This window comes from Pinus tabuliformis, chromosome 6 (assembly GCF_031772625.1).
Source record: "Pinus tabuliformis cultivar Carrire ecotype Pingquan chromosome 6, CPIR1, whole genome shotgun sequence".
Classification (NCBI taxonomy): domain Eukaryota; kingdom Viridiplantae; phylum Streptophyta; class Pinopsida; order Pinales; family Pinaceae; genus Pinus; species Pinus tabuliformis.
In genome coordinates, this window is record NC_142292.1 from 1,167,693,440 (window position 1) to 1,167,765,528 (window position 72,089).

A 72,089-nucleotide genomic window follows, 5' to 3' on the forward strand; every position below is an offset into this window, starting at 1 on the left:
CACCATATGAATAGTGAGTGACTCCGTCCCTTTAGGGGGCTCGACTGATAAGGACCTTTAGGTACTCGACCATAAGGACCTTTAGGTACTCGACTGTTAAGGACCTTTAGGTACTCGACCATAAGGGAGAGGAGAGGGAGAGGAGAGGAGAGGTACTCGACCATAGGGAGAGGAGAGGGAGAGGAGAGGAATTTCTTACTTGTCCCGCACCGGGCAAGGACCCGACAGGGGGCTCGACTGATAAGGACCTTTAGGTGCTCGACCATTAGGACCTTTAGGTGCTCGACTGTTAAGGATGCGTAAGCAGGCTCGACCATAGGGAGAGGACCTTTAGGGTGCGTAAGCACGCTCGACTAATAAGGAGAGGTACTCGACCCCAAGGGAGAGGATGCGCAAGCAGGCTCGACTGTTAAGGCCGCCATCACCTTTAGGGTGCGTAAGCACGCTCGACTAATAAGGATGCGTAAGCAGGCTCGACTGTTAAGGAGAGGACCCTCACCATATGAATAGTGAGTGACTCCGTCCCTTTAGGGGGCTCGACTGATAAGGACCTTTAGGTACTCGACCATAAGGGAGAGGAGAGGAGAGGTACTCGACCCCAAGGGAGAGGATGCGCAAGCAGGCTCGACTGTTAAGGCCGCCATCACCTTTAGGGTGCGTAAGCACGCTCGACTAATAAGGATGCGTAAGCAGGCTCGACTGTTAAGGAGAGGACCCTCACCATATGAATAGTGAGTGACTCCGTCCCTTTAGGGGGCTCGACTGATAAGGACCTTTAGGTACTCGACCATAAGGGAGAGGAGAGGAGAGGTACTCGACCATAAGGGAGAGGAGAGGGAGAGGAGAGGAATTTCTTGCTTGCTTGACGTTAGGAAAGCAAGGACCCGGAGGGGCTTGCGCTTCCTAGTGCAAGGACCCGACAGGGGGCTCGACTGATAAGGAGAGGAACTTTAGTTGCTCGACCACCGGGAGAGGAAGCGCCGCGCTTTTAGTTCAGTTCGGTAGAACGTAGGTCTCCAAAACCTGATGTCGTGGGTTCAAATCCTACAGAGCGCGAGTAGTTCATCTATCTATACTAAGACAATCTAATGGTGAGGGATTTATCGCTCGACCACCGGGCCGCCATCGAAATCTGTGAAAACCTCCGCCAAAGCATATATTCTCTATGTCATTATGCATGAATGAATTATATATGTCATTACGCCATCTCGCCGAGGTGCACATCTCTATCTCTACCGCAACTACCACATGCTCATATATAACTAACTACGCCGTATCTAGCAACCAAGCTACTTACGGAGGAGGCTTATAAATCTTCCCATTATGGTAACCCTCACCATATGAATAGTGAGTGACTCCGTCCCTTCGACCCAGGAGGCTTATAAACAGCCCAATTATGGTAACCCTCACCATATGAATAGTGAGTGACTCCGTCCCTTCGACCCAGGAGGCTTCTTCGGCTTATTCCTATTATCCATCCTTTCCTTATCCTTCCACCAGGAAGGCTCTTTAGGCTTATGGGTGTCCTGAGTAGGTAGCTTAGTAGTTTGACCTAGTTTCTCCTCCAGTCTAGCGATCTCTTCATTCTTCCGCTTAATAATCTGAATAAGCCGCTTATTATCTTGGCCCTTTATTAACTTGGTGGGTTTGATCACCATATAATCTATTTGGATCTTGGTGAGCCAATTACCCCATCTGCCATCTGCTTCAGGCTGACACAACATATCAATGTACTGCAGCTATTGTGTGCTCGGAAGCAAGGGGGAAGATAATGAAATTCCTGCTGTAATAAGGGCTTAAATGGCACGCTGAATAGACATGATACAATGATCTCGTATTACCGGCTCGTAATTCAGGCAAGCATAGGGTTACAGAAAGGTCGTGCATACTAGCCATTGTTAACCTGACAACAAGCAGAAATACTCAGATATCTATTACCCGTCATACCCTTATGTATGGACAATAGCATGCTATTCATAACATAGGCCAGATGGTTAACATAACATGTAGATAACCTTAGCCTCTGGTCTAACTACGACCATGGTTAATGCATTTACGAGCCTATTTCATTAATAGCTCGGAATTTCTAATCGCAGTAGGCAGACGTAATCACTAAGCTGGGAGTGATATCCATGTATTGTGAACCATTCTAGCGGATTAAGCGTTTTGAAAAGAGACTACGATATAGCAGTTGATTTACTCTTAGCACCACGAGCATATCCGTAATTAGTGCCATATATTCATTAGCCTCGTGGTTTACTTACCATCTAGCTTACGAGGTGTCAAAAAGGTACTATGTGTTAGGAGTATAATGACTACGGCACTTAGCCATGAAGTGGTTACTAGTAGATAAGCATGACTATTTTCTTAATCGCAAACCATGTTAATTAGCAGGTTATCTGGAAAAAAGAGGTTAATAGCTAGTGCAAGCTTAATTAAGTTGCCCATTGTCTGAAACAATACTAGTCAAGTTAGTGGTTTGTACTACTCTAATTCATAATTATGCTAGAGTGACTAAGCAAGCTGAAACTATAACTTTGATCAACGAGTAAGCAACTGAATAGTATTACGGCTCTTTTACCTGCATATATTAGACTTTAACTACCTCATGATACCAATATTTTACCATTAGAGCTCACACAGTAAATATACCAGAGTACTACGTGAATCATGTGATAAGCTTTATGGTTGACTATTCTATGATGAAACTCAAGTATCACTATGGAAATAATAGTCTAATGGCTCATACTGGATACTCGTCTAGTGAACCTTTTACCTGTTCACGAGCCTGATTTCATAAACCACGAGTCTAATTTCTGCATAATAAAGTAGTCCAAATACAGTATACGAGTCAAACTATAGAAGTGAAGAGTCGTTAAATAATATGTCTATTACCATGATTGCTTACATACTATATCATAAGTAAACCTTACTAGAAGCATACTCGAGTTAGCCTAGATAGTATAAGTGACTATTCACTCGATATAAGTAAATAATCCTACTCCATAAGTATAATCCTACACACTAATAACGGTTAAGTAAGCCGCTTATGTGTCATAGTGCTCAAGCTAGTAGTAGGTATTAGAGTTGCACAGTGGTACGGTATTACTTAAGGACTACGTAATAGTTTATGTTATATACTTCTATAGTATAATTCATCTTATTAGTCATAGTTACCATATTCTTTACCCAATCATAGACTACTATTACTGGTTGTCATGCCTTTCGTGTAATTAGAGTGCGGTACTCTTGGTAGTATCCTCTTGGAAGTAGACTGCTGTACCACTAATAGTGTTAAGAAGCAAACTACTGTAGTGCTAAGAAGCATGCCACCGTACTCTTTAAGCCTCTCCTGCTTACTTTATTATTACTTATGATAGTCTACTGCGTACAGTAGTATACTTACGTAGTACTCAGATTATAACTAACATGGCCTTAGCCTTTTATACGATACTAACTAGCTCGTATAGAGAGTTAGATAAGTGAATATGCTGTGCTCGTAATTGACTTATAATCCCCAAATAAGAATGAAAACTATTTCATCCGTGAAAATCTCAGAGACATCAAAAATCTCAGAGACATCATGGCCACGCCCACATTCTTTGATGGTTGGCTGAGTGATATACAAAATGAAGCTCTTATGAGACCAATCACGAAGGAGGGGCTGCTCAACACCCTACATTCCTTTCAAGCAGGGGAATCCCTAGGACCTGACGGTTGGACAGTAGAGTTCTACCGGGGTTTCTGGGACCTTATTGTCGAAGACCTTCTTACGATAGCGGAAGATTCCTGAAGATTAGGTCAAATACATGCTCCTTTCAATACCACTTTGATTGCCAACATCCCAAAGGATGGGAACACAACTGGGTTTGAACACTACCGCCCCATTTCATTTTGCAATTGTATTGACAATATCATATCCAAGGTTATAGCTGCTCGACTCAAGCCCATCTCATCTAAAAAATTCGGCTTCTTAGACAACCGACACATCCATGATGCTATTGGTGCTGCTCAAGAAGCTTTACACACCATGAAATCGAAAGCCAGATCCGCTTGCTTTCGGAAGGAAGCGTTTGACCGGGATTTTGAAACAAACGAAAGGTGAAATGAGCTATACCTTTTCATGATGTTTCTCTCCGGGATGCCTTCATTCCCAGGTGTTGCTGCTCTCCGGGATTCCCCAGGTGTTGCTGCTCTAAGTTTTGCTACAGGTGCTATAAGTGCTACAGGTGCTCCAAGTGATTCAAGTTTTGACATAGTTGGGTGACACAGGGAGGAGGGGCATTGACAGGATGCCAATAGGAGAGCCTGGTTTATATGCACTTGATCTATGTACCGCTTTGAATAATCTCATAGATATAATGCAAGTTACCGCACCTATACCTTGAAAGGGGACTTATTCAAGTTAATACGCGGCTACCAGCTTAAGCAACAACGTTGGGAGCAGGCACAAAGAAGTCGTGTTGGCTCAGATTCAAAAACACTCTCATTCGCTATTTTCTTTTTGTTCAATCTACTTTTTTTGCGGTACCAGGCGGCCCCGTAAGTAATCGGGGCATCTAAAAATGATTTCTTATTACTGAAGTTTGGTATTTCGGGATCTTTCTCTATGATTCGACCGAACCTCAGCCCTCCACCCTTAACCGCGGGGACGGTTACTACGCCTTGGATACTCGGATTCACTACTTGGCTTGGTTACTCAGATACTTGGATTTCATACTTGGCTGCCCTGTTGGGCTCATGCGCGGGGCTGGTCTTAGCTACTGGAAGAAAAGGCTGGGAGGATGCCGCGCTTGGATACTCGGACTCGGTTGGGCTACTCGACTCGGATACTCGGGCTTGGCTACCCGGATCGGAGCAGACAATTTGATCGCTTTGAAATGAATTCACCAAAACGCCTAAGTTACTTATCGGGTGGGGGGGGGCGTACCTCGGGAGAGCGCCCTTCGGGTCCTCATTTCACATTATTTATTAATAATACTGTCCTTCTTGGGTTGGGGGGGCCAGGGAGTCAAATGCATCATCGGAACACTTTAGTGAATTTGATTCTTTATGAAATAGGCCCAGGAAGGTTACCTACGGGCAGAATGTCGTTGATTGAGGCTCGACAAAAGAAAGAAACCCATGCCTTTACAAAGAAATACACCGAGGAGAGCTGGTCGAACACAAAGGCTGCTGGTCAAGAAACTGTTTACCCAAAATGAAGACTATGGCTAGATTTGTTTTTTGCTAGAAATTAGTTGCCTAGAACGTGGGTGGGGAAGGGAGTGAATAACATGGATGAAAATCCTTTTTCATCTATTTGCCCCGGTCGAGGCTATGTGCAGTGAATGGCTTCTACGCGAGGTTCCCAAGTTACCAACAGACGTTCCCAACAGCTTTTCACCGATAGCCCGTGTTACCAATATATTGATCTGATTGCCCCATGTTCACCCATGTTACCCTTAAGCCCCGGAGTATACCTGCTGATCGACCGATGGCCTACTTTGCTCGGGGCAGGCAAAATGTTCGGGTGGAAATAATAAGGAAACACTTCTCATTATATACTCTTTATTAAAGAAAAAGCATCTTTAGCGGGTCCAAGAGAAAATCACTCATCGGGGAACTTTAGTTGGATTTTTTCATGAATGAATAAATAGGCCCTTTCAGATAGTTTACCTATCGGAAGCGCAAGACCTCCGGACCTTCATGATTCGATCAATTAAGGGAGAGGAATTATGGAAAGAAGAAACGACCCGACGACTCCTTCTATCGCTAGCCTACTGAACGGGCAATAGCTAGTCTCTATAACACCATATATCACCGAATCTAGGTTATAACCCTTACATCACAACTTTTCGAAAACGAATTTCACCATATAAGCTACCTTACCTGCCTACCTTGACTGATTCTAAAGCTGAACCTTGATTACTCCCTATCGGGAGGAGGGAATCATACCAAGTATCCATCGCTATAGCCTTCGAACTAAGCCATATCACCGTCTACTGCTTCTCGTACCATCGATAACCGGATCCATTGTCCACGAACAAATGGTCTAGCAAGTGACCTAAACCAAAGCAATAACTCAATGAAACTTTTTGAACGGAGTGAACTGAACTATCTCACATGCCTTATTGACCTGAACATATAAGTGGCTCTATGAGGGTGAATTGCCTCAAATCAATACGTATAAACTAAGCGAGTGTGTTCCATCCCAAGTGAGTATAGATCGTAGTATTCTTGATTTAGCAAGTGATAGTGAGTGTGTGAGCGAAGCGATGAATGGAAGAATGCTTTCAGAGGGTGAGTGGAAGTAAGTGATGGGAAGAAGGATAGTTAGCATAGTAGAGTGAGTAGCGATGGGAAGAATGATTAGCAAGTGAGAGTCAGTATCTATTTCTCATTTACACTTGAACCCATGACCGTTGCTGCAAAGAGCGCAAGTGTTTTTTTGATCAGCAGTTCAAGTCGCTCCAGTGGCTTTAGATGATCCGGAATCATAAGTTATACCCGAGTCAGGTGTTGTTGGCTTCAGTTACGAACCATAGGCCCTACCACCTTTTATATGAATAAGTCAAGATCGGAATACTTCATCTGCTGTAGTGGCTAGATCTGCTTCGGAGAAACCCGCAGTCAATTCCAATTTCATAGTTCCTATCCTTGTCAGTCGAGCCGTCCTCTGCCCGTTTTTTCAGGTCACTAGGAATAAGTGGAACAAGTGGACCGGCCTTCTTTTTGAATGATACAACCCAGCAGCAGTAGCAGCTACAGTATCTCTCGTTGACCTATCTGACCCATATGACCCCCACTTAAGTACCTCCGTATTCACCAAAGGTAAAGTCTATTGCGAAAGGTTTATATCCTGTTTATAAAAGGTTTGCAGTGACTTCGAAGGAAGAAGATGCGGATGTAGCAGCCAATCCATGTTTTTAATAACAGAAATATGACCCATTGTATACATATCGACCATTGCAGCTGAAGAAGGTGAATGAGATAATATCGACTGAGATAACCTACGATTCAGAGTCAGGTTTTGGCGTCGAGATGCATGCGGCTGATGCAGAACGAGATGGTTCAGTCAGGTGGTTCATCTGGGTCGGTGGCATAATCAAGAGCATTTCCCGTTTAAGATCTCTCCATGGCGGATGATGCTTCACCACAAAGCCTAGCTTCAGCAGGCCCATTGATTGCCCCAGGATTGATTCTGAGTGGTTAGATGGATGGTCCGGCTTACCAAGTGTTCGTTCACCAAGTTGGCCCACAGCAGATGCTCCTATTGCGGATGGGATTGTTGACCCTCCGGTTCTTCCCTGCTCTTCTATCTGCAAGCTGCTCTCACCCAGCCACGCCTTACTGGCTGGCAACCACCTCACTTGCCCCTCTGCCTCCGCCCCTCGCCTTTGTCCCTGCTATTCACCCAATGCTCCCTACCCAAGCCCGTTCCAACAATCCAAGCTCATATACAGCCTTCCATTCTCTTCACTCTCCTCCTTGATTCCCTTCACCTGCCCAATATATCTTTTCTGTCTTTTGGGGGGGTCATTTGGGAGGGAAGTGTTCTCTCAAGCAAGATCCAAAGACTTTATATATAGACGAAAAAAGAAGAAGCACCACATTTAGGGAGATAGGTAATGAACTACCATAAGGAAGGTAGTGAAGTGGCTAGGAGAATGGCTAAGGAAGCTAGGTAAGGACCTAACCATAACCATAAGGAAGCTAGCTAACTTTCAAACCATACTTAAGTGGTAGAAGCCATAGTCATACCATGCCCTAACTTTCTACGTAAGAAGGGTAGAAAGGGCCGCCATCGAGCGATAGCTTTAACTGGAAGCAAGGGGACTCTTATGAGCGAATTCATTATAGTGAAGTAGTCCGGTAGGCAATCCATCATCTAACAACAGTCACCTTATCTATCCTCTTAGGGATACCGACCACCTTAAGGCAAGCAAGCAAGAATGGGAGTTGTCTTGTGGTAAAGTAAGAAAGGCTAGCTCATTCCAAGCAATAGAGTTCCTCTGATCCAGTATTCCTGCCAGCCAGAAGAAAGGGAGTCCGCCCACTTGAATTGAAGACTTATCGTGAATTCATGAGATGATAGTAGTAAGTAAAGGCTAGCTCTAAGCTATAACTGATAGCTGCTACCAAGCAAGCGAGGGAAGCTTGTCTTCCGGGCAAGCAATAGAGTGGAGTTATTCTCAAGTAAGCACGGATTTTCAATACCTCATGATAGCGAGTAGTTCCATTCTTGTATTCAATAAAGAAGGGAGGGTTAAGGAAAGTGTATGCTCTGTAACAAGTTACCCTTTCATCCGCTATCACTGAATTCGAGTTTCTTGTTCATAAAGAGTAGTCAGACTGGAAAGCACGGAAGACAGAAGCACTGGAAGCGAGCGAGGAAAAAGGGAGACTGACTACTATCAGACTGATAGTGAATTCATAAGCGAAGCAGCTTATAGCTCAGCACTTGAATATCTTTAAGAACCTTAATCTTATAGTGATTTAACAAGATGATGAATCCGCTAATCAGAGAAATAATCAGAGAAATAATCAGCTCTCACTGAAAGCTCATTCATAAGATAAGCTATCTGACTTTAAGCACGCTTCTGAATGAAAGCCAGAAAGGCAGACGTCACCTGTAAGCAAGCAAGAAGCACCCAGCCAGGAAGGGAGTGATGAAAGAGTATTCCATACCTTACCTTCTGACTGATTCTGGTCTTTTCCGGTCATTTCATGACGATCGGTAATGTTAAGGTCGGCCGGGTTTTCTTCCTGCAAAGCCCAATTTATGAAATCAAAATGCGTTATATTGCTAGTTTGGCGATCGAGATTAGGAATTTTCATTTTGGAATTGAAAGTGGAAAAAAAGGGTGAGCCTGTCGAACTCTCGACCTATGGGAGAGGTACGTTAAGTGACTTTTTTAGTTACTTATTTGAGAGGGGCCACCCAATGAACGCTCTACTAATAAGGCCGCCATCGCTCGACTGATAAGGACCTTTAGGTGCTCGACTGATAAGGAGAGGATGCGCAAGCAGGCTCGACCATAAGGGAGAGGACCTTTAGGTGCTCGACTGTTAAGGATGCGTAAGCAGGCTCGACTGTTAAGGAGAGGACCCTTTAGGGTGCTCGACCATAAGGACCTTTAGGTACTCGACTGTTAAGGACCTTTAGGTACTCGACCCCAAGGGAGAGGATGCGTAAGCAGGCTCGACTGTTAAGGCCGCCATCACCTTTAGGGTGCGTAAGCACGCTCGACTAATAAGGATGCGTAAGCAGGCTCGACTGTTAAGGAGAGGACCCTCACCATATGAATAGTGAGTGACTCCGTCCCTTTAGGGGGCTCGACTGATAAGGACCTTTAGGTACTCGACCATAAGGACCTTTAGGTACTCGACTGATAAGGACCTTTAGGTACTCGACCATAAGGGAGAGGAGAGGAGAGGTACTCGACCATAAGGACCTTTAGGTACTCGACTGTTAAGGATGCGTAAGCAGGCTCGACTGTTAAGGAGAGGACCTTTAGGTACTCGACCCCAAGGGAGAGGATGCGTAAGCAGGCTCGACTGTTAAGGAGAGGACCTTTAGGGTGCGTAAGCACGCTCGACTAATAAGGATGCGTAAGCAGGCTCGACTGTTAAGGAGAGGACCCTCACCATATGAATAGTGAGTGACTCCGTCCCTTTAGGGGGCTCGACTGATAAGGACCTTTAGGTACTCGACCATAAGGACCTTTAGGTACTCGACTGATAAGGACCTTTAGGTACTCGACCATAAGGGAGAGGAGAGGAGAGGTACTCGACCATAAGGACCTTTAGGTACTCGACTGTTAAGGATGCGTAAGCAGGCTCGACCCTTTTTTTGACTTAATTTGGGGGGGCCAATAAGTAAATTGAACCTTTAGGTACTCGACCCCAAGGGAGAGGATGCGCAAGCAGGCTCGACTGTTAAGGAGAGGACCTTTAGGGTGCGTAAGCACGCTCGACTAATAAGGATGCGTAAGCAGGCTCGACTGTTAAGGAGAGGACCCTCACCATATGAATAGTGAGTGACTCCGTCCCTTTAGGGGGCTCGACTGATAAGGACCTTTAGGTACTCGACCATAAGGACCTTTAGGTACTCGACTGATAAGGACCTTTAGGTACTCGACCATAAGGGAGAGGAGAGGAGAGGTACTCGACCATAAGGACCTTTAGGTACTCGACTGTTAAGGATGCGTAAGCAGGCTCGACTGTTAAGGAGAGGACCTTTAGGTACTCGACCCCAAGGGAGAGGATGCGTAAGCAGGCTCGACTGTTAAGGAGAGGACCTTTAGGTACTCGACCATAAGGGAGAGGATGCGTAAGCAGGCTCGACTGTTAAGGAGAGGACCTTTAGGTACTCGACCCCAAGGGAGAGGATGCGCAAGCAGGCTCGACTGTTAAGGAGAGGACCTTTAGGTACTCGACCCCAAGGGAGAGGATGCGTAAGCAGGCTCGACTGTTAAGGAGAGGACCTTTAGGGTGCGTAAGCACGCTCGACTAATAAGGATGCGTAAGCAGGCTCGACTGTTAAGGAGAGGACCCTCACCATATGAATAGTGAGTGACTCCGTCCCTTTAGGGGGCTCGACTGATAAGGACCTTTAGGTACTCGACCATAAGGACCTTTAGGTACTCGACTGATAAGGACCTTTAGGTACTCGACCATAAGGGAGAGGAGAGGAGAGGTACTCGACCATAAGGACCTTTAGGTACTCGACTGTTAAGGCCGCCATCGAGAGGAGAGGGAGAGGAGAGGGAGAGGAGAGGGAGAGGAGAGGGAGAGGAGAGGAGAGGAGAGGTACGTTAGTGACTCGACCAGCGCCCCCCACCCAATAAGTAAATTGAAAAGAGGAGGTGGGTGATTCTATTCTGGTTCCTATCTCGAATGACGTAATTACGTATATAATGAATGCCGACCAAGACAATGAGTAAGTGACTGCTGGTCATTATGCATGAATGAGATATCTCTTTGTATACGATATTATGATTGATGATTCGAGCGAATCCTATAAACCGCCTAATTGATGGTGAAATGGTGGTAGTTATATATGAGCATATGGTAGTTGCGGCTTCATAAAATAGAGATTCAGATCGTAATGACATATATAATTCAATGTAGACCGATTCACTTACTCGATCTATCTCTCTTTAGCCAGCCTATGTTGCGGTAGTTTTCCAGAGGCATGCATCGAGAGTGGAATCTCGTCTGAAAGGATGCGTAAGCAGGCTCGACTGATAAGGATGCGTAAGCAGGCTCGACCCTTTTTTTGACTTAATTTGGGGGGGCCAATAAGTAAATTGAACCTTTAGGTGCTCGACTGATAGGGAGAGGAGAGGGCATTTGCGTGCGTTTTACGGCGACTTTACACACCCAACCCTGCTATGATGGTCGAGCCATTCTTCCTCTCCCTCACCATATGACAAGTACTTATCTCCTTGCCCTCAGAAGCGCAAGCCCCTCCGGGACCTTGATCTTTATGCGAAACTAAAGTCAACGAAATCATACGAGTCAATATATATTAGGGCCTTCGATCCACGTACGTCTTACGGTCTTTACCTGAGAGAGGGGGAACCACCTTACTGGATAATAGTAGACTGCCCGAGTGTCAATGGTAGGGTAGGCGTGGAGAGCTTTTTGCGGGGAAACTTGCAAGTACAGTTTGGGGGGAGGCGGATGTACCCGAACAAGGGCTGGGCGTCGACCCAACCTTATGAGTATTCAGACTATAACAGTTCCGATGAACAGTCACCAACTTTTGACAGTTATACGATTCCAGAGGATGATTTAGAATTGGGTCAATCACGTTTATTAGAAGTGGACAATCGAGTGGTTGTACCGGCCAAAACTCCTCTACGTATGATTGTAACATCTGCTGATGTACTTCATAGTTGGGCTGTACCTCCCTCAGGTGTCAAATGTGATGCTGTACCCGGTCGTTTGAATCAGACTTCCATTTTGGTGCAACGAGAAGGAGTTTGGGTGTGGGAAAGAGTAGGAACGATAGAAACGATATGTTCAATTATGATTAGATTAGGGAAAGTCAGCACTATTCACCTATTGCTTATAAGTGGTAGTATTGAGCTCGGCAATGACGACTGGCTAAGATACTAGGGAGTATGACTGGGTACTAAGACTAGGGAGTATGACTAGCGGCTATCGACAATGGGAAAAGACAAGTACTCCCGTCAATGACAACTGGGTATCGAAACCTTCATTCAACGACTAGCGACTATCAGCACCTTCGAGCAGCTCTGATTGGCTATGATCGACTGGCACGTACTAATTGGCACACACGGACTATTGGTCACGGACTATGGGTACGGACAACTGGGCACGGGGACAACTTGGCATGGACTAGCACGTACTCTTGGGCACTATGGGAAGGTGAAAAGAGCAAGCAATGTCCTGACTCATACTTGGTCCTGACTCCCTGGGTTTTGACTCTGGTCCTGACAACCCCCACTGTAAAGCCCGGTAGAAGCCCATACCTCACTGGATAAGCAATTGGTCGTGATTTCTCCTCCTCACCTAACCGGACCGTACCAGCCCATACCTAACTGAACCGGTATCAGGCCAGATAGTACGAGCCGTGAAAGCCCTTACAAGACAAGACAAGATTGTATATCTATCCACTATCCATAAGCGGGGTTGATTGTTAGGGTATGTAGTAGCTAGCTAGGTTGGCTGGTTGGTTGAGTGGAATCAGTTCAGGTAGGTAGGTTCGTTTGCTTGCACTAGCTCTGGTTTCTGGGACTAGCTATTGGTGGTACGAGTGGTAGGAGACGATACAATAGCTAAGCATGATTGGCTGGTGCTCCTGCTTGCTTGGTTGGTTCAATCAATCTCTGTATGCCGGTAAGGTTGCTTGCTTGCTTGTAGGTTAGAGAGCTCTCGAGAATAGCTATTGGTGAGAGCAGCTAGCGATAGAAGCATTAGTTAGCGTGAAGCAATGGATGATTACCAGCCTAACGCTTAGGTTGTTTACCAGCCCACCAATGCCCACACTATAAATCTTACGCTGTCTAGAGTGACCAGCCTTATAAGCCTTATCAGCCATAGAGTGACCAGTCTTACCAGCCATAGAGTGACCAGTCTTACCAGCCATAGAGTGACCAGTCTTACCAGCCATAGAGTGACCAGCTGATGAAACGAACAGAGCTCTAAGCCTACCTACAGCCAGCCTACCTACAGCCAGCCCGCCTACAGCATATAAAGTAAGGACCCCATTGTGCACCTACCTTTCTCTTTGTTGTCTCAGAGACAACTCGGCTAAAGAATCAATTTATAGCCCTAGCCCTCTAATTCCGCCCTAGCCTTCTGCTGTTGGAAGGTCGCGTTTATCCCCGTTCTTCTCCGCCCTAACTTCGGCATGGCAACCCAGCCAAAGCGCCCGGGCAGTTGGTAAGGCAGCACTGGCAGTACTCGGCTCAGCTGCCGAAGAAGACCCCGTTTCTATAAGGAGGTCACACTTATTCGCTTAGAAAGACTCTTTTTCACCCGTCAACCCTCATATTCAGGGTGAAAGGAGCCAGGAACTTCAGCTTGGCTGTCCTTAGGATTCAAAAGCATGTTTAGGTCCATAGATAAATCAGCTAGCTCTTCTATCCTTGGCTCATAATATTCTTCATATTAAGGGGGAAAGGCAGTTGATCTTTATTTAGATCCATCCATTCCATTCATCGCAGATCAAGAGCCATCACTTCCTCGCCTAGATCAGATCCATATCCAGTTGTTGTAGATTGAGTTGCGATTCGTTTCCCCGGTCGATATCTATAAGCATCCGTAGCAAAGCATGGGCATAAGCAGCTAATAGAGCAGAGATAGAAGCAGCACATGTCGCATTTTCTCTAATACCAGCTTACCTTCGAGTGACAGATCCAATTCCACGTGCATAGTCCCCTGGCAAAGATCCCAATCCGGTGCCAGAAGCTGGTTAAGTGCAAAATACAGATACATATACATATCCTGTTTAATAGCCCACGGCATCTCTTCCAGTTTGAGATTGAGTTCGAGCAGATTCAGTTCCTCGACCTCGTAACCTCGGCCGAGCCCCTCCGGGCCATATCTAGCTTATTTTGAACCAGCACCGAGAGCGAAGGCATAGACAGGTGTAGGAACAGGGAAAGAAGCATTCTCACCAGAAGAGCACACCGTACCACCCACAGGCAAATGATACAGTATAAGCATCTCCACACATACCGCCCGCTGCCGCCCTGCCTTCCCTAAACCTTCAGGTATATCTCCCACATTATTATTCTTTTATCTCCTTTCATATCCTCTCAGCAAGCCCGTATCTCATCTCCTTAAGGCTTGTTCCCATTCAATCATTACCCGACCATAGAGAGGGCGAGGGAGTCTTCTGTCACCCTGACTCCAAGGAAATAAGAAATCTAACGCTGGCTGGAAAGAATCACTCGTTATCCAGGACCAGGAACCAGGTCTCTTTTACTGGCCTAATGAGCAGGCCTAATTTGTGATTGAGTCAGTGTTTGCTAGGGGTACTGGGTCTTTAGCGGTAACGTCAGTCGCTAACTCAACCCTTCCTTAACTGTACATGCTCTGGGGAACAAACGAACTAAGGTAGCAGGAGTAGGACCAGGAACCAGCACCAGGAAAGAATCACTGAACGAACCATCACTTCACGAATCGCTAGCCCAACCAGGACATAGATTAGTCCTCATTAGTCCAGAAACACTCACAGGCTTTAGTCCAGACCTTATCGGCATGTCCGGAGGGTAGGCTCCTCATGACCAGAGAGAAAAACCAGGCAGAAATATCACTTAGTGCTGGCGTCCTTGGTCGCGCGCAAACGACTGGTAAATTGGAGAGATTGGAGAGTGCGAACTAACTGTCCTTCGATTAGTACCCTTGCCTTGGGCTTGGCAGGTCTCAAGTAAAACTCGAGTAAGTAGGATCCATCCGAGGCACCCCAGGCTGCAGCTTTTCGTCCTCAGCTTCCTCTGCGTCCAAGTCCACGAAACAGGTCTTCGCCGGGGTCACTGGCATCGAGCAGACTTTTCATTTGGCGCCGACGAAGTCTGCAAGGAGACCCTGCTTGGCCTCAATCATCTTGAGATTATAGGGGACATCCTTGAGGGGAGTCAGTTCCTTCTGCATACGGTCCAACTGACTCAGAATGTAAGCATAGGCCTCACCTCTTTCAGCCATTGTCTTTCTTAGCAGTACCTTAATTGACCAGTAGAGGTCGAGTGCTCGATGAAAGAGAGCTAGGCGGGCCCTGGTATTGCCTGGGTTAACTACCCAGACCTCGAACTCTTCAACCTTCCGAATCTCCGGCACCACACTCCCTTCGCCATGGATTTCGAGCTCTGCAACCTCTATTTCCTTGCGAACGTCCTCCGGGATATGCTTCATGTAGTATCAGGCTATGTGCATCGCCCTCTTTACGTCTCTGCTCGTCCCGAGCGCCTTACCTTCTGTGCCCTCCTTGCGAACCCGGATGAGTTATCATTGCCTCCAAACCCGCAGATGAAAGATCCTTACAGCCGGCTGAGTCTATGCACAGGATGCCAGGGGACCAGCCGTTGCTGCAGAGAAGGCAGGAAAACTGTAACTCAAGACCATCTATCAACCTTCGAATGTCTGCAGGAGGAGATAACGCTCCCTTTGCCATAATGCTACCACACTGTTCTGGAGTGCCGCTGTACCGATCCCCTATACTTCTCATGCGAATGAACCGGAGGCTGTACCTCCCACTCTCTTCACCTTCCGCGACCATCATTCCCGTGAGGTGGAGAATCGAATGCTAGTACTGTCACCTGCTGCTCCTGTACTCAAGACCTCCGCGCCAACTACCTCATACCGCCAAGTTCCAGATGTTTCCGGGCTCAAGACCTCCTCGCCGGCAACCGCCACCTGGAACCCTATCGCTTTCTATCTCCAGCTGCGTGTTGGCTGGCCCGCCTGTCACGTGCCCGGGGCTAGGCTACCCTACATAAATATAGGGCCTTCGGGACTAAAGAGCTTTCTTTTATTATGATGCTATTTTGAGCATAAAAGACTGCCCTTTCGAATGCTTCTTTGGCGCATTTGTTATATATGTAATAACACTAGATTCGGCGCCCCAATCAATTAGGTAACTTCACGGTCGAAGGTTGAAAGCTCCGTAGCCAAGTAGTATACTTACTAAGGTGACCGACTCTAAGACGGATGGTACATCGAAGCGAACCAATCACTGAAACGATCATCTGAAATCGACGATCATTTGCCTTGGCATTCGGGGTTAAATTGCTATATCTGTTATTATACGATGCATTCTTCGCGCTTCGATCGTGAAAACCTGATCACTCCGAAAGGTTCTTCAACTGGATCAAGATCACACTATAACTAGCTGCCTATCCTACCAGAAATCGAAAGCAACGGCTTCATCTGATTGTGGTAAATTCCTCTCCTTCGTAAACTCAGTCGAGTCCCTCGACCTCGTAACCTCGGCCGAGTCGATGGCGGCCTTATAGTTCTTCAAGTTGATGGCGGCTTTTGGGGCCCCTCCTTTTTCTTCTCTGGCTCGAAGAGACAGAGCAAAGGATCCATTCTTCCTCTCCCTTATGGTCGAGCAGCTCCCCTTTCAATCTATCCAGGTTGGTGTCGAGCTTGCTCTCCCTTCAACTGAAGGCCCCCTTCAAATCAACTATCGGCCCCCTTCAACTTAAGGGGGGCATGCCCATATATGCTTTTCATCTCCCTCATTCATCAGAGTGGGATGGCATAATGACATATATAAAGAATGACCAACGGGAAAGGTCCCGGAGGGGCTTGCGCTTCCTAGTGCAAGGAACTGACTGAACCTAAACTACCACATGCTCATATATAACTACCACCATTTCACCGGGCTATCAATTAGGTACGTTAGTGACTCGACCAACGGGAGAGGAGGGAATGAGTCAAAGCAGGGTGTATTATCACCGTTATTATATATGTAATTACGCTATCTCGCCCCAAGTTGAATAAGCATCTGATGGTTCCTATCTCGAATGACGTAATTACGTATATAATGAATGAATGCATCGATATGTGTCATTACGCTCCTACCTACAAGCCCTCTCACCTGCCAAGCAATCTCACCTGCCAAGCTGAGCCATGCCTTCCTCCAACATGAGTACGTGGTAATTCCATCGGGCGTTAATCCAGCATGAGTCCTGTTAACATGGAGCTTTCCCATAGAGGTTCCACAAATGATACGGCCACCATGAGGTTCCACTACCAAGAGGGTAGGGTATAGGACATGAACGATATTCCACAACGAAGAACGATAGGGCGATGAGGTTTCCCAACCAATAGGGGGGCACTACCAGGTGAGGTGAGTTAGGCCAATAGTGAGCCCGTTTCCCCTTGGCTTAGAGGTTGAGCGTGGATGCTGCTCTAACCTTTAGCGAGAGGAAGGAGGATAGAACTGAGGTGACCCACCATGTCCAGCAGTTCGATGTGAACTGTTCTCGATACACCCCAAGAAAGAGGTGAATTGTTGTTGTTGCTTGACTTCTCCACTTATTGCAAGAATCAAGTTATGTAATGTGAGACTTCTTCAGGCTTTAGTCCAACTACCCTTAAGAGTGGAGTAAGTCCCATAGCCTTACTTAATAGAGGATCCCTATCTTAGTTCATGCATTCATTATTAAGAAGATAAGTTCATGATGCAAGGGATGAATCTTCAGTATGAGGTGCACCAACTCCTTACTTACAACTTCTCCATGCATTCATTACCTGGTGCAACAAACACAATCTGTTTAGTTGGATGTTTCCCCAACTCTGAAATGAGAAGAAATTAGATTGAGAAAGGTCATTGCTTAGAGAACCCATATCACATACCTGGGTCACCACCTTCAACAGAGACCCGAGAAACTAGGCCTATCCGGGCAGTATAGTCTATAGTGATGTTTCCTAAGACTTTTGAGAATCGCATCTTCTCTACGTCCTTGCCGTAATTTTTCATCTATGCAATCCTCCTTACCTTTCACCGCCTTTCTGAAGAAGCCAGGTCCCCCCAAGAGGATCAATACGTTTCACTTTACGTTTCACTTTGAGTTGTATTGCTTTTTATAGGGGCTCAGAGTTGTATGGGTGTCAATCAGCAGTCATAGGCTGGCCTGGCCTACTTATAATCTACAGGGAAGAGGACTAATCCGTAGAGGCCTCCTAATAGGAAGGAGGAGCCTAATCGGGCAGCAGCTTTATGTCGTTGCCAATAAGCCCGCGAAAGGAGGTAGTTTTTAGTGCGGGTTCATTCCACCATTGGGAGGGGAAAATAAGCAAATGGGACTAATCCAATTAGGGGGGTTCCGGACCAGGAGGGAGAGGTTAAACAGCAGGGGGGACATTCACTAGATTGCCGATCATGCCCAGGAAGCAGGTGGTGGATTCTCAATTGTTACTTTTTCTCTTTGTTCCCACGTACCCAGTTAGTGAGGTGAGTGAGTAAGGTTCATTGCCTCCCTTACGTTGCACAAACATTGATAAAGTAGGCACAGTAAAGCAAAGGTAAAAGTGCTTAGCAACTAAGGATTCCAGAAGCAAGTGGTTGGTTTGAAAGCCCGTGAATATATAAGTTCTGGTCTGTGATCCTATGCAAGGGTGGTAAAGAGTACATGTGTAGCAATAAGTGGAACTAACATCATAAACGTAGGCATCTAAAGGTCCTCTCCTTTTAGTCGAGCCTGCTTGCGCATCATTACGTAATTACGTATATAAAGAATGACTGGAATCACGGGTTCGGATAGTTTGGTTTATTTCCCATCATAGGCCGGGGGATAAAAAAATATATCATACTCCGAAGGGGGGGAAGGGGTGGTCGATATCTATCGGGTTTTAGGAACAACCATCCATAAATACTATATCTCGCATGGGAAATTGTCAATCAGTAGAGTCGGGAAAGGTAGGTTTTGGATATCATGTTGTCAATCGTGTAATCTGTTAGGAAATGCCCCTATAGATAGTAAGCAGTTGGATTAGCATTAGCGCACCGATTGGACACATTCAATGGATCAGATAAAGACTTCGCTCTCTAGCAGCAGACCTGACCATCTTACCTTCTCTCTAAGGGGCAGACGATATGGATTAGCCCCTACCCCCACCCCCGGAAAACTATAGTTGGCCGCATTTCTTTATCAAAAACGGCTATGTCAAGATGTATTGGTGTACATAGGTCGTAGAATCAATCATGTCTATCTCCCTTAAGGTCGGATTGGCATTTATGTTGGTTGTTAATTTCAATTATTGAAAAGGTGCACGAAAATGAATCTGGTAAACCGGTTGTATTCAATATCGATATTAGCATGCGATTGCTTGATGGGTGGTTGTATGAAAGACCAACTAATTAGAGTGTCTCGGATCCCCTACCTCTATAGTGGCGTTTGGTTCTTTAATGCTATCCGGAAGTCGTATGAAAGCCAAGTCTGCATTCGCGGGCGCTCTTCTCGAGAGCTAGGTGTGAAAGCCAAAGCAGTAGTAAGTTATGAAATCCCCCCGATAAGGAGTTAGTTTTAGTCGTTTAGTAATTGATCATTCCACTCCCTACCATCAATCTTGAGAAGCTGTAACGACCATCAATCTGCCGTAAACAACTGCTTATATATATATTTCATTTTTACATTGACTAGTTCTGGGTCAATAAGATCAACTGATTTAAGGGCAATTGGCTTTTGAACCTATACTTCCCTTCCTGCGGCTAGTGGATCTGCTTCTAACACTGAATCTCCTACTCGATCTACTGCATCTACTGCTTGCTCCTCTGCTTCTCCTGCTGCTTTGACTCGATCAACTGGATCTTCGACCGCACCTGCCTCTGCTTCTGTTGCTATTGCTCTTGCCTTAGCCTCCGCATCAATCATTAGTAGAAACACGTGCTCATCTCGGAACATTACTTCTTTGAACACGTGCCAATGTTATAACATCACCTCCAGGAACGGCGGACTATGGCTCTCGATCTGGTGAGAATGCTTCTTTCTCTGTTCTTACACCTGTCTCTGCCTTCGCTCTCGGTGCTGGTTCAAAATAAGCTAGATATGGCCCGGAGGGGCTCGGCCGAGGTTACGAGGTCGAGGAACTGAATCTGCTCGAACTCAATCTCAAACTGGAAGAGATGCTAATGTTAAGGTGCGAAGCCGCTTGTCCCTCCGGGGGCAAGGAAATTGAAACAAATGAGTATAACTTGAGAAGTAAAGAGACTGTACCTTCTACCACCCTGCCATCCACATCGAGCTCAGCTCCGAAGAGTACGACGGTAATTCAATTTCTACTGCGGGACGGGATAAGAAAGGTTGGTCATCTGTCCTTACAGCCCAGCAACAGATCAAGCCAGTAGCAAGCCAGATCTACAGCTAGACCACATTGCCCATGAAGCCAGAGAGCCAGCCAGTAATAAAGAAAGCCATATCAGAGTTTGTCAAAAAGCGATTATACGACCATGTTTCAGTAAAGACAACCTACCTTTATGACCAATTCGGTATCGATTCAAGATGCTCTTTTTTCACTTTTGCTTCTCGAGAGCGTGATCCAGATTCTTATGATTATTAAGAGCGAGCCAAAGAGCCAGACCCATAACCAGATGCACCAGTAGTGGATCCATACCTAGAACTAGTAGACCTAGCAGCAGGTGGTTCAGGCGGTTCAGTCGATCCAGCACCATAAGCAGTCGATCCAGTTATAGATTCTCCAGTTGCAATTCGAGTAGCAGATCTCGTTGTTTCAAATCCAATTCTAGATCGATATCCATAGTGCGTTTAAGATGTATAACCCAAAAAGGTCAAGGCAGGTGACCTCATTGACCTAGAACCACCAAGAGCAAAAGTGGGTGAGACACCAAGGGCAAAGGCAGGAGAAGAAGAGACCAAATTGAACGAGGGACTAGAGACCTTCCCCGGCCCCCAAACCTTAGGGCTTTACCCCAAACAAGAGGGAGGAACTACAGCCTACTAACTAATATCGCTCAAGGCTGCGGGCAACACCTCCTTGACCCGGGCAACACCTAAGCCCTCCCCCTGCAGTTAGCCCTACCTCCTAACCATCCATCCATCACCTAGACAGACATCAAGATACACATCCTTCCAGCAAGGGCTTAAGCTTGCAAATACCTAGCCCTGCCCTATTAGCTAGCATTAGGATTACACTCCCTCCCTGTTGGTACCTTATTAGCTGTGTCAGAAGGGGGCTAGGTTAGGAAGGAAAGCATTACACCGGGTTTGACCGCGAATCATTGCCCTATTAGGAACCCACCCCTAAACACTCCTTGCCCGATGCGGACAAGAGCTAAACGCACCTCGATCTATCTCTCTCTTGGTTGTGAAGGCCAGTTGTGGATCAGGCATTGGTTGGTTGTTAATGTCTATTCCCTGCATTCAATGTGTGTTATGCGGATGTGAGTTGAAGGGCCAGTTTTTCAATTTCATATGCAGTTGCGTGTTTCATCCGTCTGATGGGTGAATATTCATTGGCTTATGACTTCTTGCTTGCGGAGGGTGGGAGGGCAGCAAGCAAGCCGTTATCATATCCATATCTTCTCTTAAAGGGTAGTGGAATATCTCGTATATAGAACAACTAGGCCAGGCAGAGGTTATAATGGATCGATCTCCACGCTCCAACAAGTCATCACAAGCCAGTCTATAAAGGATGCCATGCAGTCTATCCTAGGTGTCCGGGCTTCAACAACAACAAACACTACAACAAAAGTGCCCCCACTCACCAACAAATTGACAATTTGACCGGAGGCTTCACACCAGACCAGGGAAGCTTTCTCTCCTCGGTGCTGCAGGTGGGACATACCGATTATTAATTGGACTGCACAGATAATTGCAACGACCACAGACCTCAGATTCTTGATTTTATAGCTTTCAAGAGACAGCCTTTTCACTCTTTGATGGAGCTTTTATAGCTTGGATCAATCAAGAGACAGCCTTTTCACTCTTTGATGTTGGACACCGCCGGAGAAAGAGATTATGTATGGACTGTCCTGAGCGATACCTATTACCTGTCCTGATGAGCGATACCTATTACTATTCTGGACTTAACCGAGTATTAGGTATTTATTACTACCGCTATGAAATAATTCATACTTCTTACTTAGCTAGAAAATAATTCAAACTAGATATTCCCACCGCCACTAGGTCTTCCTACTGCCACTAGGTCTTCCTACTGCAACTATATATTCTTACTGCATGCGAAGACTATTGAAGACTATTTCATTACACGTGCATATGACTAAGCCCATGGGAATGACTACCTATTAATTGGTGTTTACTGCCATTCATTATTTGATAGACGACTTGTTGGATTATCGCTACGCTTACCTAAGTCGCTGGTGAGTACTCCTGACTTACCTTTAAGATTAGATTGGACTGGATCCCGGACATACCCTTCGTAAAGACATTGTGACTATTCACTTACAAGATCACTTGACAAGATCACTAGCATTACTTACGAGATATTCACTAGCAACGAACCGAAGTAGCTAAGGCAGAAATCAGGGGCTAAAGTAGTAGTTTTTATTCACTTTTTGACACTAAACGGAACTCCAATATTGATATATAAGACATGCCTCTCAAAGGTTTACTTGTTGCTATTGGTAAGGATGCTCCCAAGGATGCACTGGTAAGGATGCACTCCACTAGCAAGGGCTTCGCGCTTACGGAAATAGCGTCTATAAAGAAACGGCATCGAAAGCCCTAATAAACATTTTCAAAGGTTCATGGTGGTATAATCTCATATATAATGAATGACCAACGGATACGGCTAAAGTCGAGGGGTTGAACGTCAAGTGCCTTAGCGAACACGCCGCCCACAAGTGTTGTACGGCTAGTATGACTCTGGATGGGCAACGCCAGGTTTCATTAGTGAAATTCCCACTTTTTTTAGGGATATATATGGGAGCTAGAGGTCCACGATATAGGTCCACGATATGGAAGGCTTCATGGGGAATGACATATATAATATATGCTCGGAATCTCCCTCATTCAGAAACCGATATGAGAGATTTCATTACGCTTTGGTTGACCAGCCCTCGCTCGGTTAATTGACCAGCCCACCTCTCGATGGCGGCCCTTATGGTCGAGCACCTAAAGGTCCTCTCCTTAACAGTCGAGCCTGCTTACGCATCCTTTTGGTCGAGCACCTAAAGGTCCTCTTCTGCCAGCCCTCTCCTTAACAGTCGAGCCTGCTTGCGCATCCTCGTTTTCGACCAGCTTCGAGTGATTTCGTCAAGCCTCTCCCTCTCCCTCTCCTTAACAGTCGAGTACCTAAAGGTCCTTATGGTCGAGTACCTAAAGGTCCTTATGGTCGAGCCTGCTTGCGCATCCTCGGGTTCAACCAGCAAGCGAGAACAGGCCCTTGGTTCATTTCGACCAGTGATTCCAGTCATTCATTATATACGTAATTACGTCATTATGGTCGAGCCTGCTTACGCATCCTTGTAGGTCCCTATTGTTAGGGAACAAGAACTCACCGAGCAACTAAAGTGGGAAATGGTACCATATTATGAATAATGGGCTCTCATCAACTTATATAGAGCGACTACTGAATAATCGTTCAAGTACTTATTATTTACCTAGCTGCGCTAATCAAATATTTCGGGCATGAAGTATTAGATTGGCTTCCCTCTGTGGCGAGGATAACTAAACGTGGGATCTCTACAATGATCAGCTCTTTGGAGGGGGGATAAGGCGAAGCGCGGGGCCAGTGTAAACCTAGCCTATAGAGGTAGCAGCGGAGACAGAGGCAGTTGAGTCGGTTGGTTCATCTTTAGATTATGGTTTTGGTTAGGAGGTTGGAACAGCAGTTGATCCAGTCACATATATAGAGCCAGATTCCGATTTTTGATAAGCACCACCAGTAGAGAGAGATGGAGATACGCCGGGTGCAGTTTCAGTAGTTCCAAAGCCAGTCGTAGTGCTAGTTCGTGCTCGTGATTATGGTGCTCGGGATGAAGTGAGAGATCATGATCGAGATCGAGATAAAGAGTAAGACCCATAGCGAGTAGGTTACCCAGTCCTATCAGTAGCTTATCCAGTACCCGCAGCTTACCCCTGCTCAGTTCCAGATTCACCAGCACCCCTAGCAGTAGTTTAAGTAGCTCCAATAGCAAAGACAGTAGCTTCCCCTCGTACAGATCCAAATCCATACGCAGTAGCAGCACCAGTAGTTTACCCATAAGCATAGCTAGTTCCAGGTCCAGCAGCAGCTTCAGTAGCACCAATTGCAGAGCTTACAGATGTAGATACAGATCCAGTCCCATAGCCCACACGGTCTCTTTTATTATCCCTATCACAGCCTCCCTTCGCTCAGTGCCGCAGCTAATTCTTATTATACCTAAAGACGCGATATATAAGTTGATGAAAGAAGCAGTCTCCTCGCAGTAGATTCAGAAGTCGACTGACAGGAGCAGATCCTACAGAGGCAAGAGAAGCAAAGGTAGAGGAAAAGGTCCTATTAGGTCTTGGACGGGGTCCGCAAGGCACTATAATTAAGAACCCTCCAAAGCCGCAAGGAAAGGAGGTGACTGCTAATGGTACCTACTACTAAGATTCATGAGGTTAATTGTTTTGGTGGGGCTACAAACAGTAGGGTAGTTGTATTCTGATGGTAAAGGGAGGGACTAACATGAAAGGGACTGGATCTCCTAGCAGCAATGGCGTGCCAAATGGCTGGGCATCTCCTAGCAATGGTTACTGGGCGCATCAATCCATTCATCTCCTGGCATAATGGTACCTACAATTGATGAGGTAAGTGTTGGGCGGGGATAGCTGATTGAGTTTCTCCATAAGCAGATCTGGCAAATCAAGATCGATACCCAGCAACAGAGACAGGGGCGGGTGCAGAGAGAAAGATGGGAGTTTCAGTTCGAGATCGAGCAAATTAATTCCTATACTTTAAGCGAGTGAACAACTCCCAACGTGAGGCATTAGCAAATTAGGCACTCCGGTTAGCCAACCCGCTAGCTTTCCCGCTTTCCCGCTGCTATCTTAGCTATCTGCCTGTGTTCCGAATACCTTTGCTATTGGTGCTACTTCAACCGCCTCTACCGCCTCCTCTGCCTGTGTTCTAGCTACCTTTGTTGGTGGTGGTGAACCTACTACCGAAGAAATAATGAAGGAAGGCAGGTTAGCCCAAGTCTTGAGCCAACCGTGAGCCAACCGCCAAAACATTAGGATCTATTATAAAGTTGTAACAAAAGATGCTGAAGCCCCTTGGATGAAAGTGATTTGAGCATCATCAGCTGAGGAAGAAAAGAATCTGAATTCATCCCACCAATACCACTGCTAATAGAGCCGCCTATTGTTCCGGTTACCCATGCATTCCCCTTTGTCTCTCCCGTGTGTTCACTTCCTTCTCTCCGTCCCGCAGAGATTCCAATCCAGAGTGCAGTTCAGGGGTTTGACGGTAGGCCCTAGCAGTGATCTTTGAGCCGGGCTACTGGTCTTAGCTTGGTCTCTAGTTGTCTTCCCCTTTCAACCAGAATAAGAATAATAGGTTCGGAAAGGCCCGATCAAATTGCTTGCGTTTATAAAAGCATTTCGATTCCAATCATTATAAAGTGAATGGGGTTTCAGATGGGGGAATCTCTTTATTGCACTCATCTTTTCGCAATGTGTCTGGAATTCCCCGCATGGAAGTAGAAGAATTGGAAGATTACTGCTTCTTTAGCAGTTCGAAACCAAGTAAAAACGATGGAATTGGAGAACAACTACACTTCCTATCCTCGGGCGCAGATCTCGTGGTAGGATCTAGATATGGATATGGAAATTCCTCGCAATTATTAGATAGAATGGGCTCACGAACAACGAGGGCGAAACGGGTAACTAGATTCCCTTAAATAATGGTTTTCCGGTTCAGAGATAGAGGGATCACGGGCGGTATTGATCCAGTTCCTCGAGCCATCATCTCGTGGTGCCGCCCCCTTACTCTCTCAACAATGCCCGCCCGGGCAATCATTCAGTACAATGGACATTTGACCCACTGGGAGCCAGCCAATGGAACAAACCCTCGAAGAATGGCAATCAATGTATCACCCCGATATATAGGGAGAAAGGCAACTGAACTTGCTTGCGTGCGGGGTGGCGGGATCTATCATCGGTAAACTAACGTGTGACAAGCGTTTATCTCTTCCGGCAAAGGTATATCTCTGCTGCAAAGGAAGACATTGATCCTGCGCCCGCAAACGCACTTTTGATTTCGCATGCAAAGGAGGCATTTTCTATGCCTGCAAAGGCACTGTTACTTCCCGGCCTACAGCGATTCCTCCTGAGTAGACTGTTCTTGATTCTATTTATATCATGATGATCCGTGTCGGGGCTAAGCGTTTTATCATTCATTATGGGCATTAAGTAAGTCAAATTGAGGCGAAGTGGGTATGCCGTGTTGACTGTGGATGCGCTTTGTTCGGACGGGCTGCTATGTAGGTATAGATTTTATGGCGCTTGATTCTTTCATTCATGATCGATACGGAGTAGGTTGTTCCACTATATATTATCTGCATTGGGCGGGCGACTTGGTAGGCATAGACTTGATGGTGGTGCTATATCTATATCTAGACATCGATGATTTATTGGGGCCTTGGAGGAAACGTAATGGTTGACCAAGCCAACCACCAATGATGCTTAGCGAATATTTATTGTAGGATGCGCTTTGTACGGGCTCTGACCGACTCTTTCTGGCTGGGCTTGCCTGTGGGAGGAGGGCTTCAACTAATATGGGATATAGTGCAAAAACTGGATAAACTGGTGCTGGTGTCAAGGAAGGTAAGTTAGGCCTTCCGTTGGTAAACTGGTTCTATTTGTTTCCCTAGGCATTCATCCCACCATCCCAACATAGAGGTTCTTGCCTCCCTTTATGCTCCATCCTACACCTCCCCTTTGGGCATTGTTCGGGGGACCCTACTAATAGTTTTTTATGCTGTTACCATCTACAGTTCATTCTGCAGGGAGGACGATACTGGCCTCTCGGATATCTTGTCCATCCCACTCTGATGAATGAGGGAGAAGCATATATTCTCTATGTCATTATGCATGAATGAATTATATATGTCATTACGCCATCTCGCCGAGGTGCACATCTCTATCTCTACCGCAACTACCACATGCTCATATATAACAATGACTGGTCTTTCTCTCTCTCTCTAGCTAGGAAATCACTATCATTATATATGTCATTACGCCATACTGAACCTAAACTACTACATGCTCATATATAACTAACTACCACCATGCCAAGGAAGAAAACCTCCGCCTCCTGAACTAGAAGTGGATCCGTCATCGAGTGGATCCAGTGGGAGTGGTGGACCCGTCTCCATCTCCGTCCTCCGTCTCATCTCCGTCCTCCGTATCCGTCCTCCGTCTCCATCCTCTCCTCTCCCTCTCCTCTCCCTCTCCTCTCCCTCTCCTCTCCCTCTCCTCTCGATGGCGGCCTTAACAGTCGAGTACCTAAAGGTCCTTATGGTCGAGTACCTCTCCTCTCCTCTCCCTTATGGTCGAGTACCTAAAGGTCCTTATCAGTCGAGCCCCCTAAAGGGACGGAGTCACTCACTATTCATATGGTGAGGGTCCTCTCCTTAACAGTCGAGCCTGCTTACGCATCCTTATTAGTCGAGCGTGCTTACGCACCCTAAAGGTGATGGCGGCCTTAACAGTCGAGCCTGCTTGCGCATCCTCTCCCTTGGGGTCGAGTACCTCTCCTCTCCTCTCCCTTATGGTCGAGTACCTAAAGGTCCTTATCAGTCGAGCCCCCTAAAGGGACGGAGTCACTCACTATTCATATGGTGAGGGTCCTCTCCTTAACAGTCGAGCCTGCTTACGCATCCTTATTAGTCGAGCGTGCTTACGCACCCTAAAGGTGATGGCGGCCTTAACAGTCGAGCCTGCTTGCGCATCCTCTCCCTTGGGGTCGAGTACCTCTCCTTATTAGTCGAGCGTGCTTACGCACCCTAAAGGTCCTCTCCCTATGGTCGAGCCTGCTTACGCATCCTTAACAGTCGAGTACCTAAAGGTCCTTATGGTCGAGTACCTCTCCTCTCCTCTCCCTTATGGTCGAGTACCTAAAGGTCCTTATCAGTCGAGCCCCCTAAAGGGACGGAGTCACTCACTATTCATATGGTGAGGGTCCTCTCCTTAACAGTCGAGCCTGCTTACGCATCCTTATTAGTCGAGCGTGCTTACGCACCCTAAAGGTGATGGCGGCCTTAACAGTCGAGCCTGCTTGCGCATCCTCTCCCTTGGGGTCGAGTACCTCTCCTCTCCTCTCCCTTATGGTCGAGTACCTAAAGGTCCTTATCAGTCGAGCCCCCTAAAGGGACGGAGTCACTCACTATTCATATGGTGAGGGTCCTCTCCTTAACAGTCGAGCCTGCTTACGCATCCTTATTAGTCGAGCGTGCTTACGCACCCTAAAGGTGATGGCGGCCTTAACAGTCGAGCCTGCTTGCGCATCCTCTCCCTTGGGGTCGAGTACCTAAAGGTCCTCTCCCTATGGTCGAGCCTGCTTACGCATCCTTAACAGTCGAGCACCTAAAGGTCCTTATGGTCGAGTACCTAAAGGTCCTATGGTCGAGCACCTAAAGGTCCTTATGGTCGAGCGATAAATCCCTCTCCTGGACAGTCGAGTGTGCTAACGCACCCTCACCATATGAATAGTGAGTGACCCCTAAGAAGTAAGGGCCCTGTTTTATTGAAACCGTTACGGCAGATCGGCAGTGACAGAATTGGTGTGTGTAGGTTGGTTATGAACTAAGCATAGCGTAACTGTCACGAGGAAGGGGCACTATAGACCGGAAAGGGAGAACCTTCACGCTTATATTTATTCCCCTCAATCGCATAGCTCAGTAAGGCTTTTAGGGGAAGAAAGAAAGGCCTTTCTTCCCGAACTCTAGCTCAGGTAATTAAGGACCTACCCGCCCGCCCGTGGAATCTCTCGCAGAGGACCGGACCAACCCTCTATTCCCGGCCGGTAAGAGAGCGTAAGGTTATTACTCATATTGATTTCCCTCAAAGAGCATAGCGTAAGGGATAACCTTACCTTCCTTCCTTATAGCTCAGGTCCCGCTTATATTTATTCCCCTAAAAGCCTGAGTTAGCTTCGCTATGCGTAAGATCAGGACCTTACTAGCCTAGCTCAGGAGGACCTTCGTTCGTGAACCCGCCCGAGCCCCCCCCGACCTAACATGATCGGAGCAAGTGAAGTTGGTGAGCCGTATGATGGGCAACTATCTCCTGCGGTTCGGAGAGGACAGGGGCTAAAATAATGGTTAGTACCCCCTTGGTCTTGGGGCAGTTAGTACCCCATCCTTCGTCGCGGGGTGGACCCTTTCACCCAATTTTATTATATACGCTTAGCGAAAATAATGTATCCCGATACACCTAGAACATGGATGATATATAAACCAATGGATCGTGACAAGTCGTTACTACTAGCAATTACTTTCTCTTCCATTACTTCATCCTTCCCGTATCCCTCTCCCTCGTTCTTAGTTACTCATCAAACGGCACTAAGTTTCTATCTGTGAGTTCGACCATTTACTTACAAGGTTCAAAGAGAGGGCCTTCCTGCTCAGATGTACCCGGGCCCTGTACACACCGCCCGTCACACCCTGGGAGTTGATTTCGCCCGAAGCATCAGACCAATGATCACCCTATCTATATATGTTCCACTAGTGTGGCCCACTATGGTTGGGGTGGTCTTATTGGCGCATACCACGGTGGGGTTTTCTTCCTCTCCCCTTGGTCGAGCGGCCTTACGGCACCTAAAGAAGATAAAAAAGAAGGTCTCTCAAGCCCGACCTGAGATGACGTATCTAAATGGTGGTATCAATAAATATGTATAAAAAGGCCCACCTAATATTAACAGTTGAGGAACGGAGCAAGATTCCCATCTTCAATAGGCACCCGGTCGGGTGGTTCTGGTCGATATCAAAAGCGCTTTCAAATGCACGCACGTTTGAGAAATTCAAGATGGGTTTTTTGTGGTAGTAGTCTGAAGGCTATTCCTATTAATTTGAAGCGATTCGGGCACCCAGGTCCGAATCCTGCCCCCCCTGCCTGATTAGAAGGAATAACCTTAACTGCTTTCGCACATCAATTTGCCTAAATCAAATTGCGAGTTCTCAACCCCGGTGGATCCTTCTACCGGCCCCTACCAGTGAGAGGCCACCTTTCAGTATTGCATTTACCACTTGGACAAGCGTTTGAACTATCATAATGACCATCTTCATACGCAGCCTTCCTTCCCACTGTCACGATTACCAGTTCAAGGTTATCCCGGCACTGTCCTAAGCTTCTAACTCCCTCGTAGCTATCTGCGGGTAAGGGCAGGCAACACTCCTTCGATCAAGGTGAATCGGTAAGTAAAGTATGGTATAACACGTGGTTGGTAGCATGCACGTAAGTAAAGGGAAATAGGCTAATAAAGTGAATACAACTGGTCTAAGTGCTGTATCAAGTAAGATTAGTGAATCAAGTGTTTTTGAACGCTGGTACAACGCTATATCAAATGCCCTACGGTTCGCTCATTGACCATCCAGCAATGGTTTATTAAGTTAAGTATGGCAGTATAAAATGAATCCGGAAGTTCAACAATCTATGTAAGCATGATTACTTGCATTACCCTTGCTTGTACTTAGCTTAAGGTATTGGTTTGTATAAGCTTGAAGCTGTAATGGTGTTGAAACTCATCATATAGGGAATCACTGGTGATTTCTAATCGTTTAAGCTAAGCTGTACTAGTGTCCATATATTAAGTATCACTGATTACGACTAGCTCGTTATAAGATGATGTTAAGCACGAAAATGAATTTTCTTTTGACTGAAACATGCCTTGCCTGAGGAAGGGATTCATCGCTTGCTCTTCCGAGAGCAAGGACAAGCGGCTTCGCACCTTTTCTGAACGTTTCTCTATGTTTGGCGTGATGGGCATCATTTGCTTTTAGGTTATGCGCCTTTATGCTTGCTCGCTGGTCGATGAACCGAACGAAAGAGAAAAAAGGACCCCATCGTTACCACCAGAAGGGATTGAAACAAGCTGTTACCTTACGAACATATCGATGTTACCCAAGTTTGTGCCAGAAGAGATAGTGATTGAGTTCAAGTTGACACCAGAAGAGATTGAGACAAGCTGTTAACATACGTTATTTCGGGTATGTTAACCCTGTTGACACCAGACGAGATAGATTTTGATTTAGCCAAGTTGACACGATAACAAGATCTATTTTGTTCCCCTGTGTTCCCCTTAAGCCCAGTCCCACCTACCTGCTTCTATTCTTGCTGCTTGCCCGTTTAGATATTAATTACTTACTCCAAACAGACCTAGGGATGTGAACACCGAAAGGACACAGTCATGCCTACCCGCCTCTTGCTGTCCGCTTGCTGGCTTTACGAATGAATCACCGAACGAGATAGATGGATTATGTTACCCCATTTGACCAGTCAGCCCAGTGTTACCTGCCGATTGAAACGAGCAGGGCATGGCACAGACAGCTAGGCACAGGATTTGAAACCCATTTGACCAACAGCGAAAGAAAGATGTTCCCACGGAATGAGATTGATTGATTTTATCGATCGATAGAACACATGTTCCCAACTGCTAACACATCAAGTCCGCCAAGTCCACCTACACCACCAACAGGGAAGGGAGGGCCTACAACAACCTGTCTACCAATACCTAGGGACCTAGACCCACCATTCAACCAGTACAGGACCGCCAAGCACACCACCAGGGGCCTAGCCAACAAACAAACACGGGCTACTACGGAACCACCTCACGACAATAGGACAATACTCCAACGTACCTGCTAGGTGCTGATATCACAGAACGTTATATACGTTCATATACCGTGTTACCTATTGATTTCATTTCTGGATTTCTTAGATCAATATATGTTACCAACAATGAATGAATCACTGGGAACCAATAGACCCATTTACCTTTCAGTCCAGTTTTCCCTACCTGCCTGTGATCGATCTATCGATTGTGCCCGTTGATGATTATATTACTTACGCTAAACAGGAGGCCTAGGGAGGTAGGTTAGAACCGATAGGCCGCAGTCCCACTGTCGATCAATTGCTGGTTGGTCGATGAACCGGGGATTGTTTCTCACTTGCTAGATGTGGATGGATGCTTGGGGGAGGTCACCGGACAAGAGAGATATTATGTTGTGTTCCCATTCAGCCCAGTGGAGCCTACCCGCCTGGGGAGGGAATAGACGAGAAAAGTTGAGCGCTACGGAAGCAACAATCTTTTGATTTGACCTACCTCCGCTTACCCTTAACGCGTAGGAACAATCTTTTGATTTGACCTACCTGCTGCAACAACTAGACAGAGCCACGAGAGAGAGAGACATGCATGGTTGGTTCATATACGTTGATGTGCGACCTCTTGATTTTATTGCGGGCAGTCCGGGGCGGGATCTTTTGAAAGAAGTGACACAGCAATATTATTTACGATACACCCAGAACTGCTATTTGCTTTTGATTTACATATTGAGTTTTTAGGATGCTGCCAAACAAAGACACCGAGAGAAACAGATCACCCTGGATTTTTGGGGAATACAATCCCTCACCATATGAATAGTGAGTGACTCCGTCCCTGGAAGCACTGCTGCGCGGGGTTATACCCCACCCCCAGGAAGGAACAATTAGAACCGGCGAAAACCCCGGAACGGGTGCACCGAATGAACCCAGACGGGGTGGGCGCTTCGCGGGATGCTTTGAATGGATTTTTTGAATGCCTCGCTTATTTACGCTACCCAGACAAAATGTGCTTTTTGATTTCAATATTCGAGTTAGGAGGATCCGCCAAACCATTAGTGAACGAATTTAGTTATCTGATCTATTAGTCAAACAACCTAGGCCACTTCAAGCGGGCGGGGAATTTTGATCACACCAGCAGACGCAACAAGCCAAGCATACAAAGCCTTAAGCCTGAACACACCAGCCAAGCACATCTTCACACTTATCACTTATCACCTCACACTTTTCACTTAGCGAAGTGGAGCTTAATAGTGATTTTTGATTGATTGATTGATAGGACCCATCTTACAGGAAAGGCGTATCCATTATTCACCACGTCCCCATCATTTACTGACAGACTAATTAGCTTCTTACTTGATCCTTATCTCACGTCCCCCTCATTCCCAGATTCAAGCCCAATCATACCCATACATACTAATTAGCCTTCTTACTTGATCTTAGCGCTCACGTCCCCATCAACTCCACATCTCACGGCCCCATCGAGGTCTAAGCTCACTCCCCATCGAGGGCTAATATAGTTCTACCAATGTTCTCTACCCTCGAAACTTCCCTCTATCTCCACCTCTCATAGCTGGTCATTGCCTCAGGGTGCGGTCATTCCCATAGCAGCTTGTCATTTACAGTCTCATTGCTTTAAGCTCTAGTCAGTGCCAAGTAGTCAGTGCAACCAGTCATAGTCCAGTCATATATTGCCCCGATCATAGCCAGGAGGTCCTTGCCAGCCGGGAGTCGCCGGGAGTCCTTGTCATACTGCCCAACTGATAAGGAACCTACGGGATGACACTTACCGCGACGGAACCGTCAGGTTCCTACCCCGAGTGGATGCATGGAATGATTATGCCTTACATATGTTAATTCACTTTTCGAGGACCCGCCAGACATAGTCCCACCCTAGCCAGACATAGAACTCTACCCTCTACCTATACAGAACCATATATCTCTACCTCGAACTCCTCGACCTCGAAATGGAACCATGGGAATGTTACTACATTCGCTGACGGCCTTTACCAATAAGGAAAAATGGAATGTTACTACCTCACTGCACGGGTTCCTACCTGGGCTGGGATACTCAGCTTGGCTACTCTACTCGGGCTACTCTTCTCTACTCTACGGGGCTGGATGGGCTGGATGGAAGGAAGGGTAGAAGGGTAGTAGTTGATGAGTTGTCTAGTGTTTCACTAACTTCCGCAACATGTTCGAAGAATATCGTATACAAAGAGATATCTCATTATATATGTCATTATGCCATCTCCTACCTCTCCCTCCTATCTTTCTTTCCCATGGATGCCGATCGGGGGTTTATGAATGAGGGAGATGAAAAAGCATATATTATATATGTCATTAGATTGCTTGCCAGCCCACTCTGATGAATGAGGGAGATGAAAAGCATATATGGGCATATGTCATTATTGACCGATAAGATGGCGGAGGTTTGAACATCACAGATTTCTCTCAATTTACTTATTGGGTGGGGGGGCTTATGGTCGAGCACCTAAAGGTCCTATTCTTGCCATTTGAGGAGGCGGAGGTTTTGGTAGTTTTCCAGATGCATGAATAGATAGGGAGGGCGGGGATCAGGTTCAGGGTATGGCGGCCCAGTGATAGAGACCTCCCTTTGGAAAGAAGTAAGGCTCGGCGCGCCATCGAGAGGATGCGCAAGCAGGCTCGACTAAAAGGAGAGGATGTGGCTCGACCATATGGGAGAGGAAAAGAGATCAATCTTGTGAAACCACATGCTCATATAGAATGTTCTAACCGCTGTTTGTATGGGATTTGAGTCATATACCACTTGATGAATTCATCGCTTAGTCAGTCGGTACTGCTATTCACAACCCTTCTCTTATCAGGTACGTTAGTGACTCGACCAGCGGGAGAGGTACGTTAGTGACTCGACTGATAAGGATGCGTAAGCAGGCTCGACTGTTAAGGAGAGGACCCTTTAGGGGGCTCACTATTCATATGGTGAGGAGAGGTACGTTAGTGACTCGACCAGCGGGAGAGGTACGTTAGTGACTCGACTGATAAGGATGCGTAAGCAGGCTCGACTGTTAAGGATGCGTAAGCAGGCTCGACCCTTTTTTTGACTTAATTTGGGGGGGCCAATAAGTAAATTGAACCTTTAGGTACTCGACCATAAGGACCTTTAGGTGCTCGACCAAGAGGGAGAGGATGCGTAAGCAGGCTCGACTGTTAAGGCCGCCATCACCTTTAGGTGCTCGACTGTTAAGGATGCGTAAGCAGGCTCGACCATAGGGAGAGGACCTTTAGGTACTCGACCCCAAGGGAGAGGATGCGCAAGCAGGCTCGACTGTTAAGGCCGCCATCACCTTTAGGGTGCGTAAGCACGCTCGACTAATAAGGATGCGTAAGCAGGCTCGACTGTTAAGGAGAGGACCCTCACCATATGAATAGTGAGTGACTCCGTCCCTTTAGGGGGCTCGACTGATAAGGACCTTTAGGTACTCGACCATAAGGACCTTTAGGTACTCGACTGATAAGGACCTTTAGGTACTCGACCATAAGGGAGAGGAGAGGAGAGGTACTCGACCCCAAGGGAGAGGATGCGCAAGCAGGCTCGACTGTTAAGGCCGCCATCACCTTTAGGGTGCGTAAGCACGCTCGACTAATAAGGATGCGTAAGCAGGCTCGACTGTTAAGGAGAGGACCCTCACCATATGAATAGTGAGTGACTCCGTCCCTTTAGGGGGCTCGACTGATAAGGACCTTTAGGTACTCGACCATAAGGACCTTTAGGTACTCGACTGATAAGGACCTTTAGGTACTCGACCATAAGGGAGAGGAGAGGAGAGGTACTCGACCCCAAGGACCTTTAGGTACTCGACTGTTAAGGATGCGTAAGCAGGCTCGACCCTTTTTTTGACTTAATTTGGGGGGGCCAATAAGTAAATTGAACCTTTAGGTACTCGACCATAAGGACCTTTAGGTACTCGACTGTTAAGGATGCGTAAGCAGGCTCGACCCTTTTTTTGACTTAATTTGGGGGGGCCAATAAGTAAATTGAACCTTTAGGTACTCGACCCCAAGGGAGAGGATGCGCAAGCAGGCTCGACTGTTAAGGCCGCCATCACCTTTAGGGTGCGTAAGCACGCTCGACTAATAAGGATGCGTAAGCAGGCTCGACTGTTAAGGAGAGGACCCTCACCATATGAATAGTGAGTGACTCCGTCCCTTTAGGGGGCTCGACTGATAAGGACCTTTAGGTACTCGACCATAAGGACCTTTAGGTACTCGACTGATAAGGACCTTTAGGTACTCGACCATAAGGGAGAGGAGAGGAGAGGTACTCGACCATAAGGACCTTTAGGTACTCGACTGTTAAGGATGCGTAAGCAGGCTCGACCCTTTTTTTGACTTAATTTGGGGGGGCCAATAAGTAAATTGAACCTTTAGGTACTCGACCCCAAGGGAGAGGATGCGCAAGCAGGCTCGACTGTTAAGGCCGCCATCACCTTTAGGGTGCGTAAGCACGCTCGACTAATAAGGATGCGTAAGCAGGCTCGACTGTTAAGGAGAGGACCCTCACCATATGAATAGTGAGTGACTCCGTCCCTTTAGGGGGCTCGACTGATAAGGACCTTTAGGTACTCGACCATAAGGACCTTTAGGTACTCGACTGATAAGGACCTTTAGGTACTCGACCATAAGGGAGAGGAGAGGAGAGGTACTCGACCATAAGGACCTTTAGGTACTCGACTGTTAAGGATGCGTAAGCAGGCTCGACCCTTTTTTTGACTTAATTTGGGGGGGCCAATAAGTAAATTGAACCTTTAGGTACTCGACCATAAGGGAGAGGAGAGGGAGAGGAGAGGGAGAGGAGAGGGAGAGGAGAGGGAGAGGAGAGGAGAGGAGAGGTACGTTAGTGACTCGACCAGCGCCCCCCACCCAATAAGTAAATTGAAAAGAGGAGGTGGGTGATTCTATTCTGGTTCCTATCTCGAATGACGTAATTACGTATATAATGAATGCCGACCAAGACAATGAGTAAGTGACTGCTGAAATGGTGGTAGTTAGTTATATATGAGCATGTGGTAGTTTAGGTTCAGTCAGTTCCTTGCACTAGGAAGCGCAAGCCCCTCCGGGACCTTGCTTTCCTAACGTCAAGCAAGCCCTGCCGGACCTTTCTAGAATACTTTTATAAAGACCCAGCACCCGTTGACCTTGTACCAGTATATCCATAACCCCTAGCAGTTGTTTCGGATCCTACAAATGCAAAGGTAGCATCTGAGCAAGCCCCAGCAACTAGCAAGCCACCAGCCACTACCCTCGCTCGCCTAGTAACCACCAGCATATCCACCAGGAGCACAGTAAGCAGTTTAAGTAGGAGCAGCATCCTGAGGTCTCGCTTGGTAGGAAAGGAAAGGGGTATCGCTAGCTGGTTTGTGCGCCATGCACCTCTTATAGTTAGTCCGCCGGTTAGCCCTCGTCCTGCTATTCCATTCCGCTGGAGACCTAAGCTGATATAAGAACTACATTGATAGGAACATCATTCTAAGTTGGCGGCCCTGAACGACTAGGTTTCCCAGTTAAGCACCGTTTGTTACCCGCACTTCGGCCTGGAATATCGCCATTAGACCGAGGGAAAATAGGGGCGGGTCCTCTGAGGTTGGTGCTGGTTCTGGTTCAAGGTCATCATCTCAATCACCCGTATCTGGGACTGGCACAGGAGTGGTGGGACCTAGGGCTGGATCTCTATCACGAACAGAAGCTCCTTCTGAAATGCAAATAATGGCTTCAAAAGGCCTTTGCGTGTGTTTTAAGGTCAGTTCATGCCGCTTCATGATATCTGGTCTGGAGACTAAGGCAAAGGAGCAAGCAGCAAAGCTAGCAGATATCGTTGCAAAGTTATCAGTTCCCACCCGTATTTTCCTAGTTTTTTACCATCTAACTTAAGCATCTGAGCCAGGAGCAACACCAATAGCATAGGTAGCAACAGATAGAACAGCAGTAGTTTCATTAGCAGATTCAGTCTTCATGCTTAATAGCCCTGTTACCTAATATATAGGATGTCTTCATTATGTGTAGAAAGATGGATCGATAGTCATTTTTCCGAGTCTCACCTTTTTCACTATGTCGCCCGGCATCATACCTTCTAGATCAAGAGACATAGCCCACGGCCCTTATAGGTCCAGTTTAAGAACCACCACTGCCTATATCTTAATCCAAACCAACAGCATCACAGCTAGCACCTCGCCCAGATCAAAAGATATTCCCTTTATCCAAGTAAGCAGCAGAGGAAAAGGAAGTCTCACCGCCAGCAATGAAGACAGAGGCAGTTCCGGTACCAATTTAAGATCCTCTAGTTCCAGAGCAAGCAAAGGCAGCTAGAATATAGGCAGAGGGTAAAAGTATCCGAGCCAGAACATAGGTAAGAGCAACAAAGGCAAAGACCACATATTGAAGAAGAAAGGCATTTGAAGACGTTCAAGCCAATGTTTGGTACGAAGTCAGCAAGCTATGGGAAGCAACCAGCCAGCCAATCCCAGCAAGAATCAAGACCGGACATCCGATCCAGCCGTACCTGCCTTCCCAAGTAAGTCTAACCAAGCAAGTGCAAATGACTAAGTGCTGCTTCTAATGACTAAGTGCTGCTTCTTATGACCAAGTTCAGCTTGACGAACTAAACCGAGAGTGAGGCTAGAATGAACAACTATACAAACAACTATAGAGCGGTTGAACGTGAAGTAGTGTCTCAGTTAGTGAAAACACCACCCAAAGTACTTATACGCAAGCAAGGTAGGTCACCAGTGCAAGTAGTAAACTAGGCAGGCTGCGTAGCGTTAAACCTTTTACAATGTCGCTCGCTTGAACCGGCTTCACGAACATGAATGACTGGGTTCGAACTGTAGGGATAGGGGGTCAAGAATATCAAACAAAAGATAGGCTCGTAGAGAATCAAATTATAAAGGTAAGGGTATAACTAAATAATATGAAAATATAGCGTATATGAAAGGTATACCAACAAATAACATATATAAATACCCGCATAAACCGGTTCGTTTTCTTCTCTTCTCCTCTCCTCTCAGGCAGAAAGGTCGGTATCAATTAGTTCGATGAAGGCAGTTCGGTCGATGAAGACGGGTAGTTCTAAGGTCGCAGGTCGGGTCGAAGCAGTCGGGCGGGATCAGCAGTCAGGAAGGTGGCAAGGGAGAGGAGGTAGAGATAAGATCTCAGGAAGGAAAGAGATAGAATAGATTGAAGCAGATAGAAATAGAATATCAACGGACGGACAGGTAGCAAGATAGATAGACGGGCAGCAAGAGAGAGACGGACAGTCAAGAGAAAAGAGATCAGGAGATAGATCTCAGGCAAGCAGCAATCGATCTAGCAGGTAGGTTCGACTGGTGAGCTTAAGGTTCACTGTGGACTTCAGATTCCACTGCTCGCTTTTAGAAACTGGGTGATTCAATAACTAACTAACTAACTGTGGGGGGCTTAAGGTTCACTGCTTCAGGTGGAGCTAATTGGGCGTGATTCAATAACTGAGGGCTGGCTGTTGGGAACTGGGCTGTTGATAACTACTGGGTGATTCGATAACTGTGGGCTGTTGGGAATGAACAACTGGGTGTGATGATCACTCACTGCGGGCTTTAGGTTCACGTCGTGTCTCTCTCGTCTCGTGGCAGAACTAAATCTATCTCGTATCGTGTCTCGCTCGATGGGGACATAATATGCACTTGACCAACGTCGGGCAGGATATGCACTTGCTCGACCAGCGGATCAAAAGGGATAGGACTCGTCGTCGTAGCTTCCCTTGCTCCTGCGGATGGTCCTTAGAAGCTTTCCCTTTACCTTATATTGTTTAACTGCCAAATTGCTTGGGTGGGATTATGGTTCATCAGAGAGCCTTGTTGGGATGGATGGGACCAGGCTTCAGACTGTTAGGAGATGGATGCCCAATCCATGGAGGACTTTCTCTTATCAGCAGAAGCGGCACCGAATGGACGATCCCAGCAAAGGCGACCTACGACGCCAGCCACGCCTTCCTTTAAACAGCTTCTGAACTACTAGGAGTGAAAATTGGAGTTATAGCGGGAGATAATAGGGAAATCTAGATAGAACTGCTTCTTATGCACAAGGTTACAGGCTTCATCTTCTGCTGATAGGTTGAGGCTCCTAATTAGAACAAGGACGTATTGATGCGCGTAGAGTATGTGAAAACGCCGATATGCAACACGTAGATATGTGATATCATATATCAATGTATTGATTTGTTTATCTGTAGTTCCAGTAGTTTTTTTCTTCAAACTCTTCGGAATATTCCGATCCGGATCAAAAATGATTGGAATAGATGGCTCAGTGGCTTAGCCGGGCTTCGGAAGGACTGAAGCGAGAAGGGAGGAAGGTGGAATTTGGGTGTACTTGCCATGGAAAGGTTAAACGTCTCTATGCGACATCGTAGATCGATTCCTTCCCGTCAAATGTCGTCTGTTGGCTGCCATAAGCATTGGTCCCCCTCTAACGAGACCTTTGGTGTGGTGCCCCTATAACAATTAGACCTGCAAGCAACTTGCCTTTCTCTCTAGCCTCAACCTCAAAGCCAAGGGAAACGATAGGAAAGGGTATAGTTAATGAAAAAGAATCTCCATTTCTGTGCCCCGATTGGGAGAGGGATTATGATTCATCGAACCCATAAAAAAGAGTTTGTTACAAAGGTGCGAAGCCGCTTGTCTTTCCGAGGGCAAGGCCCGGAGGGACTCGATTGAGGTTACGAAATTGAGGCCCGGAGGGCCCTTACTTCTTCATAGGGGTCACTCACTATTCATATGGTGAGGGTGAGGTAACGAACGCTCGACCCCCGCCATCGATTTATTGCTCACCTTCCCACTATTTACCCACCCACCCCAATCCCCGGGGCCCGGAGGGCCCTTACTTCTTCATAGGGGTCACTCACTATTCATATGGTGAGGGTGCGTTAGCACACTCGACTGTCCAGGAGAGGGATTTATCGCTCACCTTCCCCAAAGAAGTGAGGGACTCAACTGAGGTTACGAGGTCGAGGGACTCGACCGAGGTACCGAGGGAGAGAAAAAACGCCAAATTCAATAAGTTTTTTTCAATCTGTCCCAACAAAACAAGCATGGATTCAATTCAACGGGTTGTGTCTTTAGAGTCAACGGGCTCTCTTCTACCTCAACTACAAACAGTCCACCCCTCCCACATCCACAGGAAAGCAAACAAGCTCGCTGACAGACTGGCAAACGAGGGGGTGCACTTGGTACAGGGAGACCTAGATCTGGATTGGGATAGTACTCCAAATAATGAGCTCAAACAAAATTGCCTTCAAATAAGCATAGAAGACCTCAATCACCCGGATGGGGTGCCAGGGATGAAAAAGAAATCCCCTGTACCACCATCCACCTGCAACAATCACACACTACAGGCAGCAGACGACGACACGGGGGTGGTACCGTGTGAAGAGGCAGATAACCCTTCAGCTCTGTATGGGACTCCAGCTCGCCTGTCGGGACGCAATGAAGGAAACAGACGGACGGTGGCTCACCAGGACATACCCGTGCTTAGTAATGAAGAGGAGAGGACGCATCGAAATGACAGACCTTCCTCTGATGATGATATATGGGAAGTGGCTGGACGACATGTTACTTACCATCCATATAGTATGCTTCGACATGAGGATGCGAAGTCCTAACCACTAGACGAAAGGGAGCGTGTACTCGAGTGTACTCGGGGCTCGCCCACTTTCCAGTTAAACCTGCTTCTCCTCTTTCAAGTTTAGCAGAAGGAACCTCCTCACCTACTCTCCCCGATGATCCGGTGGAAGCGGTTGAGGCGGAAAGGCGGCAGCCAGCCCAATCTCTTAGATACAAAATTGACTCTATTTAGTTCGACCCAACGTTGTTGGCATTGGATCTGAGGGCTTGAGAAATGACGCTACCGCTGTTTATGTAAATAAAACAACTCTTCCCGCAGACTCTGTTTATAGATAAGACTCCAAGGGCTACTTCCTCGCCAACCTTCTTTCTTATCTTTAGTACCAGAATCGGAGATAAACTTTTGACGTAAACCCGGCCTTGGAACAGAGGTGAAGAAGCGCAATTCCCCAAAAAAGCTCGCACCGGAGATAGCTGTCACTCCACCTATTTCCAAATAGAAGGATAACAACGGTTAGGAGGCAAAACAAGTGAGCTTCGAGTGGGACTCGAGACAAGCGATCTCCACTCACACAAATATTATGTATTTCCCTACAAATACGACAACAAAGAAGTAGTAGTGCCCGTTCTTCCAACAAATCCATTCTCGCTCTATCGATCGACCGACCCTAAACCTCCTCCTTATGTCGGCCTTATCGCATCGATATTGGTATGCGAACAATGCTGTCCAGCCTTAGACCTTCCTTCGCGCTTTCCTTTCCTTTGGACCAACGCACCCTTTCGATAAACCCTTTTGACACCAACGAACTAGAAGGATAGAGCTAATTTTTCTTTCACTGTCGATGGAGGAGGCTTGTCAACTCAACACAGTGATTGATGGATTGCCCACCCGTTGTTGCGTACTGTGGTAACAGAGAATTGTTTCATTTTTCAAAAAGGGGGGGCTTTAACTGCTATCACCTCCCCAGACCCAGAACTTCTACGCTCAATTAGCTGTCAGGGCCCTATTTAATATATTTATCCTACCCACTCGGATCTACGCAGCGCACATCTAGGTGGAATGCACTGTCCATGGTATTGTCTCTCGTCTGTATTAAGATTAAGTAACGTATTGGCATCCATTGATCCAACGGTCATCTCTAACATAGATAGTGATGCGCAGTAATAGATAGTATAGTATAGAGGAGGAAACGGGACGTATAGTATAGATTATATCTGCTGACGTCGCTCCAATGCACGATAGCTTTATTTATATATGTCATTACGACGCCTTCCCTTGAAATGCCCGATCTACTCTACCTCTACATAGAAATGCGCAGTAATCCGCGCCTTAAGGAAGCGTTAGCTAAGAAAAGAGGCAAGATCAGTAACTCGAGATAGTCTTTATTCTCTCTCTTTATCCCGAACGAATAGAAAGTAAAGTAATAATATAAGTAACATAACTTTTAGCACACCTTTAATTAATGCTTATTCCTGTCACCTTTAATGCACCAAGGAAGTTGCTAGTTAAGTCGCTATTGGCTATCCCACATGCGTGCCTTTCTTTCTTTATTGTGCCTAACTATTGTCTACTGGCTTATGTCTATCCCGAAAGTCTATCCCGTCTCTCCCGAAAGTAAGGGATACATAAAGAAATCTGCTGCCTTCTACTGAGGTCTACTGAGGTAGGGCTTGAGGATGGGAACTAACTAAAGGATGGGAACTAATACCAATTACCAATGAAGGATGCGAGCGGGTAACCCCAACGAGAGGGAAGGTCTTTAAGCGGGTAACTAAATGCCACAGCAGATAATAGAAGCAATGCATTACCGTGCTTTCAGGTGTAGGGACAGTCAGGGAAGGGAAGGGAGGTGGTGCTTATTAAACTTCACGTTATATACGTTCTTATACCGTTTACCTATTGCATTTGATTAGCAAGGGCTTTATTTAGAGGATTTATTGCCCCAACATATGAAGAAAGGCGGGGTGAAACAACTGATTAGGTTCACTGAAATGGACGAGAGGAGATGGACCCTAGTTACCAACTTATTAGAGAGAGAGGATATGGCCCCCAGGTGAGAAAAGAGAAGAAGGACACGTTCATTCATACCCGTCCGTTCATTCCCCCGTTCAATCAGACCCCGAAGAGAATAAGTTTGTTCCCCATCACTGGCCGAGAAGAGATGATGGCCCCCACGTTTTCACCAGATGAGAGAGGAGAAGTACACCATCGTTACTACCAGAATCACAAACAAGCCAAGTACATTACACGCTAGAACTAGCCTAACCTATACCTGTGAATAACATCACACCTATTACGATTTACCACAACTAGTTATATATGTATATATACCTTTTTAGTATAATATGCAAAATACGGTGCTAAATAACAGGCACGCTTCGCGTTAGAAGTTCCACTGTAGTCATGCCCTTCGTACTTGGTCACTCTTGGGAGCAACCAAGCACTGCGGGAGGGATGAAGGGCATCTGTTGATGGCTTGAGCTAGCACTTGCTCGTGATCGGATGGGAGTATTATTCAAAGTTTCTGGAGTCTGGGACTTAGCTGGACTTCTTTCTTTGCTATGTCTTGGCTCATTCCCTCGGAGATGAGCTTCTATGCTTGGAGCAGGGACGGAGTCACTCACTATTCATATGGTGAGGGATTTCCTTTCTCATCTCTTCCTCTTTGCGGATATTCTAATAAATCCTGTGCTCTGCTTCCACCCATGCCTTAGAACCTTTGACAGGAGGTCTGACAGGCGATGTAGGTGGTGCCACTTTATCCTTCTTTGTCAAATCCAGCATATCTTGGCGGGAGAGAAGTCGGCAGTACTTCTCTTCATCCTTGTCTGAGAGGTGATTGTATGTTCATTTAGCATCCGTCTTGCCAAGTTCATGAATGATATTCAACGGATCATGCCTCCTAAATTGAGCTTGTCCAAGCCAGAAATTTCCCATGAAGCCCTTGGCTTGCTCAATGTCCTTAGCCTTTGTAAGCTTGTAAGCTCCGATCTGGATTGGATGCTTAGGCCAAGCAACCTTCTTCCTTCTCTGCATAACTGCTGCAAATCCATTGTCATAAGTCTGAAAGATGAGTTCTCCCAGCACCGCATCTGTCAGGAATGTAGTAAGGGAATATATGAGGTGCCATGATAGCACCATAGATTATGAAATACACTCCGTGAGTGTTCACATACCAATCCCCCACTGTGCCGATGTACTTCCGAGCATTCTCTTACATGTATGGGACAGGTGATCCTTGAACTGCCTTGAGCAGTGGGATAATGAAGTGGGAGATGATCTCTGTATAGAAAACCTTGTACTTGCGCTCCCATAGCATATGGCAATAAATGTGCACAGGATGGCATTTGGGAGTCCATCTCCAACTCAGTGCAGGAAATGTGTTCGAAGCACACACCGCATCCATAAAGTAAGAGCTCATATAGAAACCTGTGACTTGTGCACTCTTTCTGATCTGATTGATAGCCAAACTCATACTATCTGAAAGTATAGTGGCCCAATTGAGTATGGTGCCATTGGTCGAGATCTCATGGATGAGCGGTGCCCATGAACTCTTGAAAAATCTTCCTGATTTCCTTCCGTATAATCTGCAGAGTAACAAGATAAGCAATTGATATGGTCTCCTCAGAGTTGCTGTGCGGGAGGCTCCTTGATCATTCTTTGTTATTCTGGCTTGAGTAAGCTTCATCTTAGCTATGAGAGATTCTGCTGGATTGTCTTTCTTTGCCTTGGTCATCCATTTATCATTCACTTCCAACTTCGGCTGTGGCAAGTGGTATCTCTTCTTGATCCCATCATATTGATATGAAGCCATGGGCCTTCTTTGATGGTTGAGGATGAGCCTTTTATCTGTATCTGCTGCCTTTATGAGCTGGGAGATTATCTCTTAGCATGGTAGGACAGCTGGGTGAGCAGCTATCTGTGGGAGTCTGCTCCTTGCAATGTTCCTGTAGATCTGAGCTTCTTCCGCTGCTTCATGCTCGTCTGTAACGGGGAAGTATTTATGTTTTAACATTCAATAGACTTCTGGCCAAGCATAGGATATTGAATCACCAATAACACATTCTGTATCTCCACACAATATGGTGAAAATATCCCCCATTGTGTTCTCCTCTTGCATCTCTTCCGGTGTTTGCACAGGTTCAGTCTTCTTCTTCTTAGTGGCCTTGGGTGCCATTATCCTGTACCTGCACAAAACACAGTATGATAACCTCACCCCTCCCTGTCAAAGTGGAAAATTCAGGTCCGTAGGTCTTGCGCTTCTGAGGGCAAGGAAGAAAAGGTTTCGTCTCAGCCCACCAGCCCAAGAGCAACCAAGCCAAGTACCTGCCGATGCTCTGCCTCACCCTTGTCAAAGTGGGGAAATTGAAGAGCGAAAAGGTGGCGTATTGGAATGACCCTGACCTTGTGCAAAGTGGGTAAATTCAGTACAGAAAGGTGGCCTTGGTACCTGGGAAATTGAATAGTGAAGGCCTTAAGGTCAGTGCCGATAGACAGGAAGGAGTCATTGCCAAGCCAGGTGTCCTTTTCGGGAGTCATTGCCAGTCCTAGCCATACAGTAAGTAATAACCAGTCGTAGCAGGAGCCTTAAGGTCATTGTCACCAGTATCAGAGCAGCAGCCATAATATCATTCTAGTCAGTGCTACACCCTCATTGACATAAGGTCAGGCCATACAGCTAGGCATTGCCAGTCCTCATAGCCTTAAGGTCAATGTTGATAGCCATTTGTCTTAAGCCAATTGTCTTAGCCGATAGTCTTAGCTAGGAGGCCTTGCCAGCCGGTACTAGTCAGCCAGTCAGAGCCATAGGGGCAGGCTGCAGTTGTCATTGCTTTAAGTTCATTACTTATAGTCTTTTCTCATTGCCAATAGCCGCTAGTTTATCCAGGAGTCATAGTCGATGCCGCTAATAGCGTACATCTTTGTGGCTGCTTCCAAAGCTACCCATACTACATTTATTAGCTAATGAAAGAAACCTTGAGCTAATATGGCCCAAGTGAAGCTACCTTGACTTATACGGGCTTACAAACAATAGTTCTGGAAGGGATATGTTTGGACCCGGACCTCGTGCCGCTATTAGGCTGGTTATCATCCCAAGCTAGTATGGATGATGGGCTGAGCTGCCTCACCTACAAGCATACCTACCCTACCTCTTTACTGATTATACTGCCTCTGAGGAAGAGGTAGGCATCCTCTGAATTATGGGCTGGTCATCCGTACCTCGTGCCAGTTGGTGGGCTTATAATCTTTCAACCGGACCTCGTGCTGCTATTGCGACCTCGTAACCTCAGTCGAGTCCCTCGACCTCGTAACCTCAGTCGAGCCCCCTAAAGGGTCCTCTCCTTAACAGTCGAGCCTGCTTACGCATCCTTATCAGTCGAGCCCCCTGTCGGGTCCTTGCACTAGGAAGCGCAAGCCCCTCCGGGACCTTCGTTTCATCCCTGCCTTGTTCAGCTAGCTCAGTCTAAGTCTAAGTCTCAGTAGCTAGATTCTGTTCCTACGGTTGGATAAGCTTCACCTTCATCTTTCTCTTTTTCTTTATCGGTAACAGCATCAACCTGCACTATAGCTTGGTAGGGCTGAGAACCCCTAATAGCAGCACGAGCTCCGGTTTCAAGATAATAAGCCCAGTCACTTTCTTTTCTTTCTTAGAAGGTTGAAACCTCACTTAGTAGGGTTAAGCATGCGTAAGTAGAACTAATTCTGTTGCACAGGTAACTCAGATGCAGCCACTAAATAAGTACAGGAGCTATTCTCTCAAGGTGTAGGCTTAATTAATTCATTATGTAGTACAGGTATTTTTGTAGCGGCCACCGGATGTACAGGAGCTTTTCAGAGCTGGCACCAATACTTGCGAGAGGTGGGACGAAGACTCGGTTGTAAAAAGGCTCTGAAAGGTCTGAAGCACCAAATGAAAAGAAAGCGCGATAAGTAGCTGTGGTTAAGAGAGATAGCTTAGCGTTCAAAGGGTGGAAAAAAGCTTCTGAAAAGGGCATCATCTGCCTATGGAGGTCGGTATGTTTACCAGCGCACGAACTAGCACGAGGTGCGGGTCCAAGTGATTATATATAGATATACATCTATATAAGATATAATAACAACTAGCTTGGAATGTGTTACCATCATGAAACGTATATAATCGGGATGCCTACCGAACACCAGGGAGAGGGGTAAAGCGCTAATGTGGGCTACAGCTATAGCTATTAGGAGCCTTTCCTTCATGAAGAAAACAGCTTTCCGAATAGAAAGTGCTTGGTCTGGCCCCCCGAAATAGATACGCTCCCTGTTCCCCGTATGAGCAAGAACCAGTATGAAAAAGGGGTGACGAGAGGTATTGAACTACTGCGGATACAATGACAATATCAAAAATTTCAGGTGGGTAAGTGAGATCGGAATCATCAACCGGACTTCAACTATCTGGGTAGGTAAGGAATCATCGACCGACAGGTATGACTAAGGCGATCACTAAATCGATTTGGCGCTAAGACCCGTATCAATATAATGGCGAGCCAAGTTCTTCTAAAAGAAGGAAAATGAATGCGACGGCGGAAAAAGAGAGTGTCATTAAGACATCAACTGGTGTTGAAGAAACTAGGGCTGGCTTGGCAAGCCGTGAGCTCCGAGCCCACCCGGGTATCACCATTATCGGGAACGAGATGCCAACCAGCCCCTTCGAAGAATACCGAAGCGGATTTGAGTCCTAGCTTTCATCCGCCTGCCTCCAGCCATTGTTATACCGCCTACTCATTCAAGTTATTGCCCAGGCATTTCACATTCAGGTCCATAGCGGGCCTTCCGCTCCAGCACTATATACGTATATAGATGTCGAGTAGTTTCGGGATTGATTAAGGCCATTGGACCGATCAATGATTTGCTCTGGCCCGCTCAGTCCACCTGCTTTGGAACGATTCACTTGGATGCTCCAGCATGAATGAAGTGAAGGGAGGGACGGGTGAAAGGGATACCATGTTCAATCGCGTATCCAAGCAGGTTAGCCCTTTTCCTTTCTGGATGTTGGACTTTCGGAACGGGACTTGGCGAACCGAAACACCTAATCCAATTAGCTGGAAGAAGGGGATCGACCCGCGCTTGTTCTGTCTCCAATAGGTGGGTCACTCTACTGCTACTTGGCCTTGCATAGATGGACTCAGAAATGGCTACTGGGTCATGTTCCGGAAGGCGCATGAGTCCGAACGCTATTATTAATGTGCGACCGACCCGGGGCCGGATTAGTACCTGTGATTAACAGGTTCGGCGTGGGCTGGAAAGAAACGGCGGCAGCGGCGAGTAAACGACCGAACGTGCTGCAACCTAGGGATCACCGGGCTGCTCTTTCGCTCTATAGGGATCGGGGCGAGAAGTGGGGCATAGCACAATTTGGGAGGGAGGAGGGTTTGGTTCGCCCGCCAGCCAGGGTGACTGATCCTGCCGTAGTGTACTCGCCTGAATGAGATAGGTAATTACGCTTTAGCAGATCATGCATATATTATATATGTCATTATGCTATTTTGAGAGATCGAATTGTGAACTTCTTCCATCCGGACCTTCTCTCACTCACATCTCTCTGGTCATGTATGAAATGACATATATAATGATCAGTCATATGGGTACGCACGCATACTTTGCGGTGGTAGAGCTGTCGAAGGAAGTATTGATTGGTGGACGGATCTATTGCTTAAACCACTGCTGAACCACCTGCTGAACCACCTGCCAAACCACCTGCAGGACCAACCTTAGACAAGGAGTCACAGAGGTAGCTAGACAAAGTCCATTACCAGATCCTCCAGCATCATAAGCAGTATATCCAGCACCAACACCAGTAGTATACCCAGCCAGCAGTTTCTTATTCTGATTTTGACTTTGACTTTTCTTATGATCTTGATCTTTGTTCTTCAGTTTCTTACTTTGATCCAGTTGATGAGCTTGACCCAGTCGCTTACCTTGAACCTTTTGACCAAGTGAAAGCAGGGGAGACATCAGAGCAAGCACCACCACCTTGACCAGATCAAGCGTAACAACTACCAATAGCAAAGTGAGCCGTGGGAACAGTAGATTAGACAGATGCAAAAAGAGATTATTCACCCACTGGTTAGCCTGTTCCTACTTTTGGTCAATTCTACCTTGTTTCGAAAAAACAAACACATTAGCTATATGCATTATCTATTACTACCCCTACCTAGAGCATTAGTCGCAGCATTTGAGCTATCTATATAAGCAGCTGTTCCAGGTCCTCGATCAGTAGCACGGACAAAGGAAGGGAAAGAAGCCGCTGACGCAGCCCTTGACGCAGCAGCCGTTGATCCCCCTTGAAATGGTTCAGAAACAGTTGTTCCTTCTTCCTGTAGCGCCCGGAGTGGGATTGGTTCCAGCGGTGTCTGGTCCGATGATAGGGATAGGCGAGGGTAGGTGCGAGTGCCTATACCAACTAAGACCATAATACCTACTGCTAATGATGATAGAGAGAGAATGCGAACCTATCGAGATGGGAAATTCGCTAGAGAAAAGGAGGCGTGTCAAGATGATAGTAAGATTTCCAATCTCTTGTTCTCCCTCCATGCTCTAAGGCATTCCTCGAGAGTATCCCCTCTCCACATTCCCACACCACCAGTTTGTTGCCCAAACCTATTTTCTAAATGACAAGATACCAGAAGATGGAAGATAGTCTCTGGGGCTTCTCTGCACAGCAGGCACCTATTCGGGCCGCCTTCAAACCTCCTTTTCTGTCAATTCTCCCACGTGAGCACTTTGTTTAATAGGGCCGTCCACATGAAGAGTCTGCACTTAAGTGGGGCCCCCACCTTCCAGATCTTCCGCCACCACCATGGATAGTTTTGGCCCTGCTCCGAATTGAACATAGCTTGATATCCAAGCTTGGTTGTATAAGCACCTCCCCACAGGGTTTAAGGCAAAAACCAATTTCTCTTCCTTGTTCCTCAATACTAAGTTGCTCGCCTGTCACTTCCACAAAAAAGAGTCCCATTCTCCGGCTGAGTTAGCATCCAATCCCGGGTCTCCAGAGGTCTTCCAACCCCCTCCCCGTAGCATACCACCTTCTCCTTCCTTCACATCAGCTAAGGTAGTTTCATTTTGGTCCCTCAGCCTCTCCTGCAATACCTCTGACAGTCTAAGGGAAGGGCCAGCAACTGAAGAACCTTAGGTAGGGGGTGAAGCATACGTGAAAAAAGGTAGACCAAAAGCAGATATATTTCATTTAATTGAAAGCAGGTCTTTAAGCCTGTTTATATGGGTTTTTCCATTATAAAGGGAAAAAAGATCCCTCCCCACTGGACTGTATCTCCTAGGAAAATCAGAACCCCCGCTATCGAGCCACCATACCTGATAGAGGATAAGGAAGGAAAGATTGGTCATCTGGGCTTATACTTTATTATTCATCACCTTCTAAGCTAATCAGCCCGAGTCAAACCCTGAAGCCTTAGGTCAACAGGCCTTCCCAAAAACCGAGCGAGCAAATCCAGTTCCATATGCAGATACAATCCGAGTTGCAGATCCAATCGTTGGTATGGATTCACCCATCATGCTTATAAACCCAAAGAAGAAGGGAAAAGCCAACAATATTCTCTTCTTGGATTCCCACTGACCTACCCCCAAGCAATCTATCCTGCCAAGATCTCAAGAGAAAGATAGCTCACCCGCCAAGATAGCAAGAGAAAGGAAAGATAGCTCACCAAGATAAGATTAGCCTGCCTACCGAGATAGACTGATTCTACTGAACCTGCCAAGCAAGCATACCCGCCAAGCAAGATATCATTCGCAAGCCCATACCCCCTACCCCCATTAGCCGAAACTAACACTAGCCAGAAATAAAGCACCAGGATTAACACTAGCCAGAACTACCAGACTTTCACTACCCTTCCTGACTCATCAGGATTAACACTAGCCTTAACTACCCATGCTACTAACACTGACCCACCACTTCAACTAACCTTCCTAACTCAGACTTCCTATCTGAACTACACTACTATGCTTCCTACTGCTAGCACTATAGACTACGTCACGCTCTACCTTTGATCAAATGAACTGGAATATATATACTATAGGAATGAATCAATTCTTGGTTTTCTAGCTATGCCTTACCTCCAAGCAAGTGACCGAACCCAAACAAGTTGTTCCAATCGAATTCCGCTTATCTCTATTAATAGTGCGCGATCCTACCCGAGCCGGGGGGGGGGAGGAACCGGCAAGTAAGAGAATCTATACCTATGCTAATCAAATCATAATCTTCATAATTTGTAGATCTTGAGATCGGAGATCATCCTAAAATGGGACTCCTTTCTCAATGGCTCAATGTGAAAATGCAGCTTCTTCAAATGCTTCTTCAAATGATTATGGAACTGAGGCTGGGACTGGTGCTGGTAAGACTCCTTATTCAATTGATGTTGGTTCAACTGGTGATGCTTGGGCTTACGCATATGGTTCAATTAGTGCTGCTGATGGTGGGGATGCTTATTGGGCTGTTGGGAATTATGCTTCTTCAACTGCTCATTTCAATGATGCCCCCTTCAACTGTTTATTGAAATTCCGGTTCAATTGGTGCTTCTGGGGATTTTGATCCTCCTGCTTCTGCTTATTGAAATCATTTCATTTCGACTTATGCTTCTAGAAATGATCCTGAGGAGGCTGGTGAAACTGGTGTTGATGGGGAATCATGCTCCTTCAACTGGTGCTGATAGAACTGCTATTGGTACTGAGGCTGGAAATTATGAGGCTGGTGAAACTGGGAATATTACTGATGGGAATTCTCCTGGAATTGATCCTGCTGGTTCTAATGAAGCTGCTTGAAATGCTGGTTATGCCGCTTCAACTGCTGTTGATTCTGCTGCTAGGTCTGTTCCTCCTTTGTTGGAAATAATACCTTTGCTGAGAATCCTTGCACTCGGAAGCGCAAGACCCTCCGGACCTTTTGTTCCTGGAAATGCTGGTCCAAATAATGCTTATGTCAATAATTAGATAACTGGTTTCAATCAATGTTTGTTCTACTGGAGAGGCTGGGACTTCTGTTTCAACTTTTGATGGGGCTGCTGCAGGGACTACTGCTACTGGGGAGGCTAGTTCAACAGGTGTAGCTAAAACTAGGACTTCTGGTTAAGCAGGTAATCCAGGATCTACTTCTTCTTACATTCTCTTTGCTGGTTCATTAACTACTGCTTCTACTGCTAGGAATGCTTCAGCCGGAAATGCTGGGTCATCAACTGCTGAGACTACTAGACTTTCAACAGCTCCTTTAACAGCTGCTGCTCGGACAGATCCTTATTCAATTGTTGGTTCAACTGCTTTTGCTGGGACTGCAGTAGGTTCAACAACGGGTGCAGCTGGTGCGGCTGGGAAGACTGTTAGGAATTCTTCTCCTTCAACTGGTGCTTATTAGGTTGCTAGCCGTAATGCTGCTAAGAATTATGCTTCAACTGATTGGAAATTCTGCTCTTTCAACTGCTGATCGAAATCATTCCATTTCTGTCTAGTGTTGTGACTACTTCCGGGGCTTACGCTGATGGGAAGAATCCCGGTGAAACTGATTATGGAAATGCTCTTGGAACTGTTCCTGGGAATAAGAATGATGTTGGTTCAATTGGTGACGCTGGGAATCCAGGTTCAACTTATGCCAATGAGGCTGCTGGTAATGCTTAAAATTAGGATGGTGAAACTGGTACTTCTGGTGGAGATGCCTCTGGAGGAGATTCAGGTTCAATTGGTTAGGCTGTTGTTGCTATAAATGAGACTGGGATTGCTCCTTCAGCTGCTCTTTGGAATGAGGCTGGTTCTAATGAAGCTGCTAGGACTGCTTGTCATAGTGCAACTCTAACTGCTGGAACTGATCCTGCTGGGATTGCTTCTTCAACTGCTAGGAATTATGTTCCTTCAACTGATTCAAATAATTCCATTTCAACTGATGCTGTCATCCATCAATGAGTTCAAGGAACACCAAGGATGGTAGGTAATCACATGGGTCATAGGATCCTCTCCAGGTTTACCATTTCACTTTGGGATATTGGAAGGCAATTTGACGGGGATGGTCAGCCACAAGGGGTTATGCATGATAGGGTCATTAATACACCAAGATAGATCGGGTAAGTCCAAAGTAGCTAGAAATGGCAACTGCTGGTTGACGTCTAAGGGATGGTGGAAAGGTAATAGGACACTGACACTAGTCGGACTAAAAGGTACCCATATATTTTTGCCTCGAGAAGGGAAGGAACTATGGAAAGCATGGTTGCTTCTAGTAAAGTAAGGATTCCTGGGTAAGTGGCTGCCCCCAATATAAGGAACACTCTAAGGAGTATGAAAAACACTAGGGAATGGGAAACCTCCAGAGACATTGCTGCCCCTAGATAATTGAAACTTATGAATGCATTCTGGCCCCCACTAAGAGGGGAAGGTTGACTCCCTATATTCACATTCAATCCTGATGGGAACGTAGTATTAGAAACCACCGGGTTACCTGGAAATCTATCGGAAGGAGGTGAAAACCCACTACCGACGGTGAAACTAGGACTTTTCCCCTGACCGAGTCTAGATGCAGGTGGTTGCGAAGATGCAACAGGTGGACTTACACTGGGTTTACTTGAGGATGGAATAGATGGGATCGACGACATTCCCCAAAGGGAGAATGTATATGTGCTAGGGGCATGGGAAGAAACACCTGTTCCACCAATAACTGGCAAAGGGGGAAGCACTGGGGCTCCTCCTGACTGACTAAGAGACGATGGGACGGGCCAATCCATAGAATAAGACTCACTAACACCTTACATAATGGGCCGATGGTGTAAAACAGATAAAGGTTCACTAATCCCAGGGGCTACCTCTATGAGAACGGGGCCGAAAGGATCAGTCAAAGGAGGGTTGGAAGGTGGGACTGTGCCCTCTTCAACCACTTCGACGTCAACATGATCACTATGGACGGAAACACTTTCTTTGTCCAAGATACAAGGTCCCTCCGTGGTGAAGGTCAACCGACGTCGACTAGGATAAGGCTCCTCCTCAATGGGAGAAATCCCATGAAGTCTACAGGACCGATGGACCTGTGATTTAGCCACGATGAATAATGAAAAGAAAAAAAAAGACTATGGCCAACTACAAGTATCACAGATCACACCCGTACCAAATATAGGCAATCAACCAAGCAAACCAGTAGGCCAAGAGGATCTTCTGGAGGTGGGATCTCAAGTCACCAATGAAGAAACGAGAAGAAGTGATGAGAACTTTCACGCAGCAATTTACCCAGGTCCAAGAAGAATTCTAAACCAATACCGCGAGAACGAACCATCACGTTTCCACCTACCGACCGACACGTCAACCTGCCTGCCTACCGCACATCAATCACCACGACCGAACCAGCAAGAGATTAACGAATCACGGCATTGCAATTGATTACCGAACCTACCGCACACTTACACATACTGAGAGCATTACACGCCCGCATTCCCCATTCCCCTTTCAGTCCGCCTGCCCAGTACAATCACCCAGGAAGGAAGGAACAGTATGCATTTTCCCCATTATGCTTTCAGGAACCAATCCCCCCCATTACGCTTTCAGTCCGCCTACCAGTATGCATGCCCCTTTCAATCCGCATGAACCAGTAGGAATTATGAACCTTTCAATACGACCCTTGAGCTTAAAGGAAGGAACCTTATTAGTGAGGGAAGTTTGTAAGGAAGTTAGTTAGTGAAATGGGGATTTCAGGGCTGGGAAGACCTAGAGAGGACCTAAAATCCTTCCTCATGCTCTATGGTTGGGGTTTCACGGGTGAGTGATAACCCGCTGAATTGGCATTTGCGTGCGTTTTATCGCCACTTTAGCCACACGTTGGGGTATTCATAGGCATCGGTATCCTCCATCTCATCTAATTTCATTAAGCAGCCTACCTTCCTTCCTTATTTGGTTGGAGGGAGGGGGATAGGTTTCATATTTAGCATTTATAACATCCGTATTTACCTTTTGAAGCCTACTGCCATTACCTTTATGTGCAACAGCAACCAACAGTCTTGGATCCTTGGAACCGCTTGGATGATTTCAAAACTACAACAGCCAGACTTCAGAGATCTGGAGCGCTTGGGTGCATGGGATGGGCACTTACTGCTTTGCTATTAACTTTAGATGCCTAATGAAAGGAAAGACTTTCAGTTTCACAGCTCAGTTCTTGGATCGTCGGATCGGAACTGCCCTATGGAGGATTCATTCATTACTGCCAGAACTTATGATATGAGATTGGGGTCAGCAGACCAGGACTATGAACTTGAGATGCCGGAAGGACTACTGGGCAGCTACTAACAACAGTCTTGGATCATTTCATCGTTGGAACTGCCTTCTTTTCTTTGATTGAAGAACTTAAGCCTGAACTTAAGAGAGATATCTTATGGGTGGGGTGGGCACTTGATCCTTTGGTATTTACCTGCCCTGCCGCCTACACCCAGACTTTCTTCTGTTCGAAGCAACCAACTCACAACCTGGTATCTGTACAAACCTTGATAGACTGGCTTACTTACTTTAACTTTGAGATCTTACTGGTGGCTTGGTTGGCTTGGTTGTTGGCACTTAGAACCTTGACTATTGATTTCACTCTGCCTACTCGCCTGAACTTATGTGCATCATCTCTATGCGTCAACAACCCTTTATAGACCGGCTACCTCAACTTAGAGCTTTCCACGGGCGTTCAACTTGCTGATATATTCTTACTTGATACGACACTTAGCTTAGACCATTCATTTTTATTACCTTTAGAAGCAAGCCTACTTTAGGAATGAATGTTGGTTGGACAGGTTGGATCGTCGAAACTACCTTCTTGGATTGAGGAACTAAAGCCTGAACTTAAGAGAGAGATCTTATGGGGGTGGGCACTTCGACCTCTTGTATTCCCTTTCTCAGCCTACTTGCCTTTAAACTGTTACCACCGATCCACCACCTTCTTTACCAACCTAGAGACCTTACCCAACTTACTTATCCAAAACCTATTGCTTCAGGCAGAAATGCTTAGTGGAGGGAGTAGGCACTTTTCACATCGGCGGCTATTATCCCTTTACGTGCCTACATCATTAATGGAAGTGTTACTTATATAAACAACCTTTCGTGTTTGTTCACACCATCCTTGAGAGACCGGTTCCATTACCTTAACTTTCAGAGTGAACGGGCAAAACAAACACTTGCTTACATATTCTTACTTGGTACGGCACTTAGACCTTGAGTATTTACCCTATGCCTACTGGAAGACTTCAGTTGGACCTACTGCTCCTGTTCTCTTTACCAATCTAAAAAGACCTCACCCAATTTAGTGATTATGACCCACCCCAAACTTACTCGTTCGTTGTACGGGCGTTCGATACAACTACTTGCTTTACCGAATGCTTAGAAGAGGGGGTAGGCGCACTTAGACCATTCATTCATATTACCTTTAGAAGCCTACTTTATGAATTTATGTTGGACAGCTAAGTTTTGGGATAGGATCGTCAGAATCACTTTATTAGCCATTACTCCCAGAAGAGAAGATGATAAAGAGGAAGAGGGTAGGCACTTTTCACTTTACTATTTACCCGCCTACTTGAAAGACCTTTATGTTGTTGGATGCACAGTACACTCAAGCTAAAGCAGGAACTACAGGACGATCTTGGAAGGAAGGGAGGGCTAGGTGGTGTCTTCTCACTTCAATCGGGTACCCAATGCGATAAGAAAGGTGTAACTGCTCTTCGCACTATCCTTAAGTATAGGCTTATAGAAGTGTCACGAAAAGAACTACTTCAGCCTTGAACCAGAAGCCTTTAGTCCTTCACCTATGGATCCTAGCTAGTGGAAAGGGTTTAGATCGGGTTGACCTTTCACCAATGAATGTGTCAGTTTCTGGGGTTGAATCACTGGTGGACCATCCCAAAATTCTATTGAGAAATTCCGTGCCAGTGGAAGCAGAGCAAGCAGCAGAACCTCGCTCGCCTGCTATTCCTGTTCCAGCTTCCCTACTGTAGTTGGGGGTGAAGCCTCGACCTTCCATCTATTGGCAACCAGCGATATCCAGAAATAGGTGTACAAAGTCTATTCACATCATTCACACACATCTTTGAGAGCAAGAGCATAGACTACCAGGTGTTGTGGCTTGCTTGCACCTTCCTTGGCTGGCTTTATTCTATCTCTCTCTAGTTACAATATCCAGTACCGTGTAATTACTTACTTTTTCAGGTCAAACAACAATCATGACGATACCACGAGAGATACCGCGGTAGTCCCTCTTCATTCATTCTTTCTTTGACAAGGAGAGGAGTGGGGGATTCTTATCCAACCAATTAGGTAGGGCCAGCATGTGAGCCTGGGGAAAGAACTAAGCAAGAGTGGTTACCAACTGGCTGGAATGTCTGAATAGGCTATTAAGGGTCTAATACGAGTGAAGGATTCGGAAGGGTAGCCTGACACTTGAAACAAGGAGTAGCCGCTGCGCCTTACTTTCTTTCATGCCAGAATGAATCGAAGTCTCTTGCCCACCTCCCTCTCAGTTAGCGCCTTCTTGGATGGATATATATAGGGAGTCAGACCTGTCTCTTTCAAGGGAAGGTAGAGCCCCTACACCATGAATAGAATAGATGGTCTCTATACTTCTTCCTTCTCTGAGGTGTCTGACCTAAGTTACGTAGGGTTAGGCATATAGCAGTCCGGTCTGTTAAGTAAGCATTACCTTCCGTTAAGGTCTGACCTGAGCCCTTAGGTCCTGGTCTTACCTTCGGATGAGATGGGTCTAACCTTCCTTCCAATCAGGTATTAGCCTTACTCACTCATGCATGTTATAAGGTCTTATCTTCTTCTGTCTGGTCCAGGTCTTACCTTAATGGCAGGGGTCCTCTCAGTCAGGTGGTACTTTTAGGCCTTACCAACCAATCCTCCCACCCATGCTTTGGGGTCGAGGACCTGAGCTATTAGGTCCCTTACCTCTGCAGGTCCTGGTCATGATATCTATGGTAGAGGTATTACCTGATATACGGTCAGAGCAAGGAGGGAGGGTAAGGGGCAGATATACCTGATTGGGACGGTCCAGGTCAACTCTAGGTCCTAGCCTTACTCGATTTAGGATCCTACCTAATCTTGCCTGCCTTCGGAGGTACCATCCAGCTTAGCTAGGGAGTGGTCCTACCTTCTCGATCGATAGAGTTCCTTCCCGATTACAGGAAGCGCCCTCACCATATGAATAGTGAGCCCCCTAACGTCCGGGTCCTTCTTTCTTTAATCAAGAAAGAAAGTCAATAAGGAAGGCAAGGTTAGGAGGTGGTGCGTGCTGTCCATCGGTTAGATTATTTCCATTACTCACCGATATAATGATATATCTCTATTTGTATACGATATTACGGGTACGATCGATGATTCGAGCTACGATCCCATACGACGCTAAAGCGTAATTACATATATAATATATGCATTTTCTGCTAACTTGAAATAGCGTACCATACCAGGATTACTTGGTCGGATATAACGGGAGAGTGCCTGTCCTCTACTTCGATAAAAGACATATTCCCCTCGAGAAAAGATCGCTGCCCCCCCATCTTTTCACCGGGCGAAGAGATCGTATTGGCTCCTTCCTCGGCGGGATAGGTAATAGTGATACCCAGAAGTTTGGTACCAATCAGAATTTCTCAATTAAGGTATTAGTGTAAAGTCATAATAGAACTCGTGCTTTACCCCCGACTCCTGGCTTGAAGCAAGGCACGTGTGGGCATAACAAAGGTTGGGTAAGCAAGGCACTCCGTGTAGGTTGGTTAATTCCAGCTGTAAATAGAAGTTCTATAGCAGTACCCAGTGGATTAATTAATCAAGTGTATAGGGAGTTATAGGTCTGAAGGTGGGTAACTATCCGTAGCAAGCAGTATAAGTAGGAGCAGATCCATAGCAGTACCCAGAAGGTGATATGTGGTACCCAGAAGAATTCATAAGGCAAGGGATTTATATGGTGAATAGCGAGAGTGTCGTGTCTACTCACGATTCCTGGCTAAATGAATTGGTTTATAAGGGATAAAGGCACCTTCCTCCGTCCATCCATATCCTGGGGTGAAGACAGTAAGAAAGAGAAGGGCAAGGTTGATCCCGTTACTACAAGAGAAGTCTATAGCAGCAGTACCCACTCATTTGACTAAGTGATTCATTAAGCAAGTAGGGCTACCAGGTCTAGGTATTCAGGTGGGTGAGTTTGGAAAGCAAGGTAGGTGTTCCCAATTTGGTTTGCTTACCGATGGAAGTGGTTACCAACAATGGTTACACAATTCAGGTTCGATGAAGTTACTTGCATGCATCAGGTAGGTACAATGCATGTCGAGTTAGATGTTTATGCCGATTGGCGTTGGCAATAAATAGCGATGGAAATGAGCAATTAACGATGGAAATAGCGTTGGCAAGGGCAGATATACACATGAAACTTTCTGTTTACCTGCCCAGCTCGTTCTATCCGACTACCCAAGTACAACATGCCATACGCATTTCCTCTTGCCCCTTTCTGTCAGCCCGAAACAGACTACACTGGTACGGGGGGCCCCGATGCTAAACATTATCTCAGCAGCTTAGAGCTTGGTTACACAAATGATGTTATTCGATGAGGGATGATGATTGCTACCGCGAAGCAATGATCGCTACCGCTTGCCCCATTATTTGGATCGCTACCGCTCGATACAACATCATACGCCCCGCATTAGGAACGATACCGCTCGATACCCGCGATCACACGGATTTACATAGCGACGAGAAAGACACCGGTGCACTTTATGCTGCTACGATACACATTTTGCGATTCCCAATAGCCACACGTATCCCCACGAACATAGCGAATTTGACCATCTACGTTCTTATTCTTACTTATTCCGACGCGGTGGACAGTGAATCGTCCGCCCGTTGTACCGTCCCCCTGAATACGCGATCAATCGAATCAATGAGTTACTATCTGGTCGGTGCCACCTCTCTCTTACAGGCACTTCCTTCCTAGCGTGAATGAACTATGTTTCTGGGGATGATTCCAAACAAAACAGGTGCCATCGTAAGTAACGCATTCTGAATCAAACCGAGTCACTTCAGCTCCGTAGGGTGAGTTGGAGGTTCGAGGGTCGAGATCGAGGCGGGGAGGTACTCGAAATATATACTATAACCATATGGAGCCTTGGTAATGTGGTTACCTGAGTGGGCTAGATGGAGGGAATGAACATGCGTTATATATGATTATTAACTGCTTTAAGTTAATATTACATTCAGAAATAGCCCCACATAGCAGAGATACATAGCTCCCCTACCAGCCAGACATAGAAGATCTCCCACCACGTAGCACCAGCCCCACAGCCCACATTGCAGCAGCCATACGCAACAGGCAGAGAGGGAGGGACAACATAGCTGATTTACACGGAGACCACCCGACATAGCCAGTAATAGCTACCGGGCATAGCCAGTTGTAATTGCTTCAAGGTGCGGTCATTGTCTAGAGACGGGAGGCCTAGCCGCCTTGACAGTCAGAGCTAGATAGCTCCTATTCAGATCCGTAGACTGTCAGAAATATGTATAAGCAATATATGCCTGGTATGCTATCTGTTTCTGTGAGCTATGGGAGTAAGGCTATGATAGAAAGAGGTAAGGGTAAGAGGTAAGAGGGCCTTCCGTAGGTTCTTTGTAGAGGTCGAGAGAGAGGTTGCGTCAATGTAATGTAGAGGTTCGAAGAATAGGTTCTAGGTTCAATTTGTTTGTATGACCGTCCCAAACCAAATAGCCGCCTAGTCCATAAACCCACCAGTCCAGCAATGACTGTTTCCATCCCAGCTAGGAATCGAGATGCGTGGGGAATATATAGGGGGCCGTTTTCTTGCTTGCTCTTCCCGTTCCGTCAAGCGCTTTATTGAGACGAAGGGAGCCGGCGCTTGTAAGACTGTGATACTTACTACGAGTGATACTTTGAATGGTACTAATCCTACCTACAACCAATCTATACAAGCTATCTAGCCCTACAAGCTACCTATACATCCTATCACCCACACAACAATACATACCCATCGAAAGAGAACTCACCTGACAAGCTAGACTGATCCCAATGAATTAACCATACAAGCTAGATAGACTTAACTAGCCATACATCCCTGCTAGTTAACCCCAGAACCCTACCCATCAATCATACAAGCTATCTAACCCCCTACCCAGAGGATATGAGACCGAGATAGCTACTGATGAGACCAGCTAGCTACCCAATCAACCAGACATACACTTAGCATACACTTAGGTACAGGGACAGCTAAAGGTACAGATACAAGTAATAAAGGTACAGCTAGAGGTGGGACAGCTACAGCTGAAACAAGGAGAAGGACAGCTATTAGAGGTACTGATTACAGCTCATATACCGACTGATATTGCTACAGGTACAGCAGCTATCATACCCAGCTAACTCAACCAATCAGACAGACTCTATAGACTAGACCGAAGCTAACCTAGCCCTATTGTTTGTTCTCAGAGCTATTGGTGTACGAGAGAAGCAGTAGACGGTGAGATAGCTTGGTTGAAGGCTATAATGGTGAGATAGCAAGCGCTAGAAGTAGGTGAGGGTGGGATAGCTAGCGGAGGTACCGTTCATTATTGGAAAATGATACATGGGATCTTGTTCCTCTTCCAAAGGGACGAAAACTTGTTAGATGCAAATGGGTTTACAGAACCGAGATTGGACCAGATGGAAAAGTTGATAAACATAAAGCTCGTCTTGTTTCTAAGATTTTTTCATAAGTTTAAGGCATTGACTATATTGAAACCTTATCCTTGTTTCCAAAATGAACTCTATCCACCTTGTTCTTTCCCTTGCTGCCTCTTTCAAATGGGAAGTCCATCAGATGGATGCTAAATCTGCCTTCTTGCATGGGGACTTGCATGAAGAAATCTATATGGAACAACCTCCTGGATTTATACAAACAAACTCTAGCCTTGTATGTCGGCTTAAGAAATCCCTTTATGGTCTCAAGCAAGCCCCTCGGGCTTGGTATGCAAAAATGGATAGTTTTCTTTTAGATACTGGCTTTTCTAAGTGTCATTCTAACAATACTATCTACACCAACAAAGTGGGTAAGTCTCTTATCATTCTTGTTCTTTATGTTGATGATCTTATCCTTACTGGTAGTGATCAAAACCTTATAAACCATGTGAATTCTAGCCTTAAAAATAAGTTTCAAATGACAGACTTAGGACACTTGCATTATTTTCTTAGTATTCAAGTCTTGCAATCCAAGGAAGGTATTTCCCTTTCCCAGTCCAAGTATGCATGTAATGTTCTATGCCACTTTCACATGGAAGACTGTAAGCCAACCCCTTCTCCCTTTCAGTCTGGAGTCAAACTTTCAGTCACTTGTACTTCCCCTGAAGCTGATGCTACCTTATACCATCAACTTGTAGGAAAACCTTTGTATCTGACCCATACTCGTCCTGACCTTTCCTTTGTTGTTGGCCTTATTTCTCGGTTTATGAAAAACCCACATGAAAGTCATTGGAAAGAAGCTAAAAGAATACTTTGTTATGTTCGAGGTACAATTTAGTTTCGGATTCATTATAGTGCAGAAACATCTCCTCTATTGGTTGGTTTCATTGATTCTGATTTGACTAGTGACCCTAATGATCAGAAGTCTGTTGCAGGTTATGTGTTCACTCTTGGTTCTAGACCTATTACATGGGCTTGTAAGAAACGAAGTGAAATTTCTCTTTATTTAGCAAAAGCAGAGTATCATGGCACCGTAGAAGCTAGTAAGGAAGCCTTGTGGCTTTGTCAGATCCTGTCAGAGTTTGGCTTTCAGCAGCAGCGTCCGACTACACTTTGGTGTGATAATCAAACTGCCATTCAACTATGCAAAGATCCAGTCTAACATCAGCGCAAAAAACACATTGAAATACACATGAACTTCATCAGAAAGCTCATTCATGACCATGTTCTTGAAGTGCAGTATTTTTCAATCGATGATCAAGTTGCAGTCATTTTACAAAGGCTCTCACAGAGGCGAAGTTTACTAAACTTCGATTTATGGTTGGAGTTCAGGAAGTTGTCACTAAGGGGGGATAGGCTGTAATGCCTCCTTCCTTCTCCTATTGTGCCATATTTGTACATCCTTCAATCCTATCCCAAGATGTTCTTAGGATATTCTGACACATAGGAAATAGTTAAGTATAACTTGGTCGAGTGTAGAGTTAGGTAAAGTGTGTTTCTTTACTATGTATTTTTGTAACTTACAATCCGACGGTCACGATATGTTCTAGACATTAAGTGATCCGACAATTCATTCTCTCTTTAATATTACCGACACTTGATCCATGGCTTAACACCCAATTGGTCCATGATCTCTATTTAAAGAGCATGGAGGGTCATTTGTAGGGTGACCATTCATCAGAGAAGCTTATGTAAATTTTCTTTCTTTTATTAATAAATTTCCTGAATTGGCCACGTTGGCTTAGGTCATGGACTGTTTCCCTCTTTGAGGGTTTTAACCACGTCAAGAATACTGGTGTATTGATCTGCGATCTATTTATGAGCAGTGTCCTTTGGTGTTCTATCTGAAGAACTTACCCTGTAAATTCCTACAAATTATGTTACAACTGAAGCACTTTCAACTCGAATTTGTCATCAAAAACTCTTAATGAGTCAATGATCCTCCCTATCCATTAAAACGAGAATTTTTAGAGTGTAATTCTAAAATATAATAAATCTAAAAAAATAAGAGTTCTCATCACGAGCTTGCTTACCATGATCATAGAGAACAAATTAAACTGACATTACCATATTGAACACCAAATTAGGGTAATGGCTTATGATTTTTCAATTGTAAGATAAGGGACATCACGAGCCAACTTGTTCAGTTTGATTATAACCAGTGAATGGCATTGTTGTAATCTGGTCACCAAACTAGGATAATGGCTTTTTAGCATCAAAAAGGAAAAGAAAAGAAAAATAAACTTACCTCTAATTATTGCACTATTAAATGGAAGAGACACTAGATTGTTATTGGTTAAAAGGTAACCCTATCAAGGCTATCAATGTTTGCTAGCAGTAGTGGCTCTACCTGTGACAAACGCGTACACCACAAACTAAGTCGTAAAAGGCCCCCTACTTTATTTTTATAAACCAATTAATGGCTGATACAAGTAACTAGGTGTTTTTCATTCACGAAAGGTTTTTAAAATGAAATTTCAATTTAATGAGTTTTATAGCCAGAATAATTTTATTTATCTAAATATTTCGAAAAGTAGTTTTCACTTCTTAACTTATTTTTACTGGATTTTTGGAAAATTTCATTATTATCAGAGATAACTGGTTCTTCCAGTGAATCACCAATTGTTGTACTGCTCAACAACCCCCACTTTGATATATTATAAAATTATTATAAATTTCCTACGAAATTTATTATATTAAAATATGGACCCTTTAATTTTAAAAAAGCCTTTGATTTTTATTTATTAAAAAAAAAATTAAAAAAAAATAGAAAATCAACATAAAAATTGTTAATAAAGAACTATAATCAAAGTTTAATACTTCGGATTTTTAATTAAAACTCAAGTATTAATCTTTGATTATCCGAAAAACCAAATTTTAAATAGCCCCCGAGACCAAAATTATACTTAGGCTTTAAAAACCTTAAGTATTAAATAATATTGGTTATTTAATTAAAATCAAAATGAATAGGAGTTTTCTAAAGGAAAAGACTCCCCTGCTAACACCGATTGCGATTTGATAAAGCTCAGACTCGATGGGATTATACATGCCAATCCATAAAATCCAGCGTCCACAGGCTATCGAAAAAATTTCAAAGGCTTAAGTCCTGCCTCATGCCTATTCTGATTATGATTAGACCGGACCCGAATGGGTTATTAATTGCATTTCTAAAGGACCTCGTGTCCATTGCAATCACATAATCCGCTATCATATAAGTCCATGCCCCATTACCTTCGCCGATTTGTGATTGTGATTAGACCAGCCGAATTGCGATTGTGATCTACGATTAGGCCTGGACCTGACGGGAAAATAAATTGTGATTCATAAAAATTCTCGCATCTACGGCGATCGTAGTTCTATTAGCCATGCTGTCTATTCCAAAGACTCCTGCCAAATGTGATTGCGATCTGCGATAAGACCCTTTCCACTACCATATCATCTGCCACGTCATCTTTCCACATGGATCTGCCACATCATAGTGACATCACCATCATGTCATCCCGCATATCACAAATCACAAGTCTTTCAGCCACTTCTTATAGTCTACCACTCCATAACTGCGATTGCGATATTCCCGAGTATTGCGATTGCGATATGTATTTTGCGATTTGCGATAAGATCGTAAAGTCCACCTCTCTTATCACAGACCTCACTCTGAATTCCTCTCCATGATGGTTGTGTTTGGGATTTATTACACTCTACATTTTTATACTAATTTCCTGCAAAACGTGATTTGTTTCAAATGAAACTCGCTTATGGGACTCATTTAATTTTTACTTATTGATTCTTGTTTTCCGTGTTAAGGTTCATGAAAGAGGAGGATAGTTATGCTGATAAGCGGCAGTTTAGTTCAAACAAATGGACAAACATCTAGATAATCCTATGGAACAAACAAAATCGATGAAGATAGCAAATCACATCCATAAATTCCTACCAAAAATTGTTTTCCTTTAAGCATTATTGAAGGGATCTGTTTAAATGCCCTCAACGCTCTACACAATACATTCAGTTGTTTTTATGCTATTTAAGCTTGCTTGTTGTATGAAATTAAGGTCCTGAATTTTATGAAGAAAGACTTATGAAAGCTCGCACTATTGTACGTTCATACTTTTCTCAATAGAACACCTAGAACATTGTTTTAGGATTTTTCATAAAGAATTGTAAGAAGTTGCATTTCTATACTCCTGAAATCATCTTTGTGAGAATGACTAAACTACTGTTATTTATTTTATGAGTTGAGAAACGCGCATCTGGTATTTCTATCTTTGTACCTATGTTTTGTTCATAAATAAATAGTGAATTTATCTTTTCAAATTGCTTATTGCATGGTATTTAAAGAACAGCGTTACATGTATTCATTTTTTATCATGTTGCCATTAATATTTTTAAATACAATTTAAGCAATTTGGTTTGATATTCTAAATGCGATATGAGTTATACACATTATTTTGATTAACTATTTAATCAAAATAATCATCTTGAAATATTTTCATTTCCATTGGTGTTTGAGCAATCTATATTATCATTTACTAAGAAAAATCATATATAGATCGCATCTAGATAAATGTTAAACAATCCTGGGTTATAGAGTAGATTAATGCATATGTTTTCCATTTGATTCATTGTTGCAAATCAATCTATTTCACTCCACTATAAGCATTACACATTCATTCAATCACCTTTCTTTGGGAAACTGGTCCCATTATATCCAATCGGAGCCACTACCTATATGGAAAAGGAGTTGTCTTAAGGTTCGGACTGGGTGGTTTCCCCCATGTTGATGCAACAATTTTTGAGGCCTCAACACACACATATGTGAATTATCATGAATAAAATGGTCTAATTAGCAATGTTGGATTATTTTGTTATGATAATAATAATTTTGATTTTAAATGATTTTAATTTCATTAAAATATATCATCGAATATTTTTTTTATAAAATTTTAAGTTTAAATTACAATTATTGTTTTAATTCAACCATTAAATTACTCGCATCTTTCAATGGCATATGTTGGATCTTGTGAATCAACGGTTCATATTCCATTTTGGCACCCCCAAGTTCATCTAAAGTTTAACAGTTGGGGGGTCCAAAATATTGTTTTGAGAAAACCATCATGTCAAACATGGCAACATTTGGTGAATTTGATCACCCCCTCACGAAAACCACTTACAGTCAGCAACCCTTCCCGAAATCAACTTATGGTTTTAGTGTTTCTTCTCAAGAAAAAATGCATGACAGAGCATCGTGCTCAGGTGTCAATAGCCATCTTGATAATATAAACACCAATTTGAAAAGGGATTCGATGGTTAAAGACTAGTTTTTGTTGTAAACAAGGAATTTATTTTTACTGTGTGCTTCAATTAAAATTTCGTAGTGTTTTCAATATATGATTTTCGGGTACATGTTTTGAGAAAACAAAGATGAATTTCAAAAATTGGAGACGTGGGTGTTTTGTAGAACAACATCAATTTGGTCTCTCTCTAGAATTTTTGCAAAACTGTCAAAGGTTTTGAGATATTTTTGCGGTTCTTCGAAAGGGAATTATTCATATTTCTTGAATGGTTGGACTGGAAAAAATTTCAACAAAATCAACAACCAAGAAAAGGAGTAAACAAGTTGCCAAAGAAAAGCCCATGGAGACTAGACAGAACAAGAAATATAGATTAGACAAGTTGAATGTGTTACTTGAGGCTGCCAGTACCCTCAGCTAATGTTCCAGGGTATCAGAACCATTTTTGTCCACTTGTTTAATCCAAAACTCAGTTTTTCTGTTTCATGGATAGTCGGCCTGCCAATTTTGTATGCAAATAGGAGAGATGACAATGCCTTTGTCAACAGTTTTTGATAAGCTTGACAATGTGTCTATCAACTATTTTGAACAAAGTTATGCATATTGATCAATAAACGAAACCTACAGGAAAAGGCCGATAACATCTCTGTCAATGATTTTGAAACAAAATAGAGACGCTAACATCTTTGTGGTCAACAATATTCAAAAGGATTGATCTCTTGGTTGTCAGCAATATCTCAGATCAGAAAATCAGTAATGTCAACGGCCTTCCTATCAACAATTTTTCCAAAAAAACATAGAGCAACTAAAGACATCCAGGAGCAATTTTAATAAAATATATAGAGGGACCTATTTTTCTGAAACAACGATGATAATCTACAGTGGGACCCGTTCTATTTTCCAACAAGATAGTTGACCAGATTACTCTATTTTTGCCTAGATTTTAGCAGATTTGCCTACATTTTTTTCTAGGGTTCATTAGATATTTTCTGAAGTTTATTTTTTTCATGCATGAACCTAAAAGATATTTATAATATATTTATATTTTAATTATGAGGATTCTATTATTTTTCAAACTGTTATGTAATTTCTATAAAAACAATTTATGTAAAGATGTAATAATGTTAGCTTTTAATGCCAAAATCCTGTCACTTTGTAAATATTTTATTACAGAAATCCTAATTGAAGTATTCTAGCTCGAGTTCTTGAGAGAAATTGTGTTTCATGTATGTGTTTCTAGTGCTTTCATACCTTTTCTTTGCACATGTTGAAAGTAACATAGTGGAACTGGGTAAGAATAGATTGAGTGTCAATCTCTCTAAAATCCCCTACAAAGTTATAATCATTTAAAGTGATTAATTAATTGGATTGTTTGTCTAGGTTAATTCCTCTACATCTTTTAATTGTTGCCTTCTGGCATCTTTTGAATGTGTTTTGTTTGGCTGTAGAAATCTTCTACATGCATCCATTAAATCTGGTTGACAAAGTTTCAGTATGATTTCTTAATTACCATGAATTCCCTTATATTATTTTGTCAAATCCTTTAAAGATCATGTTATTCTGTCAAATTGGATGCTGCCACTTTGACCAAGGACTCTGCAAGTGAGGGATTTATTCTTAAACAAATATTGGACAATCATTAGCAACAGACCAAAATAAATCTTAAATAAGGTCATTGTACTGCATACGCTGTTGTCCAGTGATAGTGAACAACATTAAACAAAGCCTCGTAACAATTGAGGGAGCCCCCTCTGGTTCAAGGGCTAGCTTGAACCTAAAGATTGGTTGAGTTGGTTTATAGGCGTAGTTTTGCAGCCAAGAACTGCCTACGAGAAATGAGTATAACATTTGGTGTTGTTGTCAGGGAACAATGTGACGAAGAAATTTTTCCGTGGATCATGATCACGATTAGATCTACTCTTTTCTGGTAAAAAAAGACTAGACACTTGATATTGGTTGCATTGATTTCACCTAGTGACTCCACTTTGTCATATGGCGATTCCATTGGTTTTCGGATTCATCTGGTTCAAAATGATTAGTGCATCTCTGGCTATGATAATAGCATGCAGCTGCATGTTTTTCTTTTTTTATAGAAATGGTAGCATTCAATATCTTATTTCTCTTCCTCTCTACTGTGATCAGAAAATTCAGAAGCTTACAAAAGATGCAACTTTCCAAGTTCACATGTAAGTATATGTTTCCTATGGAGTTTGAGTTTTATATTGTAAATATGTTTCAAGTTTTCATCTACTGGAAAAGTGGCCTTTCAGTAAATCCACTCCTCACTTGGTTACATTGGAAAGCAAATTACACCTAACAATGTAAATTTTTAGCTCAATAAAGTAGGTGTGTGTGCAATAGATTAGTGAGTTTGCAGTTTATGAATGGGGTGATTTCAACAGTGTTAGTATACAATAGATCAATTTACTTAAATCCTCTTCAACAATTTTCAGCTTCTGTTTCAAGTTTGCAGTATGAAGTTTGGTTTGGTTGAGTGAAATTACTTGCAGGGGATTCAAATGAGTAAATTTATTGTTCATTAACTAATTGAATCCATAGCCCAATGAAATAGGAATTGTTGCGCTTATTTCCACTTATAGTGTTTGTTGTTTCACTTCAGCAATTTTCAGTTTTCAGATTTCAGTGTGAAAGAGTCTCTAGATTAGTGCAAGCAGTATGGTTTCATATTTGCATATGAATTGACCCCATGACCAATAGACTCAAGGAAGCTGGTCTAGTCGGCTCTTTGTTTCCCACAAGGGGAAGAAGTCCACAATTGGAGCCGATGTTGTAACTTATTTTGACACCATTAAAAGTTACAAGAAAAAATTGAAATTTACCAATTATTCATGGCCACATTATCACGCATATGTGAATTATCATGGATAAAATGGTTTAATTAGAGATGTTGGGTTATTTTGTTATGATAATAATAATTTTGATTTTAAACAATTTAATTTTATTAAAATATATCATCGAATATATTTTTATAAAATTTTAAGTTTAAAATTAAAATTATTGTTTTAATTCAACCATTAAATTTCTCGTAGTTTTCAATGGCAGATGTTGGCTCTTGTGAATCAATGGTTCATATTCCATTTTGACACCCTCAAGGTCATTCGAATTTTAACAGCTAGGGGTCCAAAATCTTGTTTTAAGAAGACCATCATATAATACGTGGCATCATTTGGTGAATTTGGGCACCCCCTTCATGAAAACCACTTACAATCAACAACCCCTCCCAAAATCAACTTATCGTTTTATTGTTTCTTCTCAAGCGAGAATGCATAACAAAGAATTGTGATCAAGTTATAATATCAGCACCAATTTGAAAAGGGGATTAGATGGTTAAAGACCAGCTTTTATTATAAACAAAGATTTTTTTTTTTATTTTGTGCTTCATTTAAAATTATGCAGTGTTTTTAGTAAATGATTGTCGGGTACAGTTTTTGAGAAAACGAAGATGAATTTCAAAAATCTGAGACATGGGTTTTTCGCAAAACGACATCAATTATATGTTCCCCAAGAATTTTTGCAAAATTTGAGATATTTATGGGGTTCTTTGAAAGGGAATTATTCAGATTTCTTGAATGGTTGGAATGGCAAAACATCCAATAAAATCAATGACCAAGAAAAGAAGTAAACAGGTTGCCAAAACAAACCCCATGGAGACTAGACAGAATAAGGAACAAGTATTAAACAAGTTGAATGTCTTACTTGAGGATTCCAGTACACTTAGCTAATGTGCCAGGGTATCAGAACTATTTTTTTCCACTTGTTTAATCCAAAACTCAGTTTTTCCATTTCATGGATAGTTGGCCTACCAATTTTGTATGAAAATCGAGAGAGCTGACAATGCCTTTGTCAACAATTTTTTTTAAGCTTGACAGTGTATATGTTGAAGTTATTTCAAACAAATTTCTGCATACTGATCAATAAAAGAAACCTACAAATAAAGATTGACAACATGCTTGTCAACGATTTTGCAACAAAATAGAGATGTTGACATCTCTGTTGTCAGCGATATTCGAAAGGATTCATCTCCCAGTTGTCAACAATATCTCATATCAGAAAATCAACAATGTCGAGGGCCTTCCTGTCAGCGAATTTTTCATAAAAACACAAAGAAACTAAAGACATCCAGGAGCAGTGTTGATAAAGTATACAGAGGGACTTGTTTTGTTGAAACAACGATGATAATCTACAGAGGGACCTTCTTTGTTGAAACAATGATGATAATCTATAGAGGGACCTGTTCTATTTTCCAGCTAGACAATTGACCAAATCACTCTATTTTTGCCTAGATTTTAGCATATTTGCCTACAATTTTTCTAGGGTTCATTAGATATTTTCTGAAGTTTATCTTTTTCATGCATGAACTTAAAAGATATTTATAATATCTCAATATTGTAATTATGAGGATTCTATTATTTTGCAAACTGTTATGTAAGTTATATAAAACAGTTTATGTAAAGATGTAATAGTGTTGGCTTTTGATGCCAAAACGATGTCAATTTATAAAGCTTTTATTACAAAAAATCCTAATTGAAGTATTCTAGCTCTAGTTCTTAACATAAATTGTGTTTCATGTATGTTTTTCTAGTGCTTTCATACCTTATTTCTGCACATGTTCAAAGTAACATAGGAGATTGGAATAAGAATAGATTGAGTGTCAATCTCTTTGAAATCCCCTACAAATTTATAATCATTTAAAGAGATTAATTATAGAGAGTGTTTGTCTTGGTTATTTTC

At 44.6% G+C, this 72,089-nt stretch overlaps 5 long non-coding RNA genes across 5 annotated transcripts; 2 read left to right on the forward strand and 3 right to left on the reverse strand.

The window, feature by feature from the left end:
- Positions 1 to 9,372: 9,372 nt before the first annotated feature.
- LOC149262944 (uncharacterized) lies at positions 9,373 to 11,072 on the reverse strand. Its single transcript, XR_016259215.1, has 4 exons — positions 10,645 to 11,072; positions 10,110 to 10,595; positions 9,732 to 10,060; positions 9,373 to 9,682 (listed from the first exon to the last, which is right to left on the reverse strand). It is a non-coding gene; the product is annotated as an uncharacterized LOC149262944 (long non-coding RNA).
- Positions 11,073 to 27,107: 16,035 nt separating this feature from the next.
- LOC149262945 (uncharacterized) lies at positions 27,108 to 30,687 on the forward strand. Its single transcript, XR_016259216.1, has 2 exons — positions 27,108 to 27,925; positions 28,385 to 30,687. It is a non-coding gene; the product is annotated as an uncharacterized LOC149262945 (long non-coding RNA).
- LOC149262946 (uncharacterized) lies at positions 27,819 to 28,154 on the reverse strand. The gene is made up of 2 exons (XR_016259217.1): positions 28,031 to 28,154; positions 27,819 to 27,999 (listed from the first exon to the last, which is right to left on the reverse strand). It is a non-coding gene; the product is annotated as an uncharacterized LOC149262946 (long non-coding RNA).
- Positions 30,688 to 34,766: 4,079 nt separating the features above from the next.
- LOC149262947 (uncharacterized) lies at positions 34,767 to 37,662 on the reverse strand. The gene is made up of 6 exons (XR_016259218.1): positions 36,378 to 37,662; positions 35,997 to 36,328; positions 35,647 to 35,947; positions 35,235 to 35,330; positions 34,939 to 35,185; positions 34,767 to 34,873 (listed from the first exon to the last, which is right to left on the reverse strand). It is a non-coding gene; the product is annotated as an uncharacterized LOC149262947 (long non-coding RNA).
- On the forward strand, positions 34,883 to 36,159 carry LOC149262948 (uncharacterized). The gene is made up of 3 exons (XR_016259219.1): positions 34,883 to 35,000; positions 35,543 to 35,762; positions 36,034 to 36,159. It is a non-coding gene; the product is annotated as an uncharacterized LOC149262948 (long non-coding RNA).
- Positions 37,663 to 72,089: the final 34,427 nt, after the last annotated feature.